This window comes from Spea bombifrons, chromosome 3 (genome assembly GCF_027358695.1).
Source record: "Spea bombifrons isolate aSpeBom1 chromosome 3, aSpeBom1.2.pri, whole genome shotgun sequence".
Classification (NCBI taxonomy): domain Eukaryota; kingdom Metazoa; phylum Chordata; class Amphibia; order Anura; family Pelobatidae; genus Spea; species Spea bombifrons.
In genome coordinates, this window is record NC_071089.1 from 62,403,045 (window position 1) to 62,462,854 (window position 59,810).

General features: G+C 39.4%; 2 protein-coding genes across 4 annotated transcripts; both read left to right on the plus strand.

Moving 5' to 3' along the window:
- Window positions 1-14,112: 14,112 nt before the first annotated feature.
- On the plus strand, window positions 14,113-37,633 carry SLC22A16 (solute carrier family 22 member 16). Of its 3 annotated transcripts, none has more exons than XM_053460043.1 (9): window positions 14,113-14,222; window positions 16,249-16,376; window positions 24,761-25,234; window positions 28,267-28,384; window positions 29,288-29,828; window positions 30,317-30,444; window positions 30,855-30,964; window positions 33,439-33,538; window positions 35,545-37,633. In XM_053460043.1, the coding sequence occupies exons 2-9, from the start codon at window positions 16,369-16,371 to the stop codon at window positions 35,749-35,751; spliced, it is 1,686 nt and encodes a 561-aa protein (XP_053316018.1). In that variant the 5' UTR covers window positions 14,113-14,222; window positions 16,249-16,368; the 3' UTR covers window positions 35,752-37,633. The 3 variants fall into 3 exon arrangements, with proteins under 3 accessions (XP_053316018.1, XP_053316017.1, XP_053316016.1); XM_053460041.1 differs by having other exon boundaries at window positions 14,119-14,222; window positions 16,277-16,376; XM_053460042.1 differs by lacking the exon at window positions 16,249-16,376.
- Window positions 37,634-46,402: 8,769 nt separating this feature from the next.
- Window positions 46,403-56,524, plus strand: DDO (D-aspartate oxidase). Its single transcript, XM_053460055.1, has 6 exons — window positions 46,403-46,465; window positions 47,375-47,448; window positions 50,062-50,292; window positions 51,447-51,555; window positions 54,447-54,623; window positions 55,856-56,524. Exons 3-6 carry the CDS (start codon window positions 50,121-50,123, stop codon window positions 56,421-56,423), a joined length of 1,026 nt encoding a protein of 341 aa, XP_053316030.1. The 5' UTR covers window positions 46,403-46,465; window positions 47,375-47,448; window positions 50,062-50,120; the 3' UTR covers window positions 56,424-56,524.
- Window positions 56,525-59,810: the final 3,286 nt, after the last annotated feature.

The window sequence follows — 59,810 nt, forward strand, 5'->3', positions numbered from 1 at the left end:
GTGATTGTGTTTAGGAAACGTTGTTTTGACAACTCCGACCAATAGAGTCGCTTGTAAAGACCTTTAAGTCCTGACGCGGAACTTGGTCTCCCCGCTCCAAGAGTTCTGTACGAGCAATTGGTCGCCAGCACGGAGCTCCTCTGCCATCAACCAATAAAGTGCAGTTGCATTTCATTGGTTGATGGCAGACGAGCCCTCTCTTGGCGACCAATAGAGTAGCTCGTACAGACGTTTAAAATCCTGGTGCCGAAACTGGTCTCCCCACTCCAGGAGTTAAGGGTCTGTACGAGCAACTCTATTGGTCGCCAGCAGGGAGCTCCTCTGCCATCAACCAATAAAGTGCAGTTGCATTTCATTGGTTGATGGCAGAGGAGCCCCCTGTTGGCGACCAATAGAGTAGCTCGTACAGACGTTTAAAATCCTGGTGCCGAAACTTAACTTCAGGAGTTAAAGGTCCATACGAGCGACCAATAGAGTCATTCTTACAGACCTTAAACTGCTGCCTGCTCCAAGGGTTAAAGGTCCGTACTAGTGACTCTATTGGTCGCCGGCAGGGAGCTCCTCTGGCAGATTAAATCACATTAAAAAAAGCCTTAAAAGGACAAACCTGTATTGTAATGCATATGATGGCTGAAGGATCAGTAAGTACATTTCCGTGATGTCCTCATTGGACATGGGGATTGTGGCAGCCAATCCGTAGTATATTGAATGTATACTTTTATATGCATTCATTTTCCATTGGGCTTCCTGGGACACTGGATTGCCTTTTCAAGGCAATTATTCAATTTTATTTTTTTTTGCATATTTATGTTTTTTTAAGTGAAGTAGGGAGTGAATAATAATCTGTCCATTGTGTATTGCTGCAGAAGAGAACATGAGGGGAGAATCACAATGTACCAATCATACTGAACCCCCTCCTCCCCAATAAAATCATGTGGCTGGTACTTAACCCCGTTCTAGAGGGGCTGTGGGGCTAGAGGAGACATGACACACATATTGTGGCCCTGCCCACTATTAAAAATAATGTAGAAGGAGATTCATGCACTGATAAATGATGTTACAGTGTATAGATGGGGCAGCGTAAATTCGTAATATATCAGTTTATAGCCACCAAACTGGCATTCGCTAGAATGAGGACAAAAGTTTTAATGGTAAAATAGTAAACTGGTGGGTAGAAAGGAAGATAATGATGTATAAATGAAGGGCTGGCCCTGTGCTAAGGTACATCATCATTAGCTTTATTTATGTTTTTTTTGTTATTTATCTGAAGGCATTTGCTTTTCTGATGCACACATTATTTGATTCAAGTATTTTGATTTGTTTGAGTTAATATTTACCTTGGGTAATATTTAAGACATGACACTGTCTAAAAGCTCACATAAATATAAAATATCGATTTCAAATTCATTAGTGGTATAGACTTTATGAAGTATTGTGAGTCCATTTGTGTCATTGTCATCATTGTAACCATTGTATTAATTGTACAATGTTGCTGTCAAGTGGTTGTAATGCTGTAAAATCTACATGCGAGGTTTTGTAGATGTGAAAAATAAAGAAAAATCATTTTTAGATTAAAAAAAAGAAAAATATTACGTGCATTGTATAGAGACTGAGCAATAACGCTTGTTGATGTCATTGTGGCTATCTGTGCAATCTCAGTGCGATATAGAAAAACTTGCTTACAGGATCTACGTGCAGAACACGCGCAATGCCTGTTTTTAAAAAAAAAAAAAAAAAAATTCGAAATGTCCTATAAACTAGTTTTCATTTTATGGTTTTATCTGTTTGAACACTGTCACACTAATGGTTTGTTTTAAAACCTGTGGAGTTCCTGTTCTGGCACCAGTCTAGTGATTTCCATTTCTAAATGGAAGCAGAATTTACAACACAGGTCATTACCATGCGTCTGGGCCTTGTTTGAGATTTTTATGGATTTTTGCAATGTGCTGTCAAATAAAATGTAAGTCTCTGTGCATCAAGGCAAAATATAAAATTATTATTGACTCTTTCGCCAACACATCTAACTTTGGATGATGCTCCCTTGTAAGTATCCACGCACAGAAGCCAAAACATTTCAAAGACCTATTTTTACCTATGCCGTGATTTGTGCCGGTGAAGCACTATGGGATTATTTTACATGATACTCAAAGCTAACTATGCTCTAACGTTAACTTTCATTTAGCTGTGCTAGCCTATTACTGCAGACTTCTAAATATAGGAACACACTTGGCTTATTTCACTCATATAAAACATATATTTAAGAAACAGAGTTTAAAGTGCAGTGTACTTGACCGTTATATTTGTTAGTCTGTAGTGAATGGAAGACAGATCGAGGCCTGCTTTGAAATAGAGTAATTGCCAAATATTTAGGATGTCACATTGAACAGCTTTTACCATCTGCTTTTGACAGAGTAGTCAACTAATTTATTGTGTTGGTTTTCTGATTCATGTTTTAACAAACTAGTACTACCAGTTCTAATCTTCTTAATAACTGGTAATACTAGTTTTAACAGCTTCCAGTATCTCTTGTATCAAATATTTTGCGACAAAATAACTACTATTTACCATTCAATTGTGGCTACATGAAGTCCGCCTTGGCATCAGCAGAGTGACTTTGCTAATGTCAATGTACACTATATGGACAAAAGTATCGGGACATCTGACCATTTCACCAACAGGGCTTTTATGACGTTGCATTCTAAATACATAGACATTAACATGTAGTTGGTCTCTCCTTGGCAGCTATAACAGCTTCCACTCTTCTGGGAAGGCTTTCCACAAGATTTTGGAGTATTTCTGTGGGATTTTTTTCCCATTTATCCAGTAGAGCATTTGTGAGACACTGATGAGTCCCTGTTGGTGTAACGTCCCAATACTTTTGTTCATATAGTTTACAAGGAATATAAAGTCCAAAGGCAGTATATGGTATTAACTATACCTAAATCATTACAGCACTAAGAAAATAAAAGGATTGGCTTAAATGTGGGCCCGCAATGTTACAAACATTGCAATGTTTCAAACGAATGTTGAATGCAAGGAGCATACTTGGTTTTATAGTGAGAGGCATTCATAGCAGGAAGAAAAAAAGCTTACAGTGGAGCAAGTTCAAAGATGACTGGTTACAGGATACATTTTCAGTAAAGCATAGAGCAGTGCTCCTCAACCCTCTCCTCGAGGCACACCTAACAGTCCAAGATTTAGGTATTACTCAGGTGTGGCTAACGTGTTTTTGTATGTTAATTATGCAACACCTTAGACACACATGAGTAATACCTAAATCCTGTACTGTTAGGTGTGGCTTGAGGAGAGGGTTTCAAAATGTGCAGCTTGGGGGAAATACAAGAGAAGATACAAACCTTTAAATACATGAGATTGAGAAAAAAAAGATGTAAGAGAAGTATATTTTAAAATAGGAAAAACAATCAAACTCTTTGTTTCAGTCGTTCCAGTGTAAGGCAAATGTGAAGGCAAACAAGTCCAGGGACCGAAATTAGGATCTCTGTGTAATGCCTTGTCTTGCATGTTGCTGACTAAACAATCCAGACAGGCTATTTATTTCATGAAGTAAGTAGGCCGGATAGATCAACGGTGCAGATAAGCTGCAACACTAATAGACAACCAATAAGAAAGACTGTATTTAGAAACTTCAGAATAGAAATGTTACAAAAGCTAACTGGTCAGTATTCATCACTGAATGTGGTACTGGTTTCTAGGAACCTTTTCATATTTTCTTGAGAGCCCGATGATTCGTGCTCTTTGTTGATCTACTACCGTGCCAGTGAAAAAAGGGTGATCCGGTGCGCCAAACATGGTAGGGCCACAGTGGAGCTGAGTCTCCAAACTTCACCTCGTGGTTTATATGAACCTATTATGCCATGGTAAAACTCTTCACCACACAGTCTGTATAACAAATAGTTATTATTCTCTGTGCTCTCTACTTTCACTACCTACTAGTTGAAGAATTTGAGAGTTAGTCAGTGCTCTTGGTTTATACATTCAGAGTATCTATCTATAAAGACCTCTACATTTTTTTTTATTTTTCTCTAATTTTTTGAAGTGATTGATTCAAATGTTACATCTCGGGGAGTCTTGTATTCTTTTTTCCCGTACATTTGTCAGCTTATGCAGAATACACATTTTTAGCAACAAGTATCTTGGAAAAACTATAAGAAAAGTGGGATATAATAGAAACACTCACATTTTTCTGTAAATTTCTTTGAGGCCCAAAACACTTTTGGAGGTTAAGTTGGTTATAGAGTTTATTCAAGTTCTTCTGGGTTTATTGAATTTCTCTCAAGATATTATTTTGTGAACTTGAGTCAACATAAACTGTAAATGATGGTCAAGTTGACGTTAGTGAATCATCAATTTTCTCAATAGCAACAAACTCATTTATCCCAAGCAATTAGGCTCTCAACACACCTAAAAGCTTTGAGCATAGACTCATTATACTTTTCACACCCTGCGGGACAAAGCTCCAGTTTTGAAAGCATTCATGCGTAGCCAGAGGTGTGTGTCACGGTATATTTATAGGACAAATAATTTAGAAATATGTTTTTAAATGGCCTATAGCTTTTAGGGTAGGTTCTTGGTAGCAGATGTCACATTAAATGAATGTGAGCGAGTAGGCTGGACATAATGTGCAAACAAGGAAACTAATTTAACCAATGAGAAAAATAGTTTATCAGAGCAAGACTAAACACAGAATATCGCTAAGTGCTAGTTATAGTTCTGGTGTACCATCTTTTGTCGTCATATATCAAATGTGCCTTATTCTTGCACTTATTTTCCATAACACAAGACATGAGACTATTGAATATAATCTCCTGAATGGATATTACACAGTTACATCTGATGGCGTCAATGGGGTCCCTTTGCAGTCATACTAACCTGTTTAAAACCTGCCGTTCCTAATGACCATGTGTATATTATTGCTGCCAGTGTCACAATAACAGATTCATGGAAAGCAAGTATTCAGACACATACAAAACATGTTTGTCCTCCGTGAGCTGCACGTTTTCTTTGAATGCATGTTAATAAACAAGTGGATGTGCTACTAAGAAATAAAACTCTCAATATTTCCACGACACAGCAAGAAATGTATGAATTCCTTCCTGTTTACCCTGCAGATTGGAGTTTGGATTATGTTCCCCTAAAAGTATCCAAAGGCAGAAGCCAGCACATTCCTGCGCAAAGAGCTATTATTTGCCTGTGTTGTAGCTTGTGTCTCTAGAACACTATACTCTATGAAGCAACACACAAGCGTGCAGGCCAAATTTAACACTAATGTGACCTTATGCAAACCTTTGCTTTGGCCTGGCTATATAGGAAATCATAAGAGTTTAAATAGTTACTGTTATGGCTAAAATAAATTGCAGCTCAACTATTAAGAGCATTTTTGCTCCTTAATCACCCATCAACATCAACCTGTGACACTGGTGATAAATTGGGCACTTGTGGGTCCCTAAGTGTAGCCAACTGACACTTTTGTCCAGTGGATACAATACATGGATACAATACATGGTTTCTCACTCCCCTCCCTGTGATCCCTCTGCACCGATCACAGAGATAACAGTGTCTGTGATCTGTGCCTCATCAGAGCGATCGGACAGACCCTGCAGGGGATATCCTGTGCTCCGATAACCTTCCGGGTGACGTCAGCAGTGACGCGACCCAGAAGGGTAAAATATTTTCGGCGTTCACGCTGGATGCTGTTACATAAGATTGGGAAGCAGAAAGCCAGCGATGCTGGCTTCTACTGACAGGGGGGAGTCCAGCGGGTAGCGTTTAGCGGCAGGGATGTGTCCCTGCCGCTTCAAGAAGTTCAGGACGTACCGGTATGTCCATAGGGGTTTCTTTAGATGCGTTTTATGGACGTACCAGTACGTCTATAGGGGACTGAAGGGGTTAAAGTAACTTTACCTGCATTCCTTTTTTTATTTATTTTTCTCGTTCCTCCTTTTCTTTAACTTTATCGTTTGAAACTTGGCCCATATTTTCTGGGATGTCATCCAACATCCACTTACCGCTTAATACACCACTCCAATAATATGTAAAGCCAAGAGAATACCTAGAAGGCAATGTCCCAATTGCTCTAGTCAGGTAGAGGAAGGATGAGGGGTCAAAAAAAGACAAACAAATGAATCAATATGGTTTCCTTTATTTTAATTTGATAAAATTGAAATTCGTATGCATTCAAATGCATTTGTCTACTAACCACTTTGGTAAAAATCTGCAATCTCCCACTGGAAAGCCTGATTACTCAATAGGTTAAATGGCCCCAGGTACAGCAAGACAGGGGGTACTGCCCACTCTAGTACCTGCTGCCATAGGCCTATGCCAGGGTAGCAGGCCTAAAACTGCACTGCATGTGGCCCTTCATCAATCTGTGAGTGTTGCATTATTGTAATTAATATTTAGGTAATCAAATATTTATCCTTCTTTTTTGTTTATGAATAGTGATGTATCAATCAAGTCTGTATGTATAAACTATAATTCATTAAATCAGTATAAGAGTTTTGTTTTGGCACATAATGCACAATGCCCAGCCAGGCTCACCTGTAGTGTACTCACTTTCCTAGACTCAGGATTTCTTGTGGATTCTTTCATCAGGTAAGGGAAAAAAATACAACTAATCTACACAGCTATTTAATAATTTCACACTTAACATACACATATTCCTTTGAGCCATCAAGCTGCGGATGACTAATGTAACTAGCACTTATTACAAAAATGCATGTGACCTAAGTGGGTAATTGTAACAAAATATTGACTTAACAAGTTATACAGAAACTCTACAGCGTTACAAGGGTTTAAAGGTAATTTTGTAAGCTCATGACCTAGATATCACAAAAGACCCTTTCCTTTGATTAACGAATTCTACAACTAGAATGTCATACATTCTCAAAATATATAGTGGTATGGGGACTCTATATCAATTTGTATCAACTTTTTTCATATGTCATAGGTACCGTACTTTATTATTCTAAACATTGCATAAGATTAACGACCTTGGCTACAATCCCTGTGCAATAATTTTTTTTTTTTTTTTTTTTTTTTTTGCATTTCATCACTGCTTCTAGGAAAGCTCAGTTACCACATTTTTGTTTTCTGATTCAGGGACGCTGGTGGCATGGCATAAACAGTGCTCATTGCTTACATTTAAACGTTTTATTAAAAATATTATTTAGCACCACAGCAACCAACCACAGTCAGAGACTGAAATTAAGGAAATGGGATATGCCCACAGAGATTTATATAAATTGCACAAGGAAGGAATACATACACAAAGTGTTATATAAAATAACACACGTCAGGCACAGCAATAACATTTTATGAGCCATTTCTATTTGGCTTATAAGCTTTGTCTTGTCCTAGAAAGGTGCAGAGTTGAGCATACCCCTGTCTGCTCTAACATAAACTGTCTATGAGATGTCATAAAAGTCCCTGTTGGTGTAATGGTCGGGTGTCCCAATACTTTTGTCCATATAGTGTATGTGATCACCCTATTCAGCTAGGCAGCATTGGGCCATTACATTTTGGGGCAAGAAACATGGAGTGATGTGCTCTATAGTCATATGAGTCTAACAACCACAACCTCCCAAAGTCCAATTTATTTTTGTGGGCTGTTAACAATTTTGGGGAGGTTCTCTGATCTCCCCTGATCTGCACAGGGAGCTGTAAACTCAATAGAGGTCTGTGCTGTTTTACATGACCATTTTACATGACCAAAGTGATACTTTGCAGCTAAGTGTATAGGTGTCTCTTTGAGTAAGATGGGTAGAAAAAAGTTCCAAAAATTAGTGGAGCTACTACCATTGAAGACGGTAGGAAGACAGATGCACACAAATCAAGTATGCTCATATATAAATTTGTCATCAGAGACAAGAAAAATAAATAGAAAATGGCATCTCAAATGCAGTAGAAAATGACAACAATCTAAGCAAAGAAATACAATACTTTAAAAAGATTGCCCAGGGATGTGTGGCCATACCTTATTACACCAGAAAGGAGGTAGGAAGCATTTAAAAACAGTGAATGGAGTCAAATGTCCCTCCCATCCCCTGGAGCAAAAAGCGGCACGATGAAGACCAGAAGTAACCTATGCTAGCCTGAGCCTGTAGGCCAAATCCAGAGAATTCCTAGGTATCGAGTTTTTCGGGTTCAGTTGCTAAGGGATTAGGGCCAGATTCACCATACGGCATTCTGTTAATGTAAAACATCTAAATGGAATATAATATTCTTAAACTATATATTTTTTTAAAAAAATGCTGGGAATATTTCCAACTGGACCTGTGCAGGCATGCTATAATGCGATTGTGCTCATATATGTGCATGTTGAAATAATTGTTACATATTACTGTGTAATCTCTTTTTCTGATAAATATATATATATCTATATATATATATATATAGATATATATATATATAAATAATGTGTGACAGAGTCCCTACAATTATGACAGGGGGGTTGTATATAGTGCCCGAAATATTGTAGGGAATTTTATGTATTAAGGGTCTCCTAGAGAGTAGGGTGGGCCAGTGCTCCTTTTTACATCTGAGGGCTGACCAAGTCTCAAGACAATTAGAGTGAGTTACTATCTGCAGAAGATAGTGACCACGTATGATGTTGAGGCCTGTCTGATGGCATTTTATCAGACTACGGGAAGAAGAGGGTTGCCTGTGGCTGAATGGGCAAGTCTTATATCACCTTTCCACACCAGTGAGCCCCTTATAGCATACTATGATTATATAATTGGTCAAATGATAAATCAAATCGGGTTATATAATTAAACCTCCTGTCCAAAGCTCCTTCAGCGTTTGAAGACTTAGAGCCTAAATAAACTTGATTGTTCCAGGAAAAAAGTGGGAGACCTCTGATGAGCAGGTTGGGGTTTTTTTTAACTCCAGGGGCAGGTATAACGGAACATAATTTTGGTAGACTGGAAGAACAAGAAAAAATGACAAACTATGCTGTGAAATGCTTTAAATGTTGAGAATATGGACATGTAGCGTAGAACTGCCCTGAAAATGTTGAAATGATGGAATGTAATTTTGGTAAATGAGGTGGTTTTTCAAGTATTTCAGTTCAATGTGTCCTGCAGCCAACGATGGTTGGTTGTCTGAATCACCACCCTACTCCCCACCCCTTGGACCCAAACTGCACAAAATATAATAAACAATAAATCACTGTGCGTTACTCTGCATCTCATTGGGGCCCTCTATGTATGTATGTATGTGGAGGCTGTTGTGTACAGGGTTACACGGAATTATATTCCATTTAACCCTGCACACAACAACCTCCAGGCAGTATAAATAAATCTAAGAAAAGCTGTATACTACTGATTTTAAAAACATTTTCTGCATTTACATCAACATGGTGATGGTACACAATAACTTAATGTTACTGTCCCTCTTTAACCCCTTAAGGACCGGGCTCATTTTTCGTTTTCTACCCTGTGGGACCGAGGCTGTTTTGACACTTTTGTGGTGCTTGTGTTCAGGTGTAATTTTCTCCTCACCCATTTAGTGTACCCACATAAGTTATATATTGTTTTTTTCAGGACAAGATGGGCTTTCTTCAGATACATTATTTTGATCGTATCATCTTATTTACTATAAAAAAAATAAAAAAAACATGGTGAAAAATTGAAAAAAAAGACCTTTTATGACTTTTATTTGAAAAATCTTTTACTCACCTAAAAAAGCAAGTAAAAAAACTAGCTAAATAGATTCTACTACTTGTCCTGAGTTTAGAGATACCCAATGTTTTTATGTTTTTTTGCTGTTTTTTGTACGTTATAGGGCAATAAGTACAAGCAGCGTTTTATGATTTCCAAATCTTTTTTAACAAATCTGGTCATTCTGCCTACATCTCCTCTTTGGAACATCTTTGAAGCCGGTTAACTCAATTTAACCCATTCAAACCATATATTTTTGAAAACTAGACACCCCAGGGTATTCCAAATGCTGTTATTTTAACCCTTTCCATGCACCAATTATACAACTACACTTTGTCAAACTTTGTAATAGTAATTTTTTTTATTTTTTTTTTCCACACAAATTGTACTTTAGTTATAGATATACAGGTTCTGGTATATGTCACTATCAAACAACACCCCAATGTGTGTTCAGGAACATCTCCTGAGTACAGCGATACCCCACATGCATGGGTTTGTCAGATTGTTTGGCTGGTAAAAGGCTACTTTTGGGGCATGCGTAATTCAGGTGGTCATTTGGTCATTCTGCCTCCATCTCCTCTTTGGAATATCTTTGAAGCCGGTTAACTCAATTTAACCCATTCAAACCATATATTTTGGAAAACTAGACACCCCAGGGTATTCCGAATGCTGTTATTTTAACCCTTTCCATGCACCAATTATAGAACTACACTTTGTCAAACTTTGTAATAGTAATTTTTTTCACACAAATTGTACTTTAGTTATAGATATACAGGTTCTGGTATATGTCACTGTCAAACAACCCCCCAATATGTGTTCAGGAACATCTCCTGAGTGCAGTGATACCCAACATGCATGGGTTTGTCAGGTTGTTTCAGATTTAAAATGCCACATTTGGGAAGTGCGCTTTTTTTCTCCATTTTGGTCAGTCTGTACCTATGCCCTATCTGTGAGCTAGGCCACTCCAATTTACCCCATCAGCCATTTTTTATATATATTAGACACCCCTTGGGTATTTGAAGTGCTTTTATTTTAACTCTTTGAGATTTTTGAGAAATTTTAGCACTTGCTCAAAATAATAAACTTTATTTTTAATTTTTTTTATTTTTTTAATACTTTTTTTATATTTTTTTTTACACATTTTGCTGGTACTGGATGGTTCATCTAGTGACATCACTGCATAATTATTTTTAAATGTTAGCACATTTTTTTTTTTTTTTTCCATTTTTTCCATTTTTTTCAATTTTTTGTATAAAAAGGCATTCTTATTCATGGTCAGATTCTCTTGTTAAAAGTCCCAAAGAGAGACCGAAACATTGCGTTTGTACCACCAATATTTTGATGTAAATACAGAAAAATCATTTTTTTTATAAATCTGGGGTGTGTTCATTTTCTTTGACCTATATACTATATGGACAAAAGTATTGGGGCACCTGGCCTTTACACCAACAGGGATTTTTAGTTGCATTTTAAATACATAAACATTAATGTGGAGTATTTCTGTGGGAATTTTTAACCATTCAGCCAAAAGAGCATTTATGAGGTCAGACATTGGTGTTGGACGAAAAGGGTAGGCATGCAACCTGTGTTCCAATTTATCCCAAAGGTGCTCAGTGGGTTAAGGTCAGGGCTCTCTGCAGGCCACACAAGTTCCTCCACACAAACTCATCAAACCATGTCTTTATAGACCTTGCTTTGTGCACAGGGCACAGTCATGCTAGGACATTGGGGATGTCTGGGCCTTCCTAAAACTGGTGTCACAAAGTTGGATGCAACTCCTGCGACTCCTTGTTCCTGTATCCTCATACCAATTTAAAATGCCGTATATTCCAGCGTATAAGATGACTGGGCGTATAAGACGACCCCCAAGTTTTCCAGTTAAAATATAGAGTTTGGGCTATTCTCGCCGTATAAGACTACCCCTCTACCCAGTATACAACAACCAGCCAATTACGGCAAGCGATGTACCTTATCGGTGATTGGCTGGTTGTTGTATACAAAGCCTGCTTGGATTGGGTGGGTCAGCTCTCCCTAACATATGCCTGTCCACACACACACATGTATAGACATACACTGCCCTCACACAACCCTTCCTTTACACACATATACACGTACACACCAGCTTAAAAACACACAAATACACATACACTGCCCTTACACACACCTGTCCATACACATACACTGCCCATACACAGACATATACATACATACACTGCCCTTACACACACACATATATATATATCTACACATACTAACATACGCCTGTCCATACATACACATTTATACACTGCCCTCACCACACACCCCTGCCTTTACACACACACATATATATATATATCTACACATACTAACATACGCCTGTCCATACATACACATTTATACACTGCCCTCGCCACACACCTCTGCCTTTACACACATTATATATATATATATATATATATATATATACACACACACACCAGCTTACAAATACCTACACTGCTCTTACACACACCTGACCATACACATACACTGACCTTACACACACACATATATACACATACACTGCACTTACACCCCTTTCTCCCCATCTCTTACCTTTCTCATCTTCTGTCTTCCATCCAGTTGTGGGAGCGTGAGGTCTGTCATTTCAGACCTCTGCTTTACTGCTCCCTCATCACTATGCGTCGGCAATTGATGCCGAGCGCTGGGATATGACATCATCCCCATGTTCGGCATCAGTAGCCGGCGTGTAGTGATTAGGGAGCACGGAAGCCGAGGTCTGAAGTGCCAGACCTCGAGCTCACTAATGTTGGGCTAGTTAGAGGGAGGTCATGATCTCCCCAACCAGCCCTGCTCATCGGGTGCCCGCTGGTCAGGGCTAGTTGGGGAGATCACGATCTTGCACCTACCTCGGCGCAGCCCTGAAGACCGGCCCAGGGGAGGCGGCTTCTCCGCTCGCCCCTCACCTAGAGATACGTTAGGGGCTTTGTGGGATTCTCCGTCTCGGTAAGTTTCAGTGCCCAGTGTATAAGACGACCCCAGACTTTTGAGAAGATTTTCACGGGTTAAAAAGTCGTCTTATACGTCGGAAAATATGGTAGTTTAAAAAGGGCCCTTCCAACCTGGACCACACCAATCCAGGTCAGAAGGGCCCTTTCTAAACTATTTTGAACCGTCATGGGGAGAGAGGAGCGTATCGGGGTGTGAGCAGCCGGATAGCAAACTGCAGGAGCAGGTAGAGGTAAGGAGGGATGGGCAGGAGTTGGGATGTATGTATATGTGCTTGTATTTATGTATGTATGTCAGCATGGATGTGTTATTTGTGTGTGTGTGAGCATGGATGTATAATTTGTGTGTGTGTGTGTGAGCATGGACGTGCAATTGTGCATGTGTAAGCATGGATATGTAATTGTGTGTGTTTGTGAGCATGTTTGTGTAAGTGGGGTGAGCTGGAGTGTGTGTTAGTGAGTATGAGTGTTTTTACATATGTTGTATGTTAGAAGGGAGGGGCAAAGAAGGCACAGACGAGTTGTTTGGGAGCAATGATGGCACAGACCACCTGTTGAAGTTGGGGGGCCCTGGAGCAATTTTTGCACAAGGGCACTGGGGTTTCTAGTTATGCCCCTGATAAAAACCCATTTCATTTCACTGAACTGCCAAAACTCAACAATCAGGATGGTGTGTGTAAATATATACCGTATATATAGAGAAAGAGAGTCGTGTGAATAAGAAAGTACACCCTTTTTAGAATTCTATGGTTTTACATAACAGGATATAACAACAATCGTCTGGGATGAAATCATAGGGAAATTATAGTTAAACAAACATACATAGAAACTCTAGAGGGTATAAAGCAGCTGGTCATGCAGGGGTTAAATGTTTTTTAGTATTTGTTTATTCATTTGCATCTGTAAACGATTCTGCTTGAAACCACACATCGCTTACTGTACGTGCCCAAGGCGAGTTTTATTTTTCTAATAACCGTGTGTCTTTTTCTGCATTAAAAAAAAAAAACTGATCATGGAAAATTTCTCATGGCGTTTGCAGAGCCAGTAATTTTCCTATAAGGATGTTTACGTAATAACTTTGTATTAACTTGATTTTTTTTATATTGAGACACCTCAGAAGCTTCAGACCTAATTTAGACATCCTAGACTGCTGTATGCAAGCAGTTCTTTGTTTTGTCTAAGCGATGAGAGTTTACACATTGGGAGGGAAGGGCTGCCGTGTTCTCCCACCCATAGGAAACTCACGATGGTCATCTAGTCCGTGGACCCTCCCCATCTCAACACGCAGACCAGGGCAATATAGGGCACTGAGTCCGTGACATCCCGGGCGACTTGAAGAAGTCTTGCGAGTGTATGACAGACTGATAAGAAGAAGAAAGACAGTCTACACTCCCGTACAAAAGAGACAGCGGATGCGCAGCAAACCAGAAGCGCACGTTACGGGACACTCTGAACAAACCGTATTGTCATGCTGAGATCTGTATTGACATAACAGATCGGACCGCAGCCACAGCATGGAGCGATTATTTGATCATGTGGGACACTTCGGAAGGTAAATTACACGACTGTTTTGACCAGATCTGTTTCTAAAGTTTTGAGGGGAGAACAGAAAATACGGATTGTATCTTTATGGTGGAAGAAAGCACTGTACAGAGAGATCTGAACTGTGCTGGTCGGTGTGAGACACAGGAAGAAGTTAGATAAGCAGCCACCGGCACGGGTGAGCTGCTGGAGATCTGAATGCAGGAAGGGAAATTAGTTGAGAGCTACAGAAATATAGGAGACGTACAGGTATGGGCAACATATATTCAGGAGAGGTGTCCATGTCACTATATGAGTACACTAATGAGAAGTCCAAGCTTTGCTGAACAGCCACAAGAGACTTTCTTCATGGTTGGCTTGCAGTAGTCTTTTTTTGGATCTGATATCTTGATTCTCTGCCCAGATGGCATGTTTGCCTCACAGCTTTTAAAGGTACAATTCAGCCATCATATGCACTTTAACACATATGAAAGCAGAATGTCACCCTATGTTTTAACTTTTTTTTATATGTAAATGCACATAGGGATTTCAGAATTCTCTCTTTTAAATATGCTCAATTTATCTGCTCTTATGCTATGTGCCTTGAAGGATATGCGCTCCATTGAATGGATCTCAGTCAGCAGTAGATATGATATGTGGATACTAGTTGCCAGCCTGCTCCATGCACGATCCTTCTAGGTGGTGTAAGACTGATTGGATGCATGTACAGAAAGTGCTCCTATTTTTAAAGGATGAATAATGTGTATTGAAGTGCTTAATATTTTAATATGCGTTAATCGGTGATAAGGCTGTTTGGGGTACTAGGCTGTTGCTTGAAAGATGCATTTTATGTACTTTGTATAGTACTAGGTCTTATTTCAGCTAATGGAAAAGGAATTGTTTACATCGCAATCATATTTTTTTTTAGGATATATTTATTAATTTGTTAGGGTTCATGGGGGCTATTGACTATAAATGAAAATTGATAACAGTAAAACATTTCACCCAGGTTTTTAGTGGCTCAAAGACAGCAAGTTGGTACCAGTGCATGGAGTGTGCTCATAGCAAGAAAATAACTATGGGTTATCGGCGGGGCGTTCCTAGAGTATTTGGCACCTAGGGTGGATCCTGTATGTGGCACCCCCCCACACACACACCAAAAAAATAATGTTGGCAAGAATATTTCTTTAACAAATTTGTAAACTGCATGTCAACTGGAAAAAACTAGAATCTGAAAACATAAATTATTAACTTAATAAATTAAATAAGTTTAAATAAATTTTTTTACAGATATGGTACAGCATAACTCCAATCACTATATACTAAGCTAAACATTGACATGGTTGACCTCTGCCCCTAAAACAGCCTGCGTGTGTCACTGGTGCCCCGTTAGTAGCCTGTCTGCACCACTGCTGCCCCTTTAGCAGCCTGTCTGTGCCACCTCAGCCCCCCTAAACCTGCTTGCCTGTCCCATTTCTGCCCCTAAACACTCACTCAATCATTCCTTCATTCATTCTTTCACAATCAGCGTCCGTGTCTTCCATCTTCAACCAATCCAAACCATTTTGAACACCTATGCCAGATTAATTTTCTTATCCCTTTGCTCCCCGTACTCTTTAGAATAAAGTTTAAACTCCTGACCTTTACCTACAGAGCCATTAACAACCTTGCTTCCACTATTTCTCTGTCGTTATTTCTAAACACGCACCAAACCTCCCTTTTCATTCTCCCCATGTCTCTCGTCAGCTGCTGTTACTTCTTGTCGCTTGAATATCGAGGATTTTACTCATGCTATACTTGTTCTTCTAACTTTACCTGTTCAGAGAAGCACACAATATGTCCCCCTAATACAACCTATATTAAAAAAGATACCGTCTGTTCTCCCGACGTTCAACATCATCATACATCTGACTTCCCACATGACCCTTACTTAAATCATCCCCGTCCAAGCAACCACTCACCTTTTGTCTCATTCTCTCTCAGCCTCCTAAATAATTAAAGGATCGCAAGAGGGTTTTTTAATTTCTTTTTTTTACATTAATCTCTCCATCCTATAGAGTTAACTCTGCCCCAACTCTCCCCTAGAGTTACCGCATTTGCTCGATTATCACGCAGACATCCACCGGCTGCCCCCACTTGACACCAGGGAGTATGGAGCACAGGGGACAAGTCAAGGGATGCATCGGTAAGTTTGGGGGGAATTATAGGGGGGGGATAAGGCATATCAGAGTGGCAAATAGGGCATATAAGGCATATGAGGGTGGCAGAGTGGCATATAAGGGGGCAAAGTGGCATATCAGGGAGGCAGAGTGGCATACAGGGGGTATAAGGCATATCTGGTTTTCAGAGTGGCATATAGGGGGTATAAGGTTTATGAGGGTGGCAGTGGCATATAGGGGCAAAGTGGCATATCAGGGAGGCAGAGTGGCATATAGGGGGTTATAAGGCATATCTGAGAGGCAGAGCAGCAAGCAGTGGGACTGCATAACTGGGGGACAGAAAATAAAAACAAAAATGCATTTTTATTAAATATAAAAAAAATAGTTTACATGTGAATTAGTATGTACTAGTAAAACTCTTTTCTTATAGAGTAGTCTTATATTCAGGCTTTTTTTTTAAATTAATATTCAAATTTTAGGGGTAGTCTTATAATCGAGCAAATACAGTATTTTGGATGATTCTGGGGAAAGGAACATGAGTTTTCCTTTTAGCGTTTAACAGTGTGTATATATATAAAAAATATGTAGGGAATGTTTTATAAAATAGACCATTGTTGAGTAAAACGTCCACTTAATTGTCATCACCTTATTTCAAACATGAAAATAGTCGTCAAAATAGTCTTCTCTTACACTGAACATAAGATTTAAGAATAAAGAATCTCAGCGTTTCTTCCAATGAGTTTTTAAAAAGGGTTGCTGAAGTGCACAAAGTATTTTTGAAACTTTACAACATGATCAAGCATTGCCACTTGTCCTCGGTTACTCTCAGAATGTTCTGTACAAGTGCCAAGACAAAAACAGAAAGGTTATAGGTTACAGATTGCAAAAAAATACTTGGTAAAATGAAACATAAGCTTCATTTATATGTTAAAGGGCAGGGAAGAGCCCAGTATCATTGATGCTTGGGTGCAGAGATTTTTTTTGGTGATCCCAGGTGAGTGTGGCTCTGTTGCTAAATCCTACAGACATAACACTTCTATCTATACCCAATCTCTACGACAACCATTCCATCTCTTTGGGCTCCCGACTTCACCAAGTAACACGTCACCTTCTCTCACAGTGCCAGCTTTGCACCCAAACAACTTATCAGTGCCATATTTGCCCCCACAAAACTTACCAGTGGCACCTTTGTCCCCAAACAGCCTTTCAGTGCCATCTTTGCAAGCTAGTTTTGTGGCCTAACAGGTTGTTGGTGACATCTTTGTCCTCTCCCACCCCCCCAAACAACATCACATTGAATCTACCAGGGACATCCAGGCTTCAACTTTAAAGAAGGCACCAAGTGCTAGGGGTAGAGGAGTAGCTAGCTGCTTGTGTGCCAGAGGCAAGGCCAGAAAATTGTGCCCTACCCACTATGTTTTTACAGAGATTATTTTGAGCAAAGTAGATAAAAGAAAATGAGACAGTAAACCTTTGGCACTCTAGATGTGTACTATAATCCCCATTATGCATAGCATAGCCCTTATCAGCATACAGATATAGATATAATATAGTGCAGCTTATAGTGAGCATAAGTACATAGTGAGTCTGACATACTGTATGTTATACAGCATAAATCCTATTACTATATATTGAGTCAGACACTGATGGTTGTACAGCATAACTCCTAGCATTATATTGTGATCCAGATACAGATGGTGGTACAAATAGACTCCATGATTATATAGTGATCTGGACACGGTTGGTGGTACAGCATGACTCCTATCATTATATAGCAGGCCAGACACAGATGGTGGTACAGCTTAACTCCCATCATTATATACTGAACCAGACATTGACGTGGTACAGCTTAACTCCCATCACTATATACTGAGATAGATATCGACAGTGGTACAGCATAACTCCCATCGCTATATACTGAGCCAGGCACTGAAGGTAGTACACCATAACCTCCATCGCTATATACTGAGCCAGACAATTATGGTGGTACGGCATAACTCCCATCATCATTTTCCTTTGCCTTTTGTTGCTTTCTCTCTCTCTCTCTCTCTCTCTCTCTCTCTGACACTCTTGTGCACTCTCTCAAGCTCTCACTCACACTCTCTCACTCTTACTCATGCTTTCTCACTCCATTGTCCAGGCCTCCCAGCTGGCTTCCTGAGAAGGGCAGAGCCTCCTCGCACACCCTCCACCCCTGATTGGAGGAACAGGGGAGAGGCTGTGCACATGGTGCTTGACGTCAGAGAAAGAGAAGGGTTTCTCCAGCTCTCTTTCTCTTTTAATCCGTCTGCAATATTCTTGCCTTTGAAGTGCTTCCACAAAAGGGAGAAGCCCCTGCACGCACTGCGTGGACAGCGTCTCGCTCATTCTTCTACTCTGGGAGAGGGAGTGCATGAAGGCTCTGCCGTTTTGCAAAAGTGCTCAGTACACTTCACCCCTTGCGCTGTTCTTCCTGACCAAATTGTCTTAGTGCAACTCTGTTAAAGGGACATTGCAGTCCCATTTTTGTTTTTTTTTTAAAAAAGAGATAATTTTGCTGCCTATGTGTCAGTTAAAGCATTTGTTTTGTGTTGCAATTAGGAAATGAGATTTCTGTCTGTTCCCTCAGCCTGTTTCTACCAAAGCAGGAAGTATACTTAAGTGTGTTTACCACAATAAACTGTGGTGCATGCCAGCTCAACACACATAGATGCAAATTGAGCTTCATTGAAATAATACGCTTCCTGCTCGAGTAGAAGGAGGTGGTGGAAAATGAGACAAGACAAATGAAACAAATATATGCACCGATCTGCATGCAGAAAAATGCATTCGGGTCATATATGGATTTTAAATTTTTCAGGCTGTGGAGAAACTCACCAGGTATGTTCTTATGTAATATGCAGGAGAAATGTTTAACTGGTTAAGTGAATAAACCCCTGTAATAAAGCTATAGACATTTGCCATCACTGAATTGTGATACTTTCAGCATAAATTCAGTAGTAGTTGTTTCACTTGAAATCACTTGATATTGTTTAAAATCATGAACAACTGATTGATAGAATGGTCTATCAATTAACTGAATCAAATTTCTGTTTATTAAGCAGTAAAAGGTAGTACAGCACAATGTTTAAACAGCATGGTACAGAGTACAGAAAGAGGACATAATGTGCGCAAAGTGCAATGTTTACAAGGTTACCACAATTTTGCGCATTTAACTATACATGTTTGTGAACAAAAAAAGAAAAGAAGAGTTAATACAGCAAAGAATACGATTGTTGTATTGGATGAATGGACAAGTAAATTCTATGTAGCGCAAGACACTATATGAATTGAATTGTGTCACTGTATGCAATTAAATATTGCAAAGCAGCACTTGTAGAAGTCTTAGGTGTCATCTTTTAAATGTCCAATCTGGCAACCTTAACTTGGAGACCATCAACATGTTTTGCCTGGGCAACTGCAAACTCTAACTTTCGAGATAATGAACATGTTTGCCTTACTTGCATAGCAGTATAAAAATTATTTTCAAGGAAGTTCATAAATTACTTGAAGATATGTAGTTTGCTCCAATGCATACAAACTGAAAGTTACACTATAATGTTATAAATTATGGACTTGGGCATGTAAGATACACCATTGTGTATCAGTGCCAGATTTATATTTGAGGTGGCTCCAAGTGCAATGACATATGGTGTCCCCCTGGTCTAAACTTTCATACCATTGGGGATGAGATTATTTTGACAGCACTGGATGACCTTGTTTTCTCCCAGAGGCGGCACCCTCTATGCAAAGGTTTTGATTAACGCTTTAACCCCTACCATTCCTCATTCCAGCCGAGAGATAGTGGACCCAGATGGTGGAGAGAACCAGGCACTGGCATGCCCTCCAACTGTCCTGATTTAGGCGGGACAGTCCAGATTTTAGGTCGCTGTCCCGCCTATCCCTTCCTCTGTCCCGCTTTGCAGGGGCAGAGGAAGGGTGAGAGCCATACTCACCTCAGGTGCAGCTGTGGAGGGGCGCCTATACGTCCGATCAGCAGCTGCAGACTAGTTGGGAGATCACGGTCTCCCTCTAGTCAGCCCAACATTGGGGAGCACGAGGTCTGTCACTTTAGACCTCGCTTTACTGCTCTCTCATCACTACGCGCCGGCAAATGATGCCACGCGTGGGCGTATGACGTAATCCCTGTGCTCTGCAGCAATAGCCGGCGTGTAGTGATGAGGGAGCAGTAAAGCGAGGTCTGAAGTGATACAGGATGGAGGCTGGAGGAAGAGGTAAGAGATGGGGAGAAAGGGGTGTAAGGGCAGTGTATGTGTATGTATGTGTTTGTATGCTTGTGTATGTGTATGGGCTGGTGTGTGTAAGAGCAGTATTGTTATTTGTTAGCTGGTGTGTAAGGGCAGTGTATATGTGTGTGTGTAAGGGCAGTGTATATGTGTGTGTGTAAGGGCAGTGTACATGTATATGTGTGTATTGGCAGTGTACGTGTATGTGTGTAAGGGCAGTGTACGTGAGTGTAAGGGCAGTGTATGTGTATATGTGTGTGTGTAAAGGCAGTGTATGTGTATATGTGTTTATGGGCAGGTGTGTGTAAGGGCAGTGTGTGTGTGTGTGTGTGTAAGGGCAGTGTAGCTGTATATGTGCGTGTATGGGCAGTGTACATGTATATCTGTGTGTAAGGGCAGTGTATGTGTATATGTGTTTATGGGCAGGTGTGTGTAAGGGCAGTGTGTGTGTGTGTGTGTGTGTGTGTGTGTGTGTGTAAGGGCAGTGTAGCTGTATATGTGCGTGTAAGGGCAGTGTACATGTATATGTGCGTGTAAGGGCAGTGTATGTGTATATGTGTGTTTATGGGCAGGTGTGTGTAAGGGCAGTGTATATGTGTGTGTAAAGGCAGTGTATGTGTATATGTGTGTTTATGGGCAGGTGTGTCTAAAGGCAGTGTGTAGGGGTCCTGGGAGGGAGGCTAACATTAGCCTTTTTTAATAAAAAAAAATCTCTGCTGCTGTGGGCTACTCTTCCAATGATGCTCAGACAGCATTATGGCGGACACCTGGCTGGCTGAGAATCATGGGGATTTTAGTTCACAGCTAGCATCTGCAGCTTTACTGTTGCTGCACTTCCCATGACGCTCAGCCAGCATCATGGAAGTAGTATGCCTGGCTGAGCCTTATAAGAATTCAATTCAATGTGTTGGTTATTTGTAATATGCATGACTGCGCTGCGCTGACAAAAATGAAGCATGTTTTAAGTGGCTATGCAAGTGGGACATTTTAAAGTGCAATTGCTTGTATTGGTGAGTTCCACTAGATTTTTTTTTAAAAAAAAGTGTTCCTCTTTCACATCTTGAAATGTTGGGAGGTATGGTAATGTATTTTATTAACTTCTACCTCCATCCTCCAGAATGGAGATGGGGTGCAGAATAGATGGAACCTATACTCCTCAAGATTATTTAATTCCATTGACCCCATACATGTATAATATGATCTTCATATAGGCGCCTATATACAGCTGAAGAAGAGTTTTCTTGAAACATGTCCTGTTGGTGTTTGCCTGGACAGGCACAATTTACTTTTTCGTAAGGAGACCCTTTTTGGAGCAGTATTATAGTTTATTTCTGAGTTTTTAACTGTTAGAATATTCTTTGTCTTGAATATATAAACGTCTCCAGTGACAAAACAGCAATCAAGACCACAGCTATAAAGTCTTCTTAAGCAGGTTTATTCTATAACAAAGTATCAATATACATACAGTACTGGTTGCTGGAAATGGTGGTAACAGGTACTGTAGGCTCAGTATTCTCGGTGAGATGAAGGTGCAAGAGGGTAGGAAGAGATCTTGTCCTTGTAATCATGCCAATTTATACCCCCTTACGTTTGGTTATGGTATACGTTAAGGAATCCTATTGGAGCAGTCATAGGATACACTGGCATTCCACAGAAGACCCTCTAAGCTACGTCACATAATTGATAATATATGTTCCTACCACTCAAGTTGCATTCAGGCCTAAAATGTGTAGAACAGAATAAAAGTATAAAATGATTTATTACATTAACTCCTATATTTCACTTTCTCCGTTATATCAGCATAGTTTTAGCTTAAAAGTTTGTTTGTTTTGTTTATTTCTTTCCCATTCTGTTTTTAGTTTTTGTTAGTATTGTTTCTCATATTGTTTTGTATTTTTGCATATTTTATATATATTGGTGATATATATGTTTCTATTGACATTATTTATTAAACTTGTACATTTTGTCAAGTTCTGCCTCATGAGTTTTTTGTTTGTTTTTTTACATTGTACTTTAAGTCAGGGCTCGACAAATCCCAGGCACCAGGTCGCCATGGCAAGTTTGTCAGCCTCTTACATCCACAAAAAAATGCCCCGGGGGCGCTGGAGTCTGGGCAGACAGCACAGCCACTCAGAGCCCGCCCCCGAGCCTGAGATCACTCCCACGGAGTGATCCTGTAGGCTGAAACTGCGATTGCAGGAAAACCTGCAATAGTGTCTTCAGCTGCCACAGGCAGCTTCAGGAAAGGTGGTTCAGTGTTGATTGACACAACACCCCCCTGCTGCCTGATCGCTCCATGAGAGCGACAGGGCAGCGTTAACCCCTTCAATGCCGCGATCGCAAAAATGAGCCCCCCCCCACAAGCCCTTTGATGATTCCTGTAGGCATGGAAGCCTACAGCAGTAATCAGAGAGACTCCCCCTGCAATGGCTGGTCTATAGACCAGCAAATGCCGCCTGAGCTGCCAGCTTCAGGGACAGGGGGAGAGGGTTCTTTGGTCTCCACATGAGTGTGGAGACCAGCCCCAACACCACCCTCCTGCCTGATCGCTCCATGAGAGCGACAGTGCAGCGTTAACCCCTTCAATTCCACAATTTGTATAACACATTCGTGGCATTGCAGGGGTTAACATTTGTCCCCACAAGCTTGTGGGGACTAAATATCAGTCAATGCTGTGCTCCAATGGAACATCAGCATTGAAAGCGTTAAAAAAAATATATATATCAAAACAAATTTACACAAAAAAAAAACAGCACTGACCTGAAAGTCCAGGGTGCTTCCAGGTCAAATGCTGTGAGTTTAGTAAGTGGACTGATGATGATCAGATCACTCCTAACCAACTGGCTCCTAACTTTTTTAGCTGGCGCCTAGATTCACAACAAATTTGTCAAGCCTTGCTTTAAGTATTAATGTATAGCTCCTGGTATATGTCACAGCCAAACAACACCCCAATATGTGCTTAACAACATCTCCTAAGTAATACCACCCATGCATGGGGTTGTTTGGTGGCTAAAACACCACATTTTGTAAGGTGTGTTTTTTTCAATTTACAGTTTTACCATCTAGTCATCCTTCCCCCATGTCCTGTTTGGACATATTTGAACCAAGCTAATTAAATTTACCCCATCAAACCGTATATTTTTTGTAAACTAGACACCACAGGCTATTTCAAACAGGTGGTATTTTAACTCTTTTCAAGCATTGTCAAAGTTTGGTAGTAACTTTTTGTGTTTTTTTTCACAAACATTGTACTTTAGTTATGAATTTACAGACCTTGGTATATGTCACTTCAAAACAACACCCCAGTATGTGTTCAGCAACATCTCCTGAGTATAGTGATACCACCCATGCATAGGTTTATCGGGTTGTTTGGTTTTTTTTCTTTAAGTTTTGACATCTGGCCAGTCTGTGTCAATGTCCTATTTGGGACATCTTTGAACCTGACCAATTTACCCCATCAAACTATATTTATTTTTAAAACTATTTTTATTGTTTCTATTTTTTAGAAACAATAAAGGGGGTAGAAGGGGAACTGTATACGTCACTGGCTATGGCTGTTTGTACAGCATGAAGGTCTGTAGTGGAAAGTCAAATGAAGTCAGTCCTTTTAATATGTGTCAGTACTGAAATCAAGTATGTTTTTTCCATCTGTAGCTCACATTTTGTATAGTCCGTGCCAATGCCTATAAACTTCTATATTGTGGAAATAATAAAACGAGTTGCAGTAACTTATACTAAATGTATTTGGCAACTTTGTTGCAAGAATGTATTGTTTGGTCATCAACGTTTGCACAGATGACATTTAGGAAGGGACATATTGACCTTTAAATCAAACAATAGGCAGTAAGTAGAAAAAAAAATCAGAAACTCAATACAGTTTTCCTACACAATAGCTGTCTTCTGCACAACAACTTTTTTTTATTGAATTTGCATTACCTTTTGTTTTCAAGAGTGTTTTGATCCATTGACTTACAGAGGGTTTTCAATTATGCATAACCTTCCAAAAAACTCTGTAAGAACACTTCATGATTTTATGTAATTATGCATGTAGTCCAGCTTTATGAATAGCAATTTGTTTTATTCCAACTGTGTGTTTGTGGCCTTTAAACTGTTAAATATTATCCATTTTTGTTTTCCCCACACAGATTCCAGGCATACTTATATTTCATGTCGGTCTTCCAAGCAGTATCATGTGGTATCCATTACTTGGCCTCCGTGTTCATGACAGTTACCCCAAAGTTCATATGCAATGTTCCAGGAAATATAAGTACTGTATTACTTCCAAATACAAGCACATCGGGGCCAGACAATTTTTGGGAACTGTGGACTTCTTCGAAGGATGATCTTGTAATTCAGCTGGAAAATGGAGATGTTTGGGAAGTTAATCGTTGCAGTAGGTTTAAACGAGAAGCTTTTAATCTCACATATGCATATGAAGGAAATAAGACTTTGTTATCATGTTCCAGTGGTTTCCTCTATGACCACACGCATCTTCTTAGCAGTGTAGTTACTGAGTGGGACTTGGTGTGTGACCGTGAGTGGTTGGCTAAACTTGTTCAGCCAACCTTTATGTTCGGAGTGCTACTGGGTGCCGTGATCTTTGGTGATATTGCAGACAGGTACAGTATAAATAATAAGATCATTCATCAGTAAAGTAATACAATTGTATTTTGTCTTGTATAAATCAAAATGTTCAATAACAATTAGTATTAGCATTAGAGGTTTATTCTTGATATAGGGTATTAAGTATACATTTCACTAAGGCTGCAACTAACGATTATTTTCATAATCGATTAGTTGGCCGATTATGTTTTCGATTAATCGGATAAAAAATTTACATTTTTCATTTATTTAAAATAATTTAATAAAGTAACGTAGGATGTAAAAAAAACCCAGCAGAATAAAAAAAACTTTGATAAAAATGCATTTCTTGTTTTTATTTCCCAACCTGCCCCCCCCCCCCGTTATACACATTTGAGCCCAGGCTTGCCACACTGCCTCCCAGAAATGCCACATACCCCCAGACATGCCACACTGCCTCCCAGACATGCCACACTGCCCTCCCCACATATGCCTTATTTACCCTATATGCCTTATACCCCCAGATATGTCACTCCGTCCTCCCCAGGTATGCCTTATAAGCCCCCTGATATGCCATAGGGCACTCATAGGTTTGCAGACTCGTTCACAGACACAATACTTTTATAAATAAATGCCCCCTTTACCTTTAACTGCACGTTAAGTTAACTTTATTTAATTAAATAAATTAACCCTCAGTCCTCAGCATTAAATTAACCCTGAAGAGAAGACCCCATTAACCATAACTGCCCCTAAATTAATCCTGAAGACCCCATAAACCACAACTGCCCCTGAATTAACCCTAAATACCCCATCAACCACAACTGCCCCTAAATTAACCCTAAATACCCCATCAACCACAACTGCCCCTAAATTAACCCTGAAGACCCCATCAACCACAGTTAACCCTAAACACCCCACTAACTATAACTCCCCCTAACTTTCAGCAGCCCAAATATTAATTTTATACTCACCAGTTAGATGAGTTCTTGAGCCATGTCGACAGTATAGGAAATGGGCAGGGCCAATTGGTCCTTTGGCCCCGCCCCTTTCTTGCTCCCTGTCACTGCCGATTGGCCCCACCCCTTTTACCCTGTCCCTCCTTGCAGCCAATCGGCAGTGACTGCAGGGAGGGACTGGAAAAAGGAAGTGGGCGGGCCAATCGGCAGTGACTGCAGGGAGGAACGGTAAGTAGGAGCTGCTGCCGTGAGTCAGACACGAAACGGATTATAAAACGGATATTTTTCAGAGCATTTGAAATTGATAAAAATCGATTCAACTAATCAATAATGAAATTCGTTGGCAACGATTTTCATTATCGATTATTATCGATTTTATCGATTAGTTGTTGCAGCCCTACATTTCACTCCATGGTATTTTAAGGTAAAATGCAGTTGAGTAATATTGATGCTGCTAGCCATGGTCCAAATGTATTCAGTCTATATCACTATCTATTTTTTCCCTGTGTTTTGTACTTATAACTTCTTATTGTCTGCCCCCATGTTGGCATTTAACCAAAATCCACTGCACTTACTCATTTCTAGTCAACAGGGAAGGGCTAATATTAATATAAGATCAGCAAGTAACCATGAAAATACAGATAAAGCACTGGTAGACAGAATGGAAAATAGCCAAAGAATTCTAGTAAAAGCAGAGGATATGTGGTGGCAAAAGACAGGGAACAATGCTGTTATAGAAGAGTCAATAGTGGAAATATCTCTTGAGTAGGGCTGCAACTAGCGATTATTTTCATAATCTATTAGTTGGCCGATTATTTTTTCAATTAATCAATCAAGCAGATAAAAAAAAAATATGCACATTTTTCATTTATTTCAAATAATGTAATGAACAAACTGGGTGTTTTTTCATATTTAATAAAAACCATGATTAAGAAAAATGCATTTCTTGTTTTTATTTCCTTTTATTTGCGAACCTGCCCCCCCAGTTATGCACATCTGACCCCAGGCTTACCACTCTGCTCCTATATGCCATTGTGCCCCCTGATATGCCTTATATCCCCCTATATGCCACTGTGCCCCCTGATATGCCACTCTGCCCCCCTGATATGCCACTCTGCCCCCCTGATATGCCTTATGCCCCCTGATACGCCACTCTGCCCCCCATACTCCCTGGTGTCTAGTGGGGCAGTCGGTGAACCTCCACTGCCGGCCGGCACCTTTGATCTATCACTGAGCACCGGAAGGTCGTGTGACGCCGGTGCTCCATCATAGAAGCCCCAGCGGAAGTGAAGGGCAGTAGCGGAGGTTGTTTGTGAATGGCACAGACATTCACTCGCTGCCAGAGAGGAGTATCCTCTGTAGAGCTGAAGGGGACCTGGATCCACCTCTTTGGCAGCCGGTGGGCGTCTTCCCCAGCAGAAGTGCCGGCAGCAGCAGAGGTTGTCTGCACGCATCGCACAGACGCCCACCGGCTGCCAGAGAGGAGGATCCAGGTCAGAGGTCACCGGCTGCAGCGCTGCAGAGAATCTGGATCTTAGTGTTATAGTTTGACCTCTATTTGAGGTCAGATTAAAAAACGCGTGGAATTTTCAGAGCATTTGAAAAAACCATCATCTTATAGTCGATAAAATTGGTTCAACTAATCGATCATTAAAAATGTTGACAACGATTTTAATTATTGATTACTATCGATTAGTTGTTGCAGCCCAAAATACTTGTACTCTAAAATACTTGACAGAAGGATCTGTTGATAGGAAATGCTATATAGATAATACGTTTCGAGATATAAATGTTTAAAAATAAATGGTAAATGTGATAGCAGGTCTACTTTAAATGTAAATATACTTGTAAGAAAATGCATTTTGTTTTAATATATAGATGTAGATGAGTGTTTAATAATACTTCTACTACCCCTTAAATTTAAATGGAAGGGTTTCCATCACCTTTTACCCACCATAACTTATGTAATGGTTTTAATATATGTATGTCAAAAAGTTAGGGGTAAATTTAGTAGATGTAAAAGACGTATTAAAAAGCATTTTTGTAAATAAACTTTTTTTTTCTCCTGAATTTGATAAACATATAACGCTTGTCATTCTTCTCCTAATCTCCAGAGTGGGAAGACGACCAATAATGTGGTTCACGAGCACTGGTCAATTTTTATTCGGTGTTGCTGTGGCATTTACCTTCGACTACTACAGCTTTGTGATCGTTCGTTTTTTCCTGGCTATGGTGTGTGTTTACTTTAATATCCGTTGGAACATTATGTTTATTCTTACTATAAAAATGATATCTACACTTATATTATACAGTAGTAAAGTTGTAAAGAAAACTAATTTGTACTCAACTAGGCATAGATATGATGCAAGTCCTACATAAATCTGAGCATCTTATTTTGAAATGGTCATTCTCTCTGCAACATGGCTGCTGGTCCTGAATGGCAGACCAGTGTGCATTTTGTAAAATTGCCTGCATTTGAGACCACACTGCACTGCTTTTACCCTACTTCTTATTTCTCTCATTCTATTTCTAATCCATCACTGATATTACTCAAAAGAAACATTATGTAGCCACAGTCATTTAATTTAAGGGTGATTTTACAGTATCAGGAGAGTTGTCATATGGCTACCCTTGGTCTAGAATTATGTCACCAGGTGAACTTGCAGGGCTGAAGTCACCTGCCTTTTTTTGGTTGATTATATGAGCCAGACGGGTCCCTACACAGATTTAACAATAAGCAGACTGCAACTAATTCAAACCATAACCCGACATCGAAGAATACCGTACCTGAATATTCATTACAGTAAAGAATTTTGTCAGTATGAAAAGAAACATGTTTGGGAAAGGCTCTATGAAAATATAGAGATGGTGAACTTGTAGCATAGTCACATGGTTTAAGAGCTTGTCTACAGCTGGTTTACAAATAATTAAAAGATGTGGCTTGGAAACTTTGGCTATGAGGTATTTTACAGGAACCATGGGAAAACACAGGTAAACAAAAATCTCTTGCTAGGTGTTGCTTACCAAAAATATATCTATCAAACAATGGCTTTACTTTCACTTATGCATTTTTTTGTTGCTCATCAGTTAAGTTTTAAGATGCTAATTGTTTTTCTTTTATGTCTTTGTTTTCAGGTGTCCAGTGGTTATTTAGTTGTGGTATTTGTTTATGTGACAGAATATGTTGGAATCAAAGGTCGCACGTGGGCCTCCATGCATGTTCACGCAGCCTTTGCTGTTGGTATTATGGTGGTGGCTCTTGTTGGGTTTTTGGTGCACACTTGGTGGATTTACCAGCTAATTCTTTCACTAGCAACCCTGCCATTTATATTCTGCTGCTGGACCCTTCCTGAAACACCATTCTGGCTCCACTCTCAAGGGAAATACAAAGAAGTTGAAAAAATAATTGCCAAAATGGAAAGATGGAACAAAGTGAGAGGTGCTCCCTGCAAACTCTCCGAATTGTGTTCAGTAAAGAATGACTCTAAGGCTGATGAAAGTGAAGTTTCAACTTTAAAGGCTCACAACGTCTTCGATTTGTTTCACAATTGGACCTTTGCAAGAAGGACCATATCCGTGTGGCTAATCTGGTTCACTGGGAGCTTTGGTTATTATGTCTTCTCTTTAAGTTCAGTGAATTTAGGAGGGAACGAATATTTGAACCTATTTCTTTCAGGTAAACATCATAGTTTATCCCATATGGAACAATAATAAACTCACTTTGTATTTTACAAGTGTAAGACTCGTTATGGCACAACAACATCCTTAATTCACCTACAACATACCTTAGAAGTAGCTTGGAAAAAACTATTACATTACATATATTTTTCCTTTAGAAATAACACCCCGGCTTCAGTGAATTGTAAATAGTGAAAAGATGATCAGTAGCTAATGGATATATCTATATCATAATAGCTAGCACATGCCTTTCTACTCGCATGTATCATCCGTTAAATCCCCTTAAAACAAATTTGTTCAGATTCAATTTCCCTATTCTCAATGTTTTTGCAAACAGTTTGACCATTTTTCATCCATTCGTACCTCCATCTTTCCTTTAACAAATTATATTAATTGCTGCACAGTGGCAGCAAAAAATACTGATGTATAGCCAGAGTTATACAGAGTTAATCCTTTAACCATTCCTTAATCATTGTGTTTTTGTAGGAGCTGTTGAGATTCCTTCTTACATTATTGCCTGCCTTGGTATGGACAAACTGGGCAGAAGAAACACTCTGGCTCCTTTCCTTATACTGAGTGCTATCATCTGTGGAGTCATAATGCTCATTCCTCAGGTTTTGTTATACTTCACTTTTCATTCTTGAGATATAATATTAAACCACTAATAAAATAATCGTTCTCTTAGCTAGACAATGCTAATTAAGTATAAAACTTATGAATAAGCACCTATGTTCGACATGCATTAAGCGTGTCTGGCTTTATTTAATTTTTTTATAGATAATTGGAAATAAGAGATTTATACTTTCTTTGTTGGTGTCCTGTTGAAGGGGTTTGAATCCAAAACAGTGATCTTTCTTTACATGTAAGATGATAAAGTGGAACTTTGCTATGCCTCCTTATTATTTACTGTATGTCTCCTTGCCTGATTATATTTAAGGCAGAGTTATTGTTATTAATGCATGTATTTGCTCTCATGTTTGAGCCTGCATCTCTTGAAACTGTCATCTGTGTGTGTGTTCCATAGAACCTCAGTACCATAACCATCATCATGAGCATGGCAGGGAAGTTTTCAATAGGTGTTGCGTTTGGATTAATATACTTATACACAGCTGAGCTATATCCCACAACCGTACGGTAAGACAAACTGCTTTTTGCAATTTTTACAATTTGTTATTCCTCTTACACGATTCTTTTATTTACGCTCATTCACTACATGAAGGTTAAACGATTAGCTTGTAAAATCTATGCACATTTGGGTTGAAAAGTCTACCATCAATTGCTGTTGTTTGTATGTATTAACAAGTAGTAAAATATAATCAGTTGGTATCATTCAGGAATACATTAACACTAAGAGAAATAATTTTGTATGTCTCTTTGTTAAATCTTTATGTAGAATTGGCATTTATATGAATATCCTCTTCACACACCATACTTACTGTATACATTTTCCAAACGTTTGTGGCACTATATATTTCATTAAACCCTACAGTCCCCTTAGGACGTAGCTGTACATCCTTAAAACCTGTGGCAAGAAGCCCATTATGAAGTACAGGTACTGGCTTTCTTTGTTGAAGCGTCAGGGACATATAACTGCCACTATACAAGATCTACAGTTTCAACAGCCTTCACACTCCCCTTTACCATGTATACTGGTGCATTCATTCAAAGACTGCCCAATCACACATTCAGGCATCTTTTCCAGTAGGTGTCACTGATGATACTCACTTTAACTTCTCTTGAGGGCAGGAAAGCCTCAGCGGGGTCTTTCTAGACCCTGCTGGGCTCTCCCATTGCACCCCTGCTGGCTGATCATAGTTATTGCAATGAGCAATGCAGAGCTATGGATCAAATTGTGATCAGCACAAACATATGAGGAGGAGGTAAGGGAGAAAAATAGTTTCTCCCCTTCCAAATAAAATGCAAAAAGAAATAAAGAAAATTAGGGGGAAAAATAAATAATAAAATTTATTTCATAAATTAAAATGTATGAGAAATGTATGATCTCGAGCCATACTGCATTGGGAAAAACCAAATCAGAAGATAAATTGGGTCATTGTTCAGCTGGGGCACTTACAGTATGGAAAATTTAAGCAAGATTATAAAATTGTGATTGATTTTATCTATTTGGTATAGGTTTCTGCTTTTTGTTTTTTTTGACATATTATCACTAATAATTATTATGTTTTACATATTTCTATGATTTAAAAAGAGGGTCCTGAACAAAATGATTTGTGCAAGTTCATCAAATATTGAAAAGTGGAGTCATTACAAAAAATATTTTGGTTCTTTGGTTATGAAAACCCCCAGACCTGAAGGGATTAAAGGTTAACATCCTAGCATTCATAAAGGTTGTATTTGATTTGTCTTTTAATGATTAACACATGATATTAATTCTGTTAGTATGTTCCTACTAGTGCTTCCACTAGTACTCCAGTTATGCATACCTGAGAACTTGTGGGCTCCGGCTACCTGGAGCCTACCTTTGCAGGACGCGGCCAAGACTGACCACTGACATCAGCGAGTGGTACCTCTGACATCAGTGGATGTTCCTGCCCATGCCAGTGGGCGTTACTGCTGACATCAGAGGAAAAACCCACATTAAAAGAGTGTGGAGTAGGGCATGTCAGGACCCTGCTCCCGCAACCTGGAGGATTCGGGTGTTGACCCGGAGAAGCGGCGCTTCTCCCAGAGTACGCCTGGCTAAACCCAGAGAGTTGCCAGGTATGCAGTTATGTCCATTAAAAAACACCAAACTGCAGCTACTTCATATATTTATAAGTTTGCAATACAATGCCTGCTGAAGAGATTTTCAGAAACCAAATCATTTTCATCCAAAGATAGACCAGGCAGACCTAAAGTGACCATAGTGTGAGAAGACCAATATATCAAGCTAATTAAAGTATAGAACAGCATGTGCATCCACAATTGAAACCCAGCTGAACCAGGAATGTTCTAATCCAGTAAGTAAAAGACAAATGGCAAAGTGCGGCCTTCATGGGAGAGTATTGGTTTCTAATCCACCTTTTAAAGAAAACACGTCTTAATGTTTAGCATCGGCCAAACAATACAGAACTGTCACAGTGAAAGAGACTGTTTACTGATAAATCTGAATTTAAAAATGTTGGTGTCAATCATAAGAGGGGGAGACATAAGTGGCAGTAGGTTTTACACAGTGTGTAAAACCTACAAATAAATAGGGTGCAGGAAATATTCAGGTTTTGTCTATTCTGGATTTGGTGATTTGCACCCAAAAAACTGTACTTTGCCCAAAGAGATGTACTCCTCTTTTCTGCTGAGGCATGCGATCTCTTCTGGCTGAATGGAAGATGATTTGTTAAAGAAGAAAAGTTAAAGAAGTCATTAATGTAAATGGTGATCATCCCAAATATTAAGATTTTTTGATTTTCATAATGTACAAACCTATTTTTGCCTTTCTTGCTGAAAATTTTGTATTTTTCTTTGAGAAATACTGTATATTTTACTAAACAAATGTATTTTTTCAGAAATGCTTATATTGTGGTAGCGGACTAAGACTTTTGGACCCTATTTTATATATTTATATTGCTGTTCATATATTTGTTTTGTTATCTGCTTGTATGTTGATATAGGTCACTTGCAGTTGGCAGTGGTAGCATGATGTGTCGAATTGGTAGCGTGGTCGCACCATTCTGTGTGTATCTGACAGAGGTGTGGATATTCATGCCACAAGTAAGTTTCTGTAAAACCAAAATTTCAAAAGTAGATTTTGTTGATTTTTTCATCATAAACTTAATGATTCCTCCCCACACACATCAGATGTTTTGTCTTATGTTTACCCCCAATACCCCAGTGGCCTGTCACCCTCGCTACACCGCTGTCCTTTCTACTGGGAATCTGGTTATGATGTCATATGGCGCCACTTTTAAAGGAAGCTCAGCTTGAAGGAAATTATTGGAGGACTGTGCCCCCTATAGTGTTAATGGACTGCTTGGAGAGATCAGTGATCACTCTTTTAACCCAGACCAGGACTGACTCCGCCACACAGACACCCAAACACACACACGAGGACAGGCTCTGCCACACGGACACCCAAACACACACCAGGACAGGCTCTGCCACACCGACACCCTAACACACAGACGAGGACAGACTCTGCCACACAGACACCCAAACACACACACAAGGACAGGCTCTGCCACACCGACAGCCAAACACACACACCAGGACAGGTTCTGCCACACCGACACCCACACACACACACACAACAAGACAGGCTCTGCCAAACTGACATCCGCATCTGGACGGGCTAAGCTAACAATATTTTTTTGTGCTTTGCCCCCTTTTGTATCAGTCCTAGCCTTTGTGTATTTATGCCCCCAGCCTGCCCCTCCCTTTGGTATTGATTTATGTGATGGCCCCAGCTGCCTCTCTTGTGTGTTGGTGCCGCCATCCCCCCACATGTATTTGTGCACTCCAGCGAGCCCCCCATTGTATTTATGTCAAACAGGGATGTCAAACAGCCTCCCTATGGCATCTCCCCCCCAAAACAGACTGCCCGTGGCATCTTTGCCCCCAAAACAGCCTCGCTATGGCATGCTCCCCCATTTACACATCCATTATATCACACAAATATTACCGTATTTGAAATCTGAATATTAACTTACAACACCCATGGTGTTGTAAGTTAATGTGACATATGTGCCGTGCGTGACGTGACTCTGCTGGTTTCCCTTATCCCCTTGATGGTAAAAAAGACATTTGCAAGCACAGGTAATAAGCAGGCCCCTGCTGTTGCTGCTGGCTCAAGGGGCAGCTGCCCCTTTTGCCCTGCATTAAAGACGGCCCTGGCGGCCGCTTCGGCAACGCATAGTCCCAGTCAGCCCGGCTCTGACTGGGCCTATTTTTAGGTAGGGGCCTGGACCTGCAGCTCCATCAGCCCCTACGTTAATCCGGCCCTGTCTGCAGTTCTAAAATGTGTAATAAAACTGATATATTAATGAGATGCAGTGTTTGTTGAGTGGAACTAGGGTGGGCAAAACACAGTAATTTTTTTCTGATGATTTCAAGATAAACAGAGGATGTAAAAAAGTGGCAGTAAGTTCAGGCAGGATGCTAGGTTACATAGCAAGAATAAGAAAGAGGAAGTGGTCAGATTTTTGCTAGCGTATTATGTGCAGTACTTTTAATCAAAAACAAGTTACATGCTAAATACATACTCACTACTAAACTATTAAACTCACAAAACCACAAAATAATCATTAACTGATGAAATACATGGACATTTTTAGAAAAGATGGAAAGTGAGCTCAATAATGTATTAATATGCCATAAACCATGTGTAGGTTAGTGTTGTTATATCTATATTGTCTTGTATTAGTAGAGACCATCATGATGTTATTCATTCAATCAGTTGAAGCTATTTCCCAATGCTTTTTATTGTAACTTTTTTGCAGTTGCAGTCTAGAATTTGTAACCAGATATTTTCGTTGAGTTGAATTTCATCAAATCAGAGGTTTTCCACCACAATTAACACCAATAAATGATTGGAGGGGTCATCAAATTGAGTCCCCTCGATCCTCGGGGGCACCATACAAAGACAGTGACTATGTGATGTCCCCCTCTTTGTGACTCCCTGTGCGACCGCGCAGGCTGCGTACCTGTTAGGCTGGCCCTGGCTGTGATGTGAAAGTAAAGTGCAGATAGATGGGTTAAATGATTTCTGTTCTTCTTTACAGATGTTAGTTGGAATCATGGCCTTACTTACTGGAATATTAACCCTGTTGCTCCCAGAAACATTGGGGAGGCCTCTTAGTAATTCCATGGAAGAAGCGGTAGAAATGGCAGCCAAGAATGGGATCACTAAGAAAAAAGCAACGACAGAACTTAATGGAACTGTAATGGAAAAACTGGAGCCCATGAGTCCAGACAACCTGAATGCGTAGAGTCTTACTATGTTCATAATACATAGTGGAATGTGTGACTGATTACCTAATCTTCTATTAGAAGGAGCATCAAAAACCTAAAACAACACATTTGTTTTCACTGTGTCAGTGTCATATGCAATAGCCAAATGATTTAATTAAGTCTGAATAAATGAGGAAATATGTAACTTATGAATAAAAATATAAACGCTACATATTATTGTTAAAAAAAAAATTAAAAAAGTTGAATGTTGAGCCATATGCAACCATTGGATTTATGCACACAAATTACTAGGTTTAAAGAAATGTTACCACATCTTACTATCTTACCACACTTTGTTACAGTCAATTAACAGTATAGTAGGTTGTATGGATCACTTACCAATATCCAGAGATTTACAAACTGTAACGTTTGAATTTAAATAAATGCGTAGAGATGCTGATGTTAGGTCAGGATAGGTCATGTGTTGATATATTATAATAATCATGATTTTGTAATATAGCATTATATTCATGAAATGTTGTAATGTATGCTCAAGAATGTGTGATGTCATTTTCACACAAAATGTGCAGCGATATATTTTATTACATGTTTTAAAATGATATGCTGTTAGTCCTATGTCACAAAAGGATTGTTTGTAAAGTTACAGACTTCATCCATTCTTCCTTGTTTCCCCTTCCGCTCTACCTCCAGACTAGGGTTAAGTTGTCAATCAACCTGATGGCAGCCTTGTCTAAATGGTTATATTTGCATAAAACACTATGATGTACAACAGCCTCACATAACTGTAAATTCCCATGCTTTCAGTGCCTTTACAACTAATTGGTGAGCCTGTGCCATGTGTGCTAATTATTGGCTTGTTCCTGACCTGCCTACAGTCTTCTGTTCCACTTCCACTGTTCCACATATGATTTTTGTGTAGACCTGACTACGCTACAATTTCTGACTTGATGATTTTTAATCTCCTGTTCCTGGCTCTCAATCCTTGGTTTGCTTTCTGGCTTTGGTTCTTTGTAACTCCTAAGGTACCTTGTGTACCAGTAGGCAAGTCCTGATGCAGCTTGTACCTTCAGGCCCATCGAATGGAACTGATGTAGGTGAAGACCCTGCTATCTGGGTTAGTAAGGACGTTGCATATCCTTAACTTTGTCTTTGTTTTTCTTTGTCTTATTATTTTCACCCTGGTTCACGCCTCCAAAAAACATTTCCACCCATTTGCATTGATTTATTCAGCAACTAAAGGTTATTTCATAGTATATCTTATACTTTAGAGTGCCAAGGGCATATGGGATACATGGTAGGCAAGCTAGATCGGGGAGGCCAACTACATATCCATACCTGGGAACTTTCTAAATGAGCTGACCCTGAGATTCTTGAAATATTAACCCTTATAGCTCATCATGAAGATCCTATGTAGTGACTTATCAAATATGTCACCCAAAAGGCTCCAATACCAGTCCTTGTGGGAACCTTGACGTGTTGTTATCTAAAAATATACCTGAGTCACATGTATTTAAGCAGGGATATCATCCACAACATACCTGAAGAAAAAACACCAATCGGGAGTGTTATATATGACCACAGTAGTATAGAATAAGAAGGAATCAGCCCTGACTGTCAGAACCTGAGAATCTGCCCCTTCACCCTGAGATTGGGGCATAACATAATAATATAAATGAACAGATACAATCAATGTCTAATAATATGTTTAAAGTACTACAGTGGCCATAATTGTGCCGAAAATATCAATAATCCACACCCTGCCTGTAGCAGGTGATAAGATATCAAGTGAGTTTAGTCATATGCAGCCTCATGGTAACTCAGCTGTACAGGGGTTGTAACTATTAAATACAAAAAATACAATAGCAAAAAATAAAATAGTTATATGCATATTATTAACTACTTAAGGACCAAGGATGTGTACATTTTTTTTATATATTATGCTCACTTTATACATTTATTGTGTATATATTTATTGTTTATTATATCTGTTTTGGGTGTACTGAAGAGGAACACCTTAAGTGTTGTTTATAGCAATTTATATCAGCGCTAAAACTTTATTACTATTTATATAATTTTACAGTCTCTGTCAACTGAAAGCCAGCAATATTGTCTCTAGACTGGGCACTCATCAGATAGACAAACAAAAAGTATTCAGTAGGAGACAAGTGATACTTGATAAATAGTTTCTGTCTGGTATACTTCTTTATTAGACATATTAGACATTAGAATAAACTATTCAACGCCCGCTACCAGAGACAAAAAAAAAAAAAGATTAAATCCTAAAACTGCCTGCTGGAGATGAAAAATCCAAAAAGACAACAGAATCAGAAGAGAAAACAGATATAAAATGCATATCAATAAATACATAATCATATTAAGTGTGGGCCTGAGTTGACTACACTCTTCAAGCAGTGAGTTGTCAAAAAAACTTTACTAAGTAAATCAAATAACCATGCACCGCTTTGTTATATATGTTAGGGGGTGCATGGCAAAGTCACAGGAAGTGGAGCTACTTAAGGGCCAATGCATCATTGTTGGCTGGCTTACTTAATTGTTTAGATATTTCACTTTTTTTGCATTTGCTTCACTTGTATCATTGCTGACTCTCGTGCTTTAGGTATTATTATTTAGGTATTACACTAAAAGTGTATTTCTCGAGTAGAGTTTGGCAATGTGTGAAGGAAGAAATGGCAAAGGAGGAACCTGAAAGCACCACCTTAATACAATACAATACTGGTTGAGTGCGTTTCTGCATGAAATTCCACTTCCTTTGGTCTCCGTTACCATTTCTCTTCCACTCCTATCACCATCATTCTCTTGACATCATGCCCACAATCCTCTATATCCTCCACCATCAGTAGAACATTTGTCTTTCTCCAGCCACCAGCTATTTGGTCCTTCTAATATGTTTCCTGAACATTTCTCTTCATAGCTTCCCACTTCCTCTCATCTGATGTCCCCTCTCTCATCTTTAGAGACTTCAACATCTTAGTATCCACCCCTCTGATCCTAATTTTTGGATTTTATTTTGCCTCCTATTTTTATCGCATTCAGTATTCTAATTCCCTTACTCAAGATGATGGTCACACCCTGGACATTGTTTTTTCTAGCATATGTTTACTCACTAACTTCTTTAACTCCCTTTTCTCCCTTCCTGACATCACCTATTACCCTGCTCTCTCAATTTGCCTCCTACTCATTCCCATCCCCCCAACAACCCCACCCAACCAGAGACCTTAGCTCTCTCAATCTCCAGGAATTTTCAACTGATCTACTCCCTCTTCTTGATGTTCATGTTTACAACCCCAGCATATCGCACTAACTTAACATCTCCAACATGGCTCCTGTACTGCTGAACATAACTGTGGAAGTCTCATTTTACATCTGACTCCCTGCACTATACAATCACTATGCATATGGCTACTATAACTCCTATATTGAAAAAGCCCTCCCTGAACCTGACAAAACTGCCCAACTACCGTCCCATATTTCTACTTCCTCTTCCCTCCAAGCTTCTTGAACAAAATGTCTATACCCAACTAATCAAGTTTCTTGACTCCAACTCCTTACTCGATCCCTCTTCAATCTAGATCCCGTTCTCGACATTCTACTGCGACTGTCCTTACTAAAGTAACAGCCTACTCACTGTTAAATTGAAGGGCCAATACTACTTGACTTTTCTGTTGCTTTTGATCAACCCTTTCCCCTTCAAACGCTTCACGATCTTGGTCTGCGTGACATTGCGCAGATCCTACCTTTTTGATCGTACCTTCAGCATCTCCCCCTCCAGTTACACTTCCCCTTCCCTCTCAGTTGGGGTACCTCAAGGCTCAGTTCTTGGACCCCTTCTGTTCTCTCATTACACCACCTCCCTTGGCAAACTAATCTCATTCTTTGGTTTTCAATACCACCTGTATTCTGATGACACCCTGATCTACCTATTCTCTCCTGATCTCTGTCTTAGACTGTTTAACTGACTGCCTTGCCTGTCTCTAACTGGATGTCTGCACATTTCCTAAATCTTAATCTCTTAAAAACTGATCTCTTCATATTCCCTCCCTTCAATCCTAACATTCCCTCATCAATTTCCCTGAATGTGAATGGTGCAATCATCTCTCATCCCCTCATCTCACTGCCTTGGTGTCATCCTTGATTCTGACCTATCATTCATCTCCCACATTCAGTCTGTTTCAAAAAACTGCTGCCTTCATCTGTCCCTTCCTAACACAAGATCCCAATAAGGGTCTTGTCCATGCCCTGTTTATCTCCCGCCTCGATGACTGTAATTCGGTTTTAGCTGATCTAACACCTCTTTCTTCTGTCAGTCTATTCACTAGCTGCCTGTGTGCTTCAGGATTCATTTCAAATTCTTGACACTTACTTTCAAAGCTCTTCATAACTGTTCCCCTAATTACATCTCCTCACTCATTACTACCTCCTAACCGGTCTCTACGCTCATCCAATGGTTTCTAGTTTGTGTGCATGCTTAAAAGACTTCTCAAGAGCTGCCACTATGCTCTGGGGTGCCCTTAAGACCCACTTTTTAAGGATGCCTACAAACTTATGCCTTCACACCCTTAGCTCACCTTTGCTAGTCCCTTTTTCTGCAATACTTATACTTGTGTTGTCCCTAACATTTACCTTTTGTACAACACATCCTAATTCCCTCGTAATTCCCTTGTAAGCGCATTTGAGCAGGGGCCTCCTTACCTGTTGTTTCTGTATGTCCTCATGTTATTTACTACTTGTTATGTCATGTCTACATTTTGTACAGTGCTGCAGAATTTGATGGCGCTATATATAAAACAATAAATAATAATGCTGCACTACATGGACAAAAGTATTAGGATACCTGACCATTACACCAACAAGGATTTTTTTTAAACACAGACTATGTATTTAGAATGTCTATATGACAATGGCTGATTGCTTTTTTTTTTTGTTCCCTTCGTGATAATGGCGGTTTTAACATTTCTGTGGTGCTCGTGTTTAGCTGTACTTTTCTTTTTTTTCATTACTGAACCCACACAAATTATATATTGTTTTTTTCAGGACAAGAAGGGCTTCTAGATGCCATTATTTTGATTGTATCATATAATTACTATAAATAAATTATAAAATATGGTGAAAAATTGAGAAAAAAATGACTTTTTCTTACTTGAAAAATCTTTTACTTATAAAAGCTCATGAAAAAAACTGCTAACATCTTTGAAGCTGGCCAATGCAATTTACCCCATTAAGCCATATATTATTGAAAACTAGACACCCCAGGGTATTTCAAATGCTAGCATTTTACTCTTTCCATGCACTAATTCTACCACCAGTTTTTGTCACACTTTGTGGTAGTGATTTTTTTTTCGTTTTTTTTCTCACACATATTTTACTTCAGGTATGAATTTAGAGCTCTTTGAAGCCTGCCCTTTCAATTTACCCCATCAAGCCATATATGTTTGAAAACTAGACACCCCAGGGTATTTCAAATACACTAATTCTACTACCAGCCATAGTCAAAAGTTGCAGTAGTCATTTTTTGTGATTTTTTCCACGCACATTGTACCTTTGGTATGAATTTACCGCTCCTGGTATATGCCACAGCCAAACAACACCCCAATATGTGTTCAGCAACGTCTCCTAGTACAGTGATACCCCCACCCATGGGTTTGTTGGGTTGTTTGGGGACTAGAAGTGTGCATTTTTCAAATTGGAATTGTGACTTGATAAAAAATCTGCCCGCATATCCTATTAAGGAGATCTTTGAAGCCCATGAGTTTAATTTACCCCATCAAATCATATATTTTTGAAAACTAGACACCCCTGGGTATATTAAATGCTGGTATTTAAACTCTTTCCATGCACACACTTTACCACCAGCCTTTATCAAAGTTTGCAGTAGTATTTTCACACAAATTCTACATTAGCTATGAATTTACAACTACTGGTATATGGCACAGCCAAACAACACATAATATGTGTTCAGCAACATCTCCTGAGTACAGTGATACCCCCTGCGTTTGGTGGGTTGATTGAGGGCTAAAAGGCCACATTTGGGAAATGTGCATTTTTCCAATTGAAATTTTCACATGTGGTCATCCTGCCCCCATGTCTTATTTGGGACATCATTAAAGCTGGCCAATTCAATTTACCCAATAAAACCTTTTCTTTTTTTTTTTTTTTTTTTTCAAGTCTCTGTTTAATAAAAGATCAGATATACAACAATGTGTTACAACCGAGAACATCCCAAAAAGTACATGGAAAGTACAGAGGCACAATGCACCACAAAATGAACCACGTAGAGACAATGGTCATAAGGTATTCGATACAGTATTACACAAGGCGATAACCACGCGTAACAGAGAGCATCACGACACGTAGTACAAGGTATAAGTACAGGAGGGTACAAAGTGCGGAACAGAGGTGCGCAACAATCAGGGTATACAATAGGAGAGCGGTGTCCAACAAAGACCCCCTAGACATGGTTCCAAAACACAATGTATGTGATAGGAAAGAAGGTACGTATGGGAGTACACGGATATGTCATTGCACGGAGAGAGAGGCAACATAAAAAAACATAAAAACCATGAACACAACATAAAATCAGATGGCGCGCATCGCTACGACCACACAGCACATAGGTACTTGAGAGGCAATCGAGGGGCACATAGGGAGAACAACACCCAGGAACAGGGAAGGTGAGCCGCATATGGAGATCCGAGAGGAGTCGAACCGGTGCCGACCAAAGGGAACCTCAGGTGGACCTTAACAGGTCGGGGAATCGTGGGGAGGAAGTGAGCGCCTTCCACCAGAACCAACGCCTGTTGTACAAATATTCTTTGCCCCTGGAAGCCCACACCAACTCCTCCATATGAGAAATAAAGTTCATTCTACTGACCTAAACCTGGATCGGCGGAGTGTCACGGCATCTCCAAAAGCGGGGAATAACAGCTTTGGCCGCACTCAATATATGGTACGTCACTGTTTATACACAGCGACCGGGAGCGATGTGTGATGTAAGAGAGCCGCCTCAGGGGTCAGCACATAGTTCGGGTCATTAAACTCTCAAATCACCTTTTCCACAATCCTCCAGAAGGGGGTAACAAAGGGACAGGTCCACCAGATATGTAAAATAGTGCCAGGACCAGCCTCGCACCTCCAGCAATGGTCCGGAACATCTGGGAGGAATTAATGTAAAGCACGTGGGGTGCGATACCACCGAATTAATAATTTGTAGGAGGTTTCCTGGATTCTACTTGAGATAGCCCTTATGAACCAACTGAATAATCTTACCCCATTCCTCATCTCCGGAGAGAGACGGGAAATCCCGTTCCCAAAGGGCCAGGAAATACAGCTTAGAGGAGCACTCGAGAGTAAGGAGGATGGAGTACAGCATGGAAACCAGGTGGGGCGGCTCAGACTTAGAGGTACACAGACGTTCAAAATCCGTCAGAGGTCTGTGGTAACCCGCCAGGCATGGCAAGGAGGCAATAAAGTGTCGCAATTGGGCATAAAAAAAAGGTGTCTTGCGGGCGAGGCCTAGACGCCCCTAACAGAGTTTGTAGAGGTTTAACAGAGTCCTGGTCAGAAACATGATTTAGGCGCAGGACACCGGTAGGTAGCGGAGAAAATGGCTTTGCTCTACCTGTCCTGTAGCCAGGGACAAAGGCAGGGTTGTCAGAGATGGGGAAGAGAGGGCTAGGGGAGGACGTTAGAGAGCCCTTGGACATGTACTTCCTAAGGACACCGCAGGTATTTGGAGGCCCAAGAATCGAAGGGACGATTCGCACCATTTACTGGGATAACTAGAGCTTAACTCCCGCTTAATAGAGTCCATCAGGTGAACCCCCAATATCGCCGATTTGCCCAAGTTAATTTTGTAGTTAGAAAATGCTTGGTACGTCTCCAGCTCCTGGAGGAAATGAGGGAGAGACGTAAGTGGAGCAGACAAGATCCCCAACATATCGTCTGCGAATAAGGCCAGTTTATGCTCCACCCCCGAAACCAACATCCCCGAGATACCAGGATTGGCTCTAATGGCATTAGCCAAAGGCTCCATGCTAAAGGCGAAAAGGAGAGGGGAGAGATAAAACCATTTATTTTAACCCTTTCCATTGACTAATTTTACCACCAGCCTTCCAAAACTTGTAGTGGTATTGTTTTGTGTAGATTTTTTTTTATACACACATTGTACTTCAGTTATGAATTTACAGCTCCAGGTATATGTCACTGCCAATAACCCAATATGTATTCAGCAACATCTCCTGAGTACAGTGATAGCCCCCATGCATGGGTTTGTCAGGTTATTTGGGAAGTAAAAGTCTGCAAGGTGTACATTTTTTGGTATTTGGACATCTGGTCAGTCTGTGCCCATGTCCTATTTTTGGGATATCTTGGAACACGGCAAATTCGATTTAACCCATCATACTTTTTCAAAACTAGACAGCGCTAATTTTAGGACTTGCTCATAAAATAAGCTTTTTTATATTTTTTATTTTGTTTTTACATTTTGTTGGAACGGGAACTGGAATTGGTGACATCAGTGGGGAATTATTTTTATCTTTTTTTATTTTTTACCTATTCTGATTCTTTTTCTTATTTATTTTACTAATCATATTGTGATTAGAAAGCTGGGCTCCATTGACTTGCCTGGTTGAATGCAGTACCTGTATTCAGCCTGCTGGGGGAGCCCAGAGTTCTCAGGAGGGTCTGGAGAGACCCTCTTGGAAACTTGTTTATTTTTTTAAAGAGTCACAGTGCGTCCTGGGGTGGGTTTTCGATGTAGCTGAATGCCTCTCTATCGAGGTTCTTAAGCTCTTTTAGGAGGGGCCACATGGGGCCCTTGCTGCCCATCTTGGTGCAGCTGAATGCCTTGACATCGCTATCTACACTATTTCTACTTCTATTTAAAGTAATGACGTGCCAGGCACTTCAATTGTCGCCAACGGGATGTTTTTCCTTGACATGCCTAGCACATCAATTATCATGAAGGGGTTAAGATGTAGTTGGTCCCTCTTTGCATTATAGCAGCTTCCACGCTTCTGGAAAGGATTTTCACAAGATTTTGGTGGAAATTTGTAGTGTTTCTGTGGGAATTTTTGCCCATTCATCTAGTAGAGCAATCTCTGTTCCAGGTCATCCCAAAGATGTTTGATTGGTTTGAGGTCAGGGCCCTGTACTTGTTATGTTCTATTTATTCATAGTACAGCACTGTGGAATATGATGGTGCTATATAAATCATTAAATAATAATGCGCTCTACAGTACTACTTACGCACTGGCAAGGAAAAATACTAATTTTTCCCTAGTATCTATGTTAGTATGAATAGCAGACTGTTTTTTTCTGTTGGTATGGCTTCTTTAACTGGCTATGTTTTATCTACCCCAATATCTTTACTCATATATTTTGAAAGAGTATTTGATATCTGGCAAGCTTGAAAATAGAGCCCTTCTTACATTATGCATTGGGTTGTCTAAACACTAGATATATTGATAAATGATGACATATATAAATATTTTATTTCATGTACCAAGCCAGAAAATTAGGTGGAGAAAAAGGTCCATGGAGATTAGAATCTCACGCAGCAAAATATAAAACTATGTTTTCACAGTAACTAGCATGTCTATATCATGATCAGCTGTCTACATGTAAATAATTATTCTTTCCACATTTTATAGCATCCATTAAAATTATATTTTCTTTAATGTAAAGGTTTATGAATTATTACAGGATTTTAAAAATAATTTGCAATTCTATTTTCAAGAAAAATGAGAGGGGCCACTGATTGCATATGCACAGCTGGGGGTGCCCTTGGACTATAATGAAGAAGCAATGCGGTTCACTTTTGTTTAGTTTGTTTATTTGCCAGATATTATTGGATTTGTATAAATCTAATGTTACAAAAATATTTTGGTCAATAAACTGTATGTTTAACGTTAACTATGAAAATAGTATCTTAAACAAAGAATTCAACTTGTCACATGAAGAACCTTGTGCATTATTATACTCCCTTTGATAATATATTAACAAAGTTTTTGTGCCATTCAAAGTTGCTGTTTAAACAAGTCTTGGAATAAATACTTCGTTAATTATATACTGCTAATAAAGAGCTTTCATTTCGTGATGTGTATTCCATAATAATTACTAATAAACGGTAGAAGAAAATTTCCCAGATTTTCGCTAAGGTCGGAGTTATAAGTGAGAATTCCACATCAAGGCCAGAAATCCATTCTTTAGCACCTATAGATTTTGTGTAGCACTTTATGATATCATATCTCGCTCTCGCTGGCTGTATGTTTGAAAATATGTGTGCATACCTCTTTCAGTCTATAAAATAGCCAACATAGGACTTTGTCCTCATATCTATGGTTGCTTAAATGGCCTTTACGTTTGACTGCTTCAGTTAACTCCCAATGGCTGCACAGATTTGTTGTTTACTTTAAATAGAAATGATGCAGGGAATCAAATCTTTGGAACATCAGTCCAGCCTCTATCTGCATGTGCTAATAAGTAGCAGTTTGACAGGCATTTAACCTCAATAGCACGCTCCATTGGTAATCCTATAAGCGTAACCATGCAAACTGAGATACAAAGGATTGCTTTCCAGTGCCAGGCAGAACCTGGGGGAGGGGTCTCGTCTTAGCCCCGCCCATCTCTATGACTCACACGATGAGATCACTCTGACATTACAGGCTGCTCCTTGCTGATTCTGGCAGTGCTCCTTCCAGCAATTTGTAAGGTGTAAGTAACCCTTTGCAAATCACAACTGTAAAACCTATCCCTTTATGGCAAAAGCAAGAATCACCTTTCTTGCTCAATCAAGAAGCTGCTGCTTAATAGAATACAATTGAATTGGTGTTTATATTTAAGAGACCTTACTTACAAATGCCTGTTATGTAGATCATTACTTACAGCCTTGAAAATAAGGCGCAGCCAATAAACTAAATTGTTTTACTCGCATTTTGTATTATTGACAAAATGAAAATATAGTTGGATTAAATACTATTGTAGCTTAAAACAGAGCATAAAATAGCTTGTCAATAGCCAACATACAGGCTATATACACAGTATTATTACAGCACCAAGTTTATAATACTGTATTGTGTCCTCTGCATGTACACAGAGCAAGGTAATGGTAGGTGGAACTCCTCAAGGAGAATCACAGGGTTACATCCAGTTCCACAACAGTCAGAGGGAATAAAGTCAAGTACCCTACTTAATTGCAGTGGGGCTGCAAAGTATCGAGGGTTATATATAAAGGTGTTGCAAACGTGTGATTGATATCATGCCTAATGTATAAACAGACCTATCAGCCTTTTTGTACAGTGATCTGATACTGCCACTTAGGATGTGGCACTTCATTTGTGGCTCATCCTATGCTTAGATATTCGTAGTGGTGTTATTGCAACATTATTGATAAGATGCAACACGTTCTATAGTGTTATTTTGTGCCTTTCCATTCATAGATTCAAAATGTCACATTCTAAATTGTGTGTGTTTTATGCATAACCTCCATAAAATGAATTCCCCCTGTGCTGTATTTGTCTTCATATATTGAGTCAGTTAGTGATTACGTTTATTGGGGTAACTTTCTGTGCATGATGACAGATTTGTTTAAAAATTAATTCTGATGTGTTGATGGGAACCCAGGTGCTGGTTAATGACATAAGGTCTCTGAGAGTACCTGGACACCATTTGGAGACATCTGATTGCTAGACATTAAGGTAAATCCAAAGCTGCAATCTACAGCCAGCCTAACCCACCACAAATATGCTGATCTGATGGAATGTGTACAGAAATGCTCATGTGTTCTATGCAGGTTGTACACCTGGACCCTTTTGTATTTCAAAGTGACACGTACAGCAGGTTGGGTAACACTAGTTAATTGGTATTGGCGTTGCATTGCAAGGCAGAAAAAGGGCTTGTGGGAGACCTGCTAAGACTGAGATGCAGTAGTCTACATGGGAGATAATTAAGTGCAATCAGATAAGTAGGATGAGAACCATGTAAGAACAGCAACACAGTGACCAAGATTGTGAAGGAATTGAAGAAGTAGAGGGTGTTCCACAGTGTAAGAAGGGTCGAGAAGGATTAGTGAAGTGACCCTTGATTTAGCAGTGGGTCAATCACTTATTGCTTTAATAAGAGCAGTCGAGAGCGAAATCCAAAATACAAAGGTTCAAGCAAAGAGTTAGAATCAAGAAATCTGGTAGACAAGAAGAAGTAGGGGAGATAGGACAGTAATTTGACAGAACTTGTAGGGTCCAGGGTAGACTTTTTTTAAGGGGTTTTAGGCTAGGTTTCCACTTGGGTTTTTGTCCGGCGTTTTTTTCTTGATGAAAAACGCCAGGAAAACTGCCAAGAAAACTGCCGCTGCATTTACCTGCGTTTTGGCGTTTTTTCTGCAGTTTTTTCTGGCGTTTTAGCCTTTCTGTGGAAATTGCTTTTTTTGACCTTAGGCAGTTTTTCCAGCCTTTACAAGTTAGAAGTTTCACCCAGCTAAAAGGGATTAGGATAAATGGCAAGTATCTGCCCTCTCCTGATGTCATTTACTTGGTAGACCCTTTTGTCTCTTTTCTGTGGTTTGTAAGGCATGCTTTATTTCGAATGTCTGCTCCTCTGGGAAGATTGGCCCCAAATGATGGTGCAAATTGTTTGCTGTTGCTTTTGGCACGCAGGATCCGGTCGCGTATGTTTGTTTGTAATGGCATGTTTGTTCCAAATGGTGTAAAATTCAATATGAACCAGTCCAGGACTTTGTTTTGTGTGAAACTGTTTGTTTCCAGCCTATTTCTCGTAGGACACACAGATACTGGGTCCATCCTCTGCATTGTAACTGTGGAAAAAACGCCATAAAAAACGCCAAGGCAATAAACCCACATGGCTTTTTCATGGCGTTTTTTCTCTCCCATAGACTTCTATTGGAGAAAAAAAGCCAAGATTTCTTGCAAAAAACGCCAGAGTGTCAACATGCTGCAGTTTTGAAAAACTGCCACAGAGCCCAAAAAAGCAGAAAAACGCCAAAGAGGACTGAAAAAACGCCAAACAGAAAAACGCCAAGTGGAAATGGCATTTTGCGATTTCCCATTGAATTACAGCTAACATCTGGCTGCATGCGTTTTTCACAAAAAAACGCCAGGTGGCGCTATTGGCGTTTTTATAGGCGTTTTTAGCTAAAAAAACCCAAGTGGAAACCTAGCCTTAGAGAAGTTTGAAATTGGACAGGTTAGAAAAAAAGGTCCAGGGAGTGGGGGAGTTAGGCTAGGTTTCCACTTGGGTTTTTGTCCGGCGTTTTTTTCTTGATGAAAAACGCCAGGAAAACTGCCAAGAAAACTGCCGCTGCATTTACCTGCGTTTTGGCGTTTTTTCTGCAGTTTTTTCTGGCGTTTTAGCCTTTCTGTGGAAATTGCTTTTTTTGACCTTAGGCAGTTTTTCCAGCCTTTACAAGTTAGAAGTTTCACCCAGCTAAAAGGGATTAGGATAAATGGCAAGTATCTGCCCTCTCCTGATGTCATTTACTTGGTAGACCCTTTTGTCTCTTTTCTGTGGTTTGTAAGGCATGCTTTATTCCGAATGTCTGCTCCTCTGGGAAGATTGGCCCCAAATGATGGTGCAAATTGTTTGCTGTTGCTTTTGGCACGCAGGATCCGGTCGCGTATGTTTGTTTGTAATGGCATGTTTGTTCCAAATGGTGTAAAATTCAATATGAACCAGTCCAGGACTTTGTTTTGTGTGAAACTGTTTGTTTTCAGCCTATTTCTCGTAGGACACACAGATACTGGGTCCATCCTCTGCATTGTAACTGTGGAAAAAACGCCATAAAAAACGCCAAGGCAATAAACCCACATGGCTTTTTCATGGCGTTTTTTCTCTCCCATAGACTTCTATTGGAGAAAAAAAGCCAAGATTTCTTGCAAAAAACGCCAGAGTGTCAACATGCTGCAGTTTTGAAAAACTGCCACAGAGCCCAAAAAAGCAGAAAAACGCCAAAGAGGACTAAAAAAACGCCAAACAGAAAAACGCCAGGTGGAAATGGCATTTTGCGATTTCCTATTGAATTACAGCTAACATCTGGCTGCATGCGTTTTTCACAAAAAAACGCCAGGTGGCGCTATTGGCGTTTTTATAGGCGTTTTTAGCTAAAAAAACCCAAGTGGAAACCTAGCCTTAATAGACTGTGTGAGACTGAAGGAAGAGGTAATAAGAATTTAAAGGCCACATTGTGTGTGTATTTTGTGATACAGTAAGGGGGAAGGACACTTTTTCATAACTTCAATTAGTAATTGAGTTGCATTTTACTTTATACTGAATGCGACTCTAAAACTGCTCTATTCTAGTATTTCTGTTGTCCACAGAATACAAGAAATTATTTGGTGATTTCCTTTTCTCTACGCCAATGAAGACAATAAAAGTAGTAGTTATTGGAGGAGGACTGGTTGGCTTGTCAACAGCCATTTGCATTTCTGAATCGCTTCCCCAATGTGAAGTAACTGTGGTTTCAGAAAGCTTCTCCCCCAACACCACAGGTGATGTGGCAGCTGGATGCCTGATTCCTCATACCTATCCAGGTAACTGAAATGCACAACTTTATTTGGGCATCATTGTCATCTATCGTTTCCTTTGCAACCATTCAAAATAAAACCACCACACCAAAGCTTTAGTATTTCCTGTATCAACGGTCAAATACTTAAAGGATTATAAATAAAATGTAATTCTGGTGCACAGATGAAAAAAATGGCTTATTGACCAAAGTAACTGATAGAATGGCTCAGTCAGTGAAGTATTCTGGCCTAGGCCACAATGGTCCAGGAGAGAGAGATCGGGTACCTTTGTGTGCTGCTGTTGAATGGGTTGGTTACTGGGAGGATCTCTGAGCTAGCACAACCTCCATAGACTGCATAAAAAGGCATTATGTGGCTTTAACACACAGAGAGTCGGGATATGACACTATATTCCAATGCTCGGTATTGTGAATGACAGCTATGAAGGAGGTGCTGCATTGAGTCGGGTCTAGGGCAGCACCACAGGTTAATACATCACTAGGTCCAGTCAGTAGAAACATTTCCTTTTAATTTGTATTCAGATTCTGTAGTTTGGCATCAAAACTTGAGATTTATTACAGAACATGAATGTTATTTTGCCTTTTTTGTCATACAATCTTGCTGCAGTAGGTCAACAGCCGCAAAATGTTGTTCTGACTTTTTGTTTGAAAGGGGTTCTTTGTGTCTTGCAGTCAACAACAGATACTTCATAAACATGGTGATTTAGTATCCGCCTCAATAAGACATCATTATACAGCTCTATGATCTTTTTGTTCTTGAGTTTCCTTACTCGACAAAGCATAAAAACATAGTTGGTCTCATTGTGATATCATGCAAAGCAGGCAGATTCCAGCTTACATCACAAAATAAATGATACTTTGCTTTAAAATGGTTCTGTAACAAAAAAATACTTGTCATGCAATCTTCCTTTATGTATGTACCGGTATTTGTGTATATATATATATATATACAGTATATTGTACCTACCTATATTGCACGTATATGTAGCACTTTAAGAGTTGCAGCTGGTGTACTTTTACAGTAAATTAATGCCAGAAACCCATATCCTATCAAAGTAATAGAAAAAATGTTGCCATGAAACAAAATATTCTGATAAGTGTTATTTTCTGCCAAACAATTTTTACCAGTACCGTTAATCCATTTATATTTAACCTGAACAGATACTCCGTTTGAACAACAGAAAAAATGGTTCCAAGAGACTTTTGACCATCTGTTTAAAATAGCTAATTCAGCGGAGGGTGCGGATGCTGGCATCAGCTTGCTTACAGGGTAAGAAGATGTATTTCAAATGCTAATAATTACATGAAACAAATCATGCTTTCAAGCCTGCACACAAAAGAGAAAATCCCATTTAATCTCCTTAGCAGTTTAAGGTGGTCCAACTTTTTTTTCTTATATCCATGAATAAAATAAACACTAAATTCATCCTCAGTCTAATACCTGAGTGTAGTAGCACTTGCTGTAGCACGGTATGGTTTTTTTTAAGCTTTTACAGGTAAGTAGTGTCTCTTGGCTGAAAAAATTACTGCAGTTTTTCTGAATTAATACTGCTATTTTTTGGACGTGAAAAAACTGCAATACTGCACTTTTACTGCCGTATTACTGCACATTTACTGCAGTTTTACTGCATTTGTACTTCACTGTACTGCAGTTGTACTGCAGTTATTTTTGTACAGAAGTACAAATGCAATAAAGCTACAGTACATTGAAGTACAACTGTAGGTTTGCAATATAAAAAAAGTGCAGTAAATGTGCAGTAATACTGCAGTACAGTATTTGAAACCTCTCACTTATCTGGGGTATAGTGGCTCTCTGTTCTCAGCTCCTGTAGACATGAAAACCTCCCCAAAATAATAATAATAGTAATAAAACATCAAGCATTGCCTGGGGATGACTAGGCAGACCTGGCACTTTAAGGCCAGCAACTGTCAAATAACGTTAGTGCAGCTGCTGGCTAGATACACGTGGCTGTTATGTCTTTATACTTGCTGCAAGGGCACTGTGGGCCTGGTGTACCCAATTCCTTGTGTGCCAGGTGGCTAGTCTGGGCCCGTAAATAAGAAAAAAAGTGTCTAGTCAACCAGTTAGATTCATTACCTCCTTTTCTCCAATTTCAGCTAGATTTTCCGATATCATTAAAAAACACTGCCATCTGCTATCTCATGAAAGCAGACTTACTAACCATATAACTCCCCACCCAAATGTCACATGTAAATGTTTACCCAATCTTAGAAATATGTTAAGTCATAGTGACGTAACAGCAAGTCACTTAAAAGTAAAAATAAAAGGTAACTATACATGTGGACATTGTGTTCAGTGTTCAAATACACACTATACCAAATATTTTAATCATCCCTATACCGGCAGAAACATGTACATTAATCAGTTCATTACATATAATACAGAGTTTGTTGTCTATATGCTCATTTGCCCTTGTTCCAAATTCTACATAGGGAGTACTACCCAACATCTACTTGGCAGAATTTGTCAACATAAATCTGCTATTCGCAATATAAACTCTATTTTGGGTACTGACAGGGAGAAACTAAATACAATGGCTGTGCATCATCATGAAGCTGGTCATGGCTCTCCAGCCACTTTGAAATTTATAGGATTGGAAGTGACCAATATATTTACCCAAGAAGGTGATTGCAAAGCCCATTAACTAAAAAACCCATTAACTGCTCCACTGAGCAGGTTTGAACAACTTAATTGGTCAGTGTTACTTTAATTTTTAACCTGTCAACATTTCCTAATTAGAGGTGCGTTTTTTTTTTACTTTTAAGGCCCTCACAAATTCACTCACTAGAAACCTTGACAATGGTGCTGCGGCACTGAAACCGGTGATTTTTTTGTCTAAGGCTTTCACTTAGTTTTTTAGCCTTGCACACGATGTGCTATTCTGTCCACACATGAAGATGTGTAGTTTTGTATATTATTACATTTTATAAAATTTTATTTTTTATCCTATTCTGTGGAGCATACCTGTTTTTCCTTCTTGGGAGATTACTTCCACATGGCTGGAAACCCTGCAACATGAATAATGCTGAAGCTGCACATTTACTAACACACAATAGAAGACTCAAGATAAGTACCCTGGATACATTATAGTCACTGTTCGATTACCTTTGTTACTTGAGTGCTACCAGCACCAAGAAAGAAAACTCTCCCGGTATCTATTAACCTTTCAGTTGCTGGAAGTGTTAAAGTTATTCATAGTCTGGGCCCAATAAACACTATAGTAAGAAGACCTCAACATTTAATTGCCTTTAATTAGTTTATCTCAAACAACTTTGAGACTTGATGCTACAATCAATGATGACTCTGCAACCTCTGTGAATGCCCCACATTTAAAACAGAATTGAACTTGATATACACAGTTTTAAATCCAGTTGCAGTATACTGAATCCAGCAATACTATACTGTATATACTCTCCAAAGCAGGTCTTTATTATTATTATTATACTTTATTTATAAAGCGCCAACAGATTCCGCAGTGCTGTACAAGGTAAAAATGTATTCTTCCTGTGGTGTAAGCATTGATACTGCAGGAAGAGAATGCCTGAACTTCTGTTTCAGCATTCAATCACTCCAGTGTAACAGCACTCACACAGGACACCATCATGTTGTCTCTGTCGGCTCAGAACCAGTGATGCTAGTTTCTGCTGACAGAGGGTACCTCAGACTGTTATCATACTTCATCGCTGCGTCAAAACAGGTGAGAGCATAGCAGTGTGTCCTCGGCCCTCTAGGTATGGTTTTTAAGTATGTCCTTGGTCATGAAGGGTCAACAATTAATGGTTATAATATCATTAAAATATTTTGTGTTATCAGCATTTTTTGCAAAACAGAATTGCATCACATTGAAAGATTTTTGTAGAAAAAAAATCACTGTTCAAAACTGGACTCATGCCTTGATCTTGTCCAGACCCTTGTATTTATTCTCAAGACCAAAATGAAGACATTTTTATGTATTTTACAGTGTGGAAGTTAACAAACAAATGTTGCCCACATTGCTATCCATTCTCTAGCTCTGAGACCCTAGTTTAACCCTTTTAGTTAAAACTGGCAACTGGCTGTTAAAAAATATGTAGTTTTTGTATAAACACCCTAAATATGTAGAACAGTAAACATTGTTATTTATTTTTTATTTTTGAAAGGTGGCAGGTATATAAGAATCCCCCTGAAGAAGCTTTTCCTTTTTGGTGGGATGTTGTCCTAGGATTTCGGTTGATGACACCGACTGAAATTGCAAAATTTCCTTGTCATAAATTTGGTCAGACATTTACAACACTCAAGTGTCAGTCTTCACTTTACCTTCCATGGATGGAGCAAAGGTTTGTTTTCTTTTAAAGATTATTTGTACACTTGAGTTCAAAGGAGATTACGGGTGTCTAAATGAATATATGAATATAAAAATATTTATTGAGGAATTGATCAAGCACCATTATTTGAAATATTAAGGTGGGGGAAATTCTACACATTATCTGAATAAGTTAGAAATTAGAAAACTAAATAACTTAAACAAGGACTAATTAACACATGAATAAGATGGAATTTATACAAAAAATCATACAGCCCTCTTAAATGGATCTGCAATCCATCTGTTATTCCAATAAACATTAAAGAAAGGCAAATAATTTTTTTAATTACTATTTTTTTGTTTCTTTAAATTGAAATTTTCGCACCATCCTTTTGCTCTGTAAACTATTTCTATGAAACACTTTTGTGTTACTAGTTAACTCCTTCCTCTCTATAGTCTGGATGCCTGCCTTTCCAGAAGGCTAACATGTCATTGGGGCTAACATGTCACAGTTGGGTTCAATCCAGAGCCTAGCCGCTAGGGGAAAATGCGTACAAATTTACTTGGCAGTGGTGTCTTACTGAACTCAGGAAGCAGCTGGTGTAAAAATAAATGTGTGTCATTTCTACATAAAACAACTCTCATGTTACTGAAAGACAGGGTCAGTGAACACAGTTGTCTTCACCAATCACTCAAAATATTGGACCAAGTATATTGCTTGTTTTTTTTTTTTTTTTTTATTTATAAAACCTGTCCAACAGTATGCATGGACTTGGAAATGTTATCATACCTCTGTAGAAAAGTAGGCTAAATGCACTGCTTGTTGTAGCTGGAGTGTGACCTTTGTAATTTTGAGCACAGCAAGACATTAATGACATGAGCAAAGTACAATATTTCAAGACAATGTGGTTTACAATATTTTACTAGTCTGTCAACTATTAGCTGGTTATCAGACAATTCAAACTCGGTTAATGGCTCTAAATATTGACTGTAAAGAAAGAGGTAGTTCAGGTTGCCACAGTCTTCTGCACACAGTTCAGTACTTTAATCAGAATACTCTCATTATGTGTATGCTAAGTCTTTTATTTTCCATGTAAATAGAGTATATAGTGTTTTGCTTATATATTTAAGATGTGCAGGAGTCTGAAGCCTTCAGAGGAGTAGAAAGCAAGGCCTGATCTCTATTTTAGTTAATTTTATTTTAATGGATAAATGCTGCATATGACCTGCATCTGACTGCCTTCCTGTTTCAAACTTATCTGATAGGTTTAAAACTAATGGTGGAACTGTCCAAACTGGAAAAGTTGAAAGTATTTGGCAGCTATATGGAAAATATAATATTGTTGTGAACTGCTCGGGTATCGGATCAAGAGAATTAATTGGTGACTTATCACTGTATCCTGTGAAAGGTCAAGTACTGGAGGTCCATGCCCCATGGATTAAACACTTCATTAGAGAGGGTAATGGGAACACGTACATCTACCCTGGAATAACTGGCACAACTCTTGGTGGCACAAGACAAAAAGATGACTGGACTCTCTCGGCTGATGCTAAAATCAGCAAGGAGATCTTGGATAGGTGTTGTGATCTTGAACCTTCTCTACGGGGTGTCAGTATTATACGAGAGAAGGTTGGTTTGAGACCTACAAGATCAGCAATAAGACTTGAAAAGGAGATATTTTCCAAGAATGGTCAGCAACTTCCTGTGGTACATAATTATGGACATGGTGGAAGTGGATTCTCTGTGCATATAGGTACAGCCAAGCAAGCCACCAGAATGGTTGAGGAATTGATTCCATTGGTAGGACAATTTAATGTCATGTCAAAATTGTAAATTTTTGATCCTTGGGTATAAATGCACGCAAATTTTCAGTGATGTAAAGACATAAGACAGCTTAGCTGGTTTAAGGCACTAAAAGTGCTACTACACTTAAAGTCTGATTTCCTCTGCAATTTATTGTTTTTATCTCTGTACACAGTGTATGTATTCTCTAAGCCATGAACGACAGGTGTGTTGAGATGAGATAAAATAATCCTGGACGGCCTCCACTGCTGAAAGGACTGAGTTGGCTTTGCATAATGCATAGTAAATTAGTGAGACTGTATGTAAAGGTTGTTTTAAAACATGCAAAAATGTATACAATATTCCCTAAAATTGAAAAAAGGGTTTTCAGGGTAAAGTATACAAAGAGCAGGCATACCATCTAGAATTCTGTCTTCTTTGACAAAAAATCTATTATTTTTATATCTGTAGAGTAGAGGACTGCAGCGGGAACCGTCAAAAAACTTGCAGGTGCAGGCATTTTTTCGGGTGAATCTGCGGGTCTCAGTAATCCCGCACACTCCCGCAAGGCTGCCTTCGCCTTGTGGAACACACGTTGCGGGAATGGCCGGTAATGGTCAGAAATTCCGCGGGAGTGGGCGGGAACGGGATTAAGAAAACCGTCCCGTACAGGGCTCTACTGTAGAGATTACAAAGGGTATTTGAGTACATGTCCAGAGTTCATTTAATGTTTGTTTAGATAAAACTTGTCTCTTTTTCTTCACTGGCATCAAGCATTTAATGACTGCCTAGAAATTCGCTGATATTTTATTTAGGGTCTATTTGTATACAGTTTTTATATGTACATGAGAAAGAATTCATTGTCGGTACCTTATCTTTAGAATAAAAAAATATATAAAAATGGTATAAACAATAGATGTGAGTTTTTTAATCTTGTACGTCGTACTTTCTTCACATGTATGCCGTTTTCTTTTCTGTTCCAATAGAAAGTGTTTATATCCACTAATAGATGCTGCACACTAATTAATAAAGTCTGTTCAGCTGTGCAGCCAAAGGATACCAGTTACTTTATTTGACAAAATGGATACCATATCGTGGAGAAATATATACCGGTAAAACACTCCTATGGTAGATTTTACATCTGCTGCACCACATGAAAGTTTTTTTTTTATTATTATTATTTAAGAAAAATACAATACCAACATTATGTGCAAGGGTCTGTAAAGGTTAGCAAAGGCACGCAGATTAATACATTTACATTGCCTGAGAGAATTAGAATTATTGTGCCCACAATCACCTATTTACACCACATATTCACATCAGTCCACAACTCTAACCACCTATAAAGAGAGTTAAAGTTTTGTTTCATATTACGCACAACAGAACTGCCAATTAAGTTGCAGTAATGTAACATTAAATCCTCTGGTATTTTGCAGTGGCAAGGAGATCTCCAGCTAAACATAGAAGCAACTTCACCGCCTAAGAAACCCCAAAAAATTATAAAACTAGCCTAGTGTGAGGGAGCTTTTTATAAAGCAATTTTACATTTATATTAGCTGCAAGAAGGCATACATAAGAAATAAATAACTAAATATACCATGTAAAAACCATGGCAAAAAAAAGCCAGTGGTGTCAATAAATAAACACAGGGTGACTGTCAAGCATCCTGCATTGAAAAGGGAAGCTTACTCAGATAACAGTAAGGATAGTTTTCTGAGGAAAAAACAAATCACTTCACAACTGTGAGATAACGAATGTAATATTTATACAGATAGAGTGGGTTTTGAATGTGCATGTATTAACTTAACCCCTTAAGGACCATGTATGTGCTAAAGGACCAGAGCAGTTTTTTGTTTTTGCCATGTCTTTAATCAATGTGATTCCCCACTAACAAATTATATATTGTTTTGACAATATATATATATATATATATATAAACCATCAGTTAGTTTGAAACATATCTAAAAATGTAGGAAAATTAAGAAAGAGACCAATTTTCACGTTTATACCTATAAAAGCTATACATAGCCAGCGCAAATGAAAAAGAAATAAAACTTCAAAATGTATTAAGGTGTTTTTTGTGATTTTGGAAACCTCTCATATGACTGGTATTTTCAGTTATTTTGGTAGTCACAGGGTTAAATATAAATGACACACGTCGCTGTTTCTAAACAAGTTTCTTAAAATGTTATATGCTGAGAGTTGGGCCCCATTAAAGGCCAGAAAACAAAAAACTGCTGAACAAAAGTATATGTCAGGAACCACTTTTTCACTGCCTGAACCATGGCTTTTTCATACCTGTTGTATAGAAATCTGCTACCACTAGTGGCCACCCTCTTGTAATAAATGGAGCACTCAGAACTCAATTACTGGGATCAGGTGTGCCTTGTTACCTGGGTCGAGCCCTAGTCCATACATCCAGCTGGGCCTTGTTATCTGGATTACCCTGCCTTTATGAACCTGCCCTGCCTTTCAGTCGGGGTCTTTGTATTGAAGTCTATGGACCTTTCCTGCTGTGGCTCTGCACCTGTACTGTTCCTGGTTCCCTGCTTTGTGTCCTGATCAAGTGGACTCCCTGCTTTGTGTCCTTCCAAGTGGACTCCCTGCTTTGTGTCCTTCCAAGCGGGCTCTCTGTCTGTCGTGCCCTTCCAAGTGGGCTCCCTGCCAAAAGACTTATTACCGGTATTTCATTTTGCCATACGTTTCTTGCTTAGACTGTATTACCCTTATTTGCTGGTCCTGTTATATACATAAAATACACTGCATTACCTGGATTTCTGCTTGTGGTGTCTTTGTTTGCATAATCATGCACCGTGGGTTACAGACTGAACCCCAACTATCCCCTGCGCATGGGCTCCTACCCGACCTGATCACCCGAGTCCTGACATTATACATTCGTTTGAAAGATGACAGCTCCTCTAAGTATTGGAGATCATGGGACCTTGTGTACGTGTGTGTGAGCGTGGATGTATAAGTGGGATGAGATGGAGTATGTGTTAGTGAGTATGAGTAAGTGTGTGTAATTTGTGTGTTTACATATGTTGTATGTTAAAGGGGGCAAGGGACAATGAAGGCACAGACTAGGTTTTGAAGTTGGGGGGCCCGGGGGGGGATTTTCACTCCAGGGGCGCATGGTTTGTGGTTATGCCCCTGCAAGCATGTCTCACAGTGCCACCTCTGCCCCAAACAGCTTGTGAGTGCCTTTGCCCCAAGCAGTTTACCAATGCCAACCTAACCCCCAAACAGCCTGCTTGTGTCTTCTTGTGTCTGCAGCTTATCAGTGCCATATTTGACCCAAACAGCTGGTCAGTGTCCTCAAACAGCTTATATGTGCCATCATTGCCCCCGAAACAGCCTGTCTGTGCCTTCTTTGCCCCTTGCACGCCCTTCAAACATACATATGTAAACACACTTACACAAATTACATACACTTACTCA

Coding starts and splice junctions, on each gene's coding strand:
- SLC22A16 (XM_053460041.1), top strand. Junction 16,377..24,760: donor ACAAGTCAAGGGATGCATCG/GTAAGTTTGGGG, acceptor TTCCCCACACAG/ATTCCAGGCATACTTATATT. Junction 25,235..28,266: donor TTTGGTGATATTGCAGACAG/GTACAGTATAAA, acceptor CCTAATCTCCAG/AGTGGGAAGACGACCAATAA.
- DDO (XM_053460055.1), top strand. CDS start 50,121: ATGAAGACAATAAAAGTAGTAGTTATTGGAGGAGGACTGGTTGGCTTG. Junction 51,556..54,446: donor GGCATCAGCTTGCTTACAGG/GTAAGAAGATGT, acceptor TATTTTTGAAAG/GTGGCAGGTATATAAGAATC. Junction 54,624..55,855: donor CTTCCATGGATGGAGCAAAG/GTTTGTTTTCTT, acceptor CTTATCTGATAG/GTTTAAAACTAATGGTGGAA.